The sequence below is a fragment of the Oryza glaberrima genome, chromosome 8 (assembly GCF_000147395.1).
Source record: "Oryza glaberrima chromosome 8, OglaRS2, whole genome shotgun sequence".
Taxonomy (NCBI): Eukaryota; Viridiplantae; Streptophyta; class Magnoliopsida; order Poales; family Poaceae; genus Oryza; species Oryza glaberrima.
Genome location: NC_068333.1, coordinates 21,528,503 through 21,598,791, shown reverse-complemented (window position 1 = coordinate 21,598,791; position 70,289 = coordinate 21,528,503). Strand labels below are relative to the sequence as shown.

The 70,289-nt window shown below is 43.9% G+C and overlaps 6 protein-coding genes, 1 long non-coding RNA gene and 2 pseudogenes across 9 annotated transcripts; 4 read left to right on the top strand and 5 right to left on the bottom strand.

Annotated features, from left to right (window-relative positions):
• Positions 1–12,192: 12,192 nt before the first annotated feature.
• Positions 12,193–20,183, bottom strand: LOC127781936 (uncharacterized; annotated as a pseudogene).
• Positions 20,184–31,005: 10,822 nt separating this feature from the next.
• On the bottom strand, positions 31,006–35,332 carry LOC127782228 (pentatricopeptide repeat-containing protein At1g26900, mitochondrial). The gene is made up of 2 exons (XM_052309330.1): positions 32,843–35,332; positions 31,006–31,458 (listed from the first exon to the last, which is right to left on the bottom strand). Exon 1 carries the CDS (start codon positions 35,283–35,285, stop codon positions 33,597–33,599), a length of 1,689 nt encoding a protein of 562 aa, XP_052165290.1. The 5' UTR covers positions 35,286–35,332; the 3' UTR covers positions 31,006–31,458; positions 32,843–33,596.
• LOC127783119 (transcription factor BHLH062-like) lies at positions 32,745–33,525 on the top strand (annotated as a pseudogene).
• A 636-nt stretch (positions 35,333–35,968) lies between the features above and the next one.
• Positions 35,969–39,523, top strand: LOC127782229 (E3 ubiquitin-protein ligase RGLG2-like). Of its 3 annotated transcripts, none has more exons than XM_052309331.1 (12): positions 35,969–36,232; positions 36,480–36,663; positions 37,395–37,479; positions 37,586–37,726; positions 37,808–37,921; positions 38,002–38,099; positions 38,226–38,305; positions 38,415–38,520; positions 38,603–38,730; positions 38,824–38,986; positions 39,117–39,173; positions 39,247–39,523. In XM_052309331.1, exons 2-12 carry the CDS (start codon positions 36,526–36,528, stop codon positions 39,325–39,327), a joined length of 1,191 nt encoding a protein of 396 aa, XP_052165291.1. In that variant the 5' UTR covers positions 35,969–36,232; positions 36,480–36,525; the 3' UTR covers positions 39,328–39,523. The 3 variants fall into 3 exon arrangements, with proteins under 3 accessions (XP_052165291.1, XP_052165292.1, XP_052165293.1); XM_052309332.1 differs by having other exon boundaries at positions 35,969–36,236; XM_052309333.1 differs by lacking the exon at positions 35,969–36,232 and adding an exon at positions 36,274–36,392.
• Positions 38,436–43,235, bottom strand: LOC127782231 (uncharacterized). Its single transcript, XR_008019153.1, has 5 exons — positions 43,189–43,235; positions 40,739–40,832; positions 40,427–40,622; positions 38,634–39,989; positions 38,436–38,527 (listed from the first exon to the last, which is right to left on the bottom strand). It is a non-coding gene; the product is annotated as an uncharacterized LOC127782231 (long non-coding RNA).
• A 119-nt stretch (positions 43,236–43,354) lies between these two features.
• Positions 43,355–46,514, top strand: LOC127782632 (agamous-like MADS-box protein AGL66). Its single transcript, XM_052309900.1, has 11 exons — positions 43,355–43,758; positions 43,877–43,930; positions 44,061–44,079; positions 44,155–44,216; positions 44,318–44,345; positions 44,444–44,505; positions 44,624–44,723; positions 44,943–44,999; positions 45,089–45,231; positions 45,306–45,525; positions 45,621–46,514. Exons 1-11 carry the CDS (start codon positions 43,574–43,576, stop codon positions 45,792–45,794), a joined length of 1,104 nt encoding a protein of 367 aa, XP_052165860.1. The 5' UTR covers positions 43,355–43,573; the 3' UTR covers positions 45,795–46,514.
• A 412-nt stretch (positions 46,515–46,926) lies between these two features.
• Positions 46,927–48,567, top strand: LOC127782339 (uncharacterized). The gene has a single exon (XM_052309502.1). It carries the CDS (start codon positions 47,267–47,269, stop codon positions 47,966–47,968), a length of 702 nt encoding a protein of 233 aa, XP_052165462.1. The 5' UTR covers positions 46,927–47,266; the 3' UTR covers positions 47,969–48,567.
• Positions 48,568–48,681: 114 nt separating this feature from the next.
• On the bottom strand, positions 48,682–53,112 carry LOC127782338 (elongator complex protein 2). Its single transcript, XM_052309501.1, has 10 exons — positions 52,784–53,112; positions 52,598–52,685; positions 52,103–52,188; positions 51,749–51,902; positions 51,377–51,537; positions 50,628–51,296; positions 50,202–50,520; positions 49,855–50,072; positions 49,505–49,682; positions 48,682–49,401 (listed from the first exon to the last, which is right to left on the bottom strand). The coding sequence occupies exons 1-10, from the start codon at positions 52,958–52,960 to the stop codon at positions 48,902–48,904; spliced, it is 2,550 nt and encodes an 849-aa protein (XP_052165461.1). The 5' UTR covers positions 52,961–53,112; the 3' UTR covers positions 48,682–48,901.
• A 1,371-nt stretch (positions 53,113–54,483) lies between these two features.
• On the bottom strand, positions 54,484–58,549 carry LOC127781615 (LRR receptor-like serine/threonine-protein kinase RGI3). The gene is made up of 2 exons (XM_052308600.1): positions 55,444–58,549; positions 54,484–55,179 (listed from the first exon to the last, which is right to left on the bottom strand). Exons 1-2 carry the CDS (start codon positions 58,274–58,276, stop codon positions 54,698–54,700), a joined length of 3,315 nt encoding a protein of 1,104 aa, XP_052164560.1. The 5' UTR covers positions 58,277–58,549; the 3' UTR covers positions 54,484–54,697.
• Positions 58,550–70,289: the final 11,740 nt, after the last annotated feature.

Sequence of the window (70,289 nt, the reverse complement as noted above, 5' to 3'; positions counted from 1 at the left end):
TCTCGAGGCTTTTGAGTCTGTTCGCCTGATTGGCTGCCAGTCGGATGTTGTTGAGCTGCATCTCTTGACTAACCGCTGGTTGTGGGATGCTCAATTTTTTCCTGACTTGCCAATCCAATCAATGTCAGAAGGTTTCATGTAAACAGGAGGTAATAGATGAAGGCGTTTTCAATTATGGGTGTTAACTTTAGAAGGATACAGTGTAAACAATACCTAGAAGAAGTCCTAAAGCACAAATTTGCCCGACGATTAGGAGGTGGAGGATTCGGCGCCTTAGATTTCGGCTGAGGAGTTGTGACAGTGTGGCTAGCTTTGCTGATTATATACTCATCTTCATCATTTTCAACTACCAGCCATCTTTTCCTTTTATGATCAGCATCATCTATCTTCGGGCTAGCTGCTGCTCTTTTTTCTCCCCTTTGACCATGTTCACCGATTCTTGGACCAGTAGTTGATTTTTTGGGAGTCTAATGCCTCATATTCGGTGGACGAGACACGATCAGATGATTTTCTTGAAAACATACGAAATGCAGTATTACAAGTTTGTCCCTATAATGATGACATAAATGACTTGTAAAAAAGAAGACTTACTTTAGGAGCCAGGTTGAGCAAATGGTATGTATTTACAGGCTTCTTGCTAGTGGTCGGGATTTCAATGTGACTGGCATTCTATTCTTAAAATGTGTCAAGTCCAAGGATTCCTTGGCTTCACGAGATGGGTCGTCTACCCCAGCATATTAAGCAGGGTGTACTCGGTCTTTGATTGGTTGCAACCTTGTTTTGATGAAGTGCCGAGTAACATATTCACTGGTCAGTCCCAAGTCCCAACCCATTCAGGTATTGCGCTACCAGCTGTTTTGATTTTAAGGAATTGCGCTGGGGAAGTCATTTTCCCTGCTTGCAGGTTCCTGAACAGGTGCTCTGATGCATTAGAATCGGAGCTTCTAGCATGTGTGGAGGGAATCAGCCTGGTGATCCAATGGACGATGCTTCCTATTGAAGTGGAGACGGATTGCTTGACGGCGGCCCAGTTGATGCAGTCCAAGGAACCGGACCGTTCTTCCCTTGCTTTCATTGTTAGACAGATTAAAGGGCTGATCGATCGAGAGAGGGAATTCATCATCAGGAAGGTCCACAGATCTCAAAACCAGGCTAGCCATGCTTTAGAAAACATAGCTCGCACTGATATGCTCTCTTTCCTTTGGGTAGGCGACACATGTAATCTTATTTCTCAGCTGGTTTGTAAGGATTTGTCGGTTGAGTAATAGTAATTCCCAGCTCTTCCCCGAAAAAAAAAGAAGGTCCCAACCCATTCATAACCATAAATTTGGACATGAGTGTGTCGGCTTCAGATATTTCCTTGTCATTGGGAAGGGAGTTTCAAGATGATTGATGGACTGGGGGAAGTTCGACAAAATCAAGAAGAGAAGGATTGGGGTTTGAACAATAAAACAACTCGCCATACTCTGCAATATATTGGGCTCTATGGTTGAGCATGAATGATTTGGTTTTTGATAAATCACCATCCATGTCATATATGCAGGTAATCTTCAGGACAACATATTGGCTCCGATACTGGGCTCAACTACAAAGGTGTGACGAAGATGGTGAGCTTATAAAAGTAACATGTCGCAAGCTTGAGACGACGGTTATACAACTTTTTACCAACTATGAATGGAGATTCACAAATAGACTTCTTTAAATGTGTTATGTTTTTTTAGTTTAGTTATGTCTTTTAGTTGTTGGGTGTTTTCATTATTTTCTTGAACTACACTCTTGGTTGTGTGCTGAACTGTAATAATTGGTTGTAGCTCTTTTGAGCAAAGGCCGGGATGATCTATTCCATTATCTAAAAAACCAACCCTTATTGGAAGTTTTCAGAGGAAGGGAGAAATATTTATTCTTCATATCGGTGTGCAGTGGGATACCAGCACCCGCGACTATACATGGATTTTCCTTACAGGTTTGGAGTTTTGGGAAGAATCACCGGTGGAGAAGGTTGAAATGTGGCAAGATGCCGAGAAAAGATTCACATAGGTGAATGAAGATGACTATTTGAAGGATTGAATTCAGGTTTAAGTAATACAACTTGATGTTGTAGAAATCCAGTAAACCTAAAAGAAATCAGATGAGGTAAGGCCAAATCCTTGATAGAGAAAAGACTCGAAGACGACTATTTCGCCGGAGTTGAGGGTTGGAAATCCTCACCGCATGCGGAACGCCAACTGATGATCTCCTTGGCTAAAAGAACACCGTTCTTCACCAATTCCATCAGACGATCCTAAGTGACTTTCAGCTTTGCCACTCCTAGATGGAATCTCTGCTCTTTTCTTATCAGAGGAGGCCATTTGCTTAGGATTAGAGTAGGATTCCTTAGGAGCTAGTGTTCGGAGAGGAATGCGGTGAATAGGAGTAGTGGAGTGATGCGAATCTGCGGCGGAGGCTGAAACCTAGCTTTTGGAGGCAGAGCGGTTTTTCAAGCAAGAAATAGTAGTGCGAAGGGGAAAACTTGGGCAAGGAAGAAGATGCAGGGAACAAGTCCACTTTGACTTTCTCAATTATAGCTTCAATCTAATTCGTATGTTTTAACCGCAATACTGTATATTTTGAACCCTCAAGTATTAAAACCAATGTATTTTTTTGACTCCCTCAACAGTTATAAGAGCGATTTTTGTTGACGTGGCTCGTTGACTAGTCCAATCAGTTGAGTCAGCCAGTGAGGTCCACATGTCTATATCCTTTCGTCTCCCTTCTCTTTTCTGCTGCGGTGGCGGCATCAGGTGACGGCATAGAGAGGGTGACGTGCATGGGCGGGAGGTGGAGAAGGGGGCGGCGGCAAAAGGTGCGTGTCCTGTCCCTCCAATGACTGGAGCGGAGGAAGGAAATGCGGTGTAGTATCTTAACAGGCACCCTCGTGGAACAACCAGCGTGCATCGAGGCCGAGGCTCGAGGCAATTCACCCTAATTGCCACTCGTGTAGAGGTCGACCATGGCCACGCAGATGTGCAGGGACTTTAAGTCCACCTGCTCCGGCACGCCGGCGACTAGCGGGCTAGCAACGGGCGGGAGGAGCATGTGGACGGCCATTGCTGAGACGCAAAGGATGCCGATGAATTAACAGGGAAAGTGATTTCATCCTCCAGGGATATCCCCTCCTTTTTGTATGCCACCTAAATAGTCATAAAAAATATGAAAAAAAAATGGCAACATTGATTAATATGAAATATATCACTTTACAAACATACAAGTTTAAATTCAATTTCTACAAGTTGTAACAAAAATAACAAATATAGTTATGAATGTGCAATAACTATTTTCAGTTTAATTTGTTATTTTTGTTGCAACTTGTAGAAGTTAAATATGGTTTTGCATGTTGGTAGAGTGATATATTTCGTATTAATCTATGTTGTCAATTTTTTTGATAACTATTTAGATGACATGCAAACATGGACATGGACAACGCCGCCGCCGCCCTTTACATTCTCGTTGTTTTTATTTGAGATCTAAACGCAACACAACTCAATCGATCAAATGCATGAATACATAAGCTGAACATATCGTTGATTTAATGAGGGAGTGGTTCTTGGTGCTCAGCTCGTCGTGATTGTTCTGCCTCGAGGCCGCACTGCCGCTACGCGTCGGGGCTGCTGAGCCGCCGCGCGCTCCGCCTCCAGGTTGGACCGCCACCGCTTCGCCTTGGGCCGCGTCGTCGCTCTGCCTCCAAGCCGGGTCGCTGCCGCTCCGCTCAAGGCTGCGCCGTCACTCCACCATGAGGCTGGGCCGCCGCACGCATCGGGGTCGCCCAGCCGCCATGCCGTCGCTCAGCCTCAACGTCGGGCCGCCACTCCGTTCGAGGCTGCGCTGTCGCTCCACCACGAGGTTGGGCCGCCGCTACACGTTAGGGACGTCACGCCGTCGCTCCACCTTGGGCTGCGCGCGCGAGGCCGCGCCGCCGCAGCTCCACCTCTAGCCGTCATATCTATGTGGCCGTGTGGGAAAGCCTGAAAGAAGAGTGAAGAAAGAAAAAGAGAGAGAGAGAAAGAAGAGGGGGAGTCATTGATATATAGCCCCCACATGCTGACTATGCGCCACAGCGAAAACCACTCTCAAATTCATCAAGTCATTCTGCACCGATTTTAATAGTTGAGGATTGAGATACCCAATATTATGGTTAAAGGATATGAATTAGATTAGAGCAACAATGAGAGAGTCACAGTGGACTTATTCCAAGATGGAGAGACACGAAACACATGTGTTGGGCCTAAAACCTAGCGCGTTCGAGGTCTAATAACGAACCTTACTACGGCAAGGAATAAGTACATTTACCATCCCTCAACTTTACATCGAGTTTGATTATCATCCCTAAACCGTAATACCAGAGTTCTAGAAATACACCCCTCATCTTACCAAAACCGTTCAAAATGGTATGGACAGCTGGTTTTGTTGAAATACTAGCATTCTAGTTAGAAAAAGAAAATACAAAATACATGGGCCCATATGTAAGTGAGACGATCTTTAATGCCTCGCAGTACCTCGTCCTCGCGTGCGTCTCGGCGTCTCAGCCATGGTGGAGAAGGCCAGCGCGGTGGCCTCCCGTCGCCGACCAGCCCCCTTGACCAGATGGCCCTTCGCGCGACGTCGCTGCTGCACGGCGGCGCCACGGGCGGGGTCGGCCTCGGCATCCTGGCCGCTGGCCGCGCTCGAGGCGCAGAAGGAGGAGGAGGAGCAGAGGCCGTTGGTGTCCGCCGCCGTCGTCCTCTGCCACCGCACGGCGCCGCACCGCGCGGCAGATCTGCCTCACCAACAGAATCGTAGATGCTTGAGCGGAAGGAAGGAAGGACGCCGCAGTTGTAACATAAACGAGACAATGAATAATATACTCATAATACCATTCATCGATTTTAGAGCGTAATGTTCATGCATCTTGAACTATCTTGCTTGCCCGTGCTATACGATGAATTAACCTTGAAATATCTGCTCGTTGCAAGAACTCCCTCCCAGCAACGAATGGACGAGAGAGCCAAGATCAGTGATGATTAAATTACATGAACAACTAGAGTCCTCTGCTCCTGCCCAGGAGCACACCACCGGTGATGAGGTGATCTATGGCCGCCGCCGGGATCAGATCAAATTCCGTGGAGTTCAGGAGGAGCAACTGTTTTGCTTGTGTTGGTCGAGATGATGGAGGATGAGGTTGGTGGGGGACGCACGCTCGGTTGATAGATTTGATTTGGGATGTTCGATCACGGCCGCGGACGAGGTGAAGTGTTTTTGCGGTCTCCGCGGACATGGACGTCCGCTCTTGCATGAACTGATCGGCGCTGCTGTTCTGTTCGCCACGCTAGGGCATTAAAGATTCTCACTTACATATTGGTCTCACGCTTTTTTATTTTCCTTTTTTGCTGACTAAGATGCCACGTCAGCTAAACCAGCTTTCAATAGTGCCATGAGACCTATCTCGAACGGTTTTGATAAGATTTTTTATATTGAAGATTAAGGATGTCAATTAAACTTGACGTCAAGATGAGGGACGGCCAGTGGAATTATTCCGCGTGGCAAGCATGTCCTACTGGGCTTTAAGTGGCTTCGCTTTGGCAACCTACATGATATATTACCCTGGACCATTACTTGTTCAAGTAATATCCAACGGTTATAACTTAGAGCAATTTTACGGTCATTGAGGAGGTAGGTACTATTTTTTCTATTGTAAATTTGGTACTTAGGTATTATGAGGTACTAAATTTTACACAAAATTTTTGGTACCTCATGGTAACTTCTTAAGGACCGTAAAATTGCTCTCTAACTTAACTCCGAAGTTATTATTTTCAAAGGGTATCAACAATATGCTCATGAAGCGTCTCAGCTGCCTTTTTTTTTATAAAGTTAGATGCTAATTTAAAAACACCCGAAGACGTGGTTACCCTAGATCACACATATCATATTTCTAAGACATGATTGGTCTAAAGCTACATGCACCCAAGTTTTAAGACGCGGTTGGCCTAGAGCTATGCACATTATATACTCAAGAAGCAATCGGCTTTGAGCCATGCGCATCACATTCCATGCAGTCAGGATATCACTTAGATCATATTATTAAGCCACTAGGTTAACAAAAGGATTATTACTGCTGACTATATGTTTAGTTTTTACTCAACTAAGCACATAATCGGAGACTACACCTAATAGGTGCATCTATTCGATGCACATATTTGTATCAATTAATTCTTCGAAAAGATCTCCATAACCTCTTTTAAAGTTTTTGAAGGGGACTCAAGAAGAAAGCACTAGGGACATTACTTCTAGAGAAGCTGGAGCACTCAGTGATTGGTCCAGAACCAAGGAGGTTGCGACTCGGCTGTGAAGGTCTTAGGGACTACTATGGAGAGTATAGGTACTAGATACCCACATGGCATGTATATACAATTGTCAATAGGAGGTGGACCGGATGCATGTAATATGTGATAGAGTAGGATTTGACTGCCATGTTGACTTGTGTTCCAAGGTAGGATATATAGCTTCAGCTATTTACTATTACATCTGTCCCAGAATATAAGAAGTTTTAGAGTTAGACATGGTTATTAAGAAAGTAGGTAGAGTTAAATGAGAGATTGTGATTGGTTGAGATGTGAAGATAGGTGAGAAAAATGAATGGTGGAGGGTTGTGATTGGTTGGTAAGAGAATGCTGGTGGAAAAGTTGTTATATTTGGGACAAATCCTGAGTGCTAAAAATTGTTATATTTTGAGACGGAGAGAGTACTTTGTATAGATTAGGAAATTGAAACTGTTTCAGGATAAATTTTCCTCATTGTAACCTTAGACCCTCGACCTGAAAAAGACGGGGCAGACTTCCCGCCAAGGGTATAGCAGCACCACAGAGCGAATTATCAGATTCATAGCAATACCAGTTAATACAATTCGATGAATCCAATCCATCAAACATGAATATGGTATTACTTTGCATCTATCCACTTTTAGATCTTGTGTGTAGCCCATTGTATTATCGCCCATATCAGACATCGATAGTTCATTTAAAAACACCATACTCCTTCCGTAATCTAATATAATAAATCTGGACTGAGGTATATCCAGATTTGTTGTACTATAATGCGTTATATCTTATCCTAAGTTGTTTTATTTTGGAATGGAGGGAGTAGAACAAAAAAAAAAGGAGGAAAAACACCAAACAAAACGCTATGGTCCAGGTAAAATCAAGTGATATCAACCGTCTCAGTTTCTTGACAGAGCCTGCAATTTGGCTCTTTTAGCTAGAGATTATTAAGGACTTAAAAAAGACATTTTTATCCTAATATTCTATAACTACTATATACTCCACTCTAATAGTAAAAGAAATACTAGGTGGAACTAAAATGAATGACGATTGTGATTGGTTGGAATATTTATGATTGGTTGAGATGAGAAACTAGATAGAGAGATAAAATGGATAAGGATTGTGATTGGTTGAAATGAACGACTAGGTGAGAAAGTTACTATATTTTGGAATAAATTTTGAGTGCTAAAAATTGATACTCCCTCAATCCTAAAATAAAACGTGTAATATCCCATAATAGGCTGATTTATTTTAGGACGGATGGAGTATATATTTTTAGACAGGAGAAGTAACCAACAAGGCACAAAACACATGATAATATCTAGAGAATTGAAGGTAAAAGAACATCTACAAAAACCAATTTGAGATATTACAAATAAACTGGCTTTTAATTCAAAAGGCGCTCATGTTTCCATAGAATGATAATATATACCCTTTGTTTTAAAATATAAGACATCACTAACTTGACTAATAACTGCACTAATATATTTTTAGTATTGTGCATATCATATCATTATGTTTATATTTGCAAAATATATTTGAGATGAATTTTGGCTTAAATCAAACTGTGCTCTCGAAGTAAATTGCTAAGTTAGTCTAGAAAATTTGGAACCTTCACGGTAGGTATGGTGGCCGATTTATCAATCAACTAAAACAGAAAAAAAAATCCGAAAAATGCTAGTGACAAGTACTCAATTCCAAGAAATATCATCTCCGAGTATGATTTCTATGAAATGCCATCATATAAACGACTTTGTCCTAGAAACATACCATCACAGTTAGAGCTCCGTTAGCGACCCTCGGTTAAGTGCTATGGGATGCCATTCGGTGTTATAGAACGAACAATTTATTTAACGGTGAGGGATGGACAGAATCCTAACGGCGATGATATTTCTAGAACAAAATCATTGCTTGATATGATGACATTTTATGGATTTCGCACTCGCCGATCTCATTTCTAAGATTTGGGTGTTTATCAAAGGTACTTCTTAATTATATTCTCTAAGAGAAGAGTCCCCGACTGCAAAACTCGTTTGGTACTATTTCCTGCACTCCACCGATTCATCTATATGTTTGCAACTTTTGTCATCGTCAGTAAAAAATCGCATATTCAATTGCTATTTGCCAACGAAGTTCTTCCCCCGCTTCCACCAGTTTCATGTTCTTGATGATTTCCTACAGGATGGGATACTGATGGGATACTGAGATAACTACAAACAGACCACAGGTCAGTCATCTATAGCTTCTAACAGCCTTCAGGAAATGTTGTGCCAATGTAACTGCACACGACATGCAAGAAACGAAATCAAACATTCTAGTTTTCAGCCATAAGAGTTTCAGATTTGATAATTAATATTGTATGTAAGCAGCTGTAAGCACCAGATAATATATACTCTCTGGGGTCATAAATATTAATGCCACCGGTGGAGAAACCATCTTTGTCTAGTCGGCCAAAAACCACAATAGTCCCGATTACTAAAGATGGTTTTTAGTCCCGATTTATAAGCAGAACGGGACTATATGATCTTTAGTCCCGGTTAGTACCACCAACAGGGACTAAAGATAGTCCCGGTTCACATGCTGTCGGGATCTGTCAGGGCTCTCCGGGAACCAACTGGGACTAAAGTTTGGATCTTTAGTCCCGGTTAGTAAGACCAACCGAGGCTAAAGATCAAAACGCACTATATAATCCCTAATCCTTATCCTCTCCTCCCGTCCACACACACAAACTCCTCTCTAATCCTTATCTCTTTCCTCACTTCTACCTTATCTCCACTTTTACCTTATCTCTTTCCTTCCTCACGGAGCGAGCGCATTATCTCTTTCCTCACTTCTACCTTATCTCCACTTTTACCTTATCTCTTTCCTTCCTCACGGAGCGAGCGCAGGAGGCCGTGCCGGCCAGGCGGCGGCCAGGGAGGAGGGGAGGCGGCAGCGCAACGGTCGCCGGGGAGGAGGGGAGGCGGCAGCGACGACGCCGGCCGTGGGCACGAGAGGAGGGCAGTGGTGGCGGCCGGCAGCGTCCACTCCGGGACTTTTGTCCTTTTTTCTAAGAATTTGTGATTCATGGTATGGATTGAGATGATGAATTTATGATTCGTTCTATGGATTGAGATGTATAATTTTTTTAAAAAATCTGTAATCTGAGATGTATAATCTGTGATGTATTAGGTTTGTGAATTTGGTATATTACTTTGATTTGGGGATATGCATCCCATTCGATTTGGGCCACACGATTTGGGAGAAAATAGTTACGAATTAAGTAGTAAGTATCAACAGAAACAATAAAAAAAAGACTAACCGTGTCGCTGCCCTCTTTAGTCTAAAGATCGATCTTTAGTCCCGGTTAAGATAATGATCTTTAGCCCCGAATTCGTAGTCCCGCTTGAAAAACCAGGACTACAAAGGGTTACGAACGGGACTAAAAGGCACTTCTCCACCAGTGTGCTTACGGTAATATTTGTCTAATTTTTAGAACTTTAACTATAAATAATTTCTTAAATACTTACTTTTTTTAAGGGATTCTTAAATACTTACTCTAAAAAAATGTATGTATAGATTCACCTTGAAAAGTAATATTATAATATAAATTCTATATATAAACTTAATTAGTATGAAAGTTAATGGTTGAAGTCTTAAAAGTTAATGGTTGAAGTCTAAAAAGTTTGACCAAATCAAGGTTCTAAACATCAAATATTAATAGAGGGAAAAAGTGGTTGTTCTCAAGAACTAGATAATATTGCCATTTTAGTTTTGATATTATCTTAAATATTAATTAAGAAAAATTCCATTCGGCCTTAAGGTCCCGTTCTTTTTCTTAGGAAGTACTCATTCCGTCCTAAAATATAACAATTTTTTGCTCTTATAATTTGTTCCAAAATATAACAACTTCTCCATCAATATTCTCTTCCCAACCAATCGCAATCTTCCACCATTCACTTTTCCCACCTACCTCCACTACTCATCCAATCACAACCCTCCATCATTCACTTCTACCTATTTTCTTAATAACCATGTCCAACTTAACCATGTCCAACTCTAAAACTTCTTGTTTTCCGGAACAAATGGAGTATGAATTACCGAGGACATGGTCCCGAACTCCTAAAATAGTACGAGTACTCTCAGACATTTCAATTAGCATTTCTTACAAAACCTAATTACATCTAACTAATCAACATTTTAATACAAACTTAAAATGTTTAACGTGTGTCTCAATCAGCAGTACGGATTATCTTATTTATGGTACTGCTGGTGCACTAGCAGATTCTAACATATGAGCCCGGCTCTACATGCCATACAAAGTATTAATTAACGAGGACATCTGCTCCCAAACTCCTAAAATGGTACTACTACTCTCAAAATTTTCAATTAGCATTTCTTAAAAAAACTTATTATATCTAACTAATCAACATTTTAATACAAACTTAGACTAAAATGTTTAATGTGTCTCCACTAGCGGTACACATTATCTTATCTATGGTATTATTGGTATACTAGCAGATACTGACATGTGAGCCATAACCTATATGCTAGCAGCTAGACAGTTAGCTACTGCAACTGTATCAACAGTACTATATATGACCTACGTTCCTGTAACACTAGCAGATACAGATATGTGAGCTAGAACCTATATGCTAGCTAGGCATTTAGCCACTGCAATTCTATCAGCAGTACTGTAGAGGATCCATTCCTTTAACCATAAACATAAATCCTAATTATTTTTTTGGCGCGGGTGGAAATTCCCGTGCGCGGGGTTCTCTCCTCCCTTCCAAACTTTTGCGCGACGCCGCCGCCCTTCCCCCCTCCGCCGACCTTCTCCGATCGGCCGCAGCAGATCCGACGGCCGCCGTCCCTGACGTCGTCCACCGCCCTTCCTGATCTCCCCGCTGCCACGCCAGTCTAGAGCTGCCATCCCCGACGTCCATAGCTAGCAGCTTCGCGCGGCGGCCCTCCTCGACGCGTACGCGACCTCCGAGCTGCCGCCGGCCGTCGTCGTCCGGCACGCCCTCCTGACCTACTCCGCAGCATCTTACGCTGCGCCTCCATCCCCGACGTCAGCTTCCGCCGACCGTCGTTCGGCGCGGCCCTCCTCGATCTACCTCCACAGCATCTCCAGCAACTTCCCCCCGCTCAGGGGGCAGATTGAAGAACAGCAGCGATATCGGCTCGGGGGGCAAGCACATCAGTATCAGCATGATGATTTATATCAGCAATATCGGCCAGAAGAATCACAAACGCGTCAGAATATAGAAGATTGGGCCGATATAATTGCGAAGTTAGTAAAGGATCAGTTTGGACTTAGACCTAAGGAACAGATCCATGTGTATCGGCTGCCATATCCTGAGTGGTTTGATAGGGTTCCATTACCACACCGATACAAGGTTCCAGATTTCTCCCAATTTTCAGGGCAAGATGATATATCTACAATGGACCACATCAGTCGATTCTTAGCGCAATATGGGGAAGCATCGGCTGAGGAAGCTCTGAAAGTGAGATTTTTTTCCGTTGTCTTTGACTGGATCGGCTTTCACATAGTTTTCATCATTACCATCAAATTCTATTAGAGCATGGGCCGATCTTAAGAAGCAATTTCATGATTACTTCTTTGTTGGAGTCAGTGGGTTAAAGCTTTCAGACTTAATATCGGTTGAGCAGCAAGAAGGAGAATCGGCTATGGAATATATTCAGACAGCGATGTTATGGTTTGAGCCTAAGTGATGAGCAACTAGCAGATCTCGCATTCCAAGGGTTGTCAGCACCTATCAGAGAGAGATTCTTTTGCCACGAGTTAGATAGCCTAGCTCATCTAAGCCAAACAGTATTGGCTCATGAAAGCCGATTGCAAGAAGCAAAGGAAGATCAATTTTGGAGTTATCAAGACCTGATAAGATATGAATTCTCATACTCCAAAACTGGGGGGCATGTGTTAACAGTGAAATTTGGTAAGCCCAAAGTCATCATCAGCTGTTTAGCCGATCGGCTATTTGATCTACTGTTTACATATCTTGTCAGTTGCAGGATCAAACTGACTGGCACGCCCGCATCTCAACAACCTTTGGACCTGCACTAGAGCTAAGCAGATCTCCCAAACCAGTGTGTGTTTTTCGCATCAACACCCATCCCCGTCGCTCTCCTTCGTGGTAGCCTCGTCGAAGCTCGTCATGCTATCCACGTCGCACGGGGTCGCCTGCTTCTTCGAGTCAGAGCTGGGGGCTCTTCCGACGCCTACTACTTCCTCGTCGAGGCAGCTCAGGATGTCCTCCTCGTTGAACTCCGGCTTGTGAAACGACGTGACCACCCACCTCGACTTGTCGCTGGCAGCATCCTTCATGCTCCACTTCCTTTGATTCCTGTACCTGTGGACGAACCACGCGACGCCGAGCAGCAGGATGACGCCGGCGACGGTGACGATGGAGGCCGCGACAAGGCCGACTCGGCGATGAAGGCAACATTCCCAACAAGGCCGCGGCGGCCAGCTTGGCTCTGCAGCCGGTCGAGCACGAATCACCGGTGCACAACCCCGGTTTGCTGAGGAAACTGTCCTTGTGCATTTCACCTGCGAACAGAGGAGGCAGGACATATTGTTGTGCTCAACTTATGAAAAGTACTTTTTTTTCATTGGCTTTAACATATTGTTGTGCTCAACTTATGAAAAGTATTGTTTTTTTCGTTTTCAATAAATATTTTTTTCGTTGCAAGAGTGAATAATATTGAAATAATGAACTACAGTTGGCTTTAACATATTGTTGTGCTCAAATTATTATTCACTCTTGCAACGAAAAAAATTATTTATGAGGGCCTCTATCATTATTGCCCGAGGGCCTCCAAGAAGTTAGTACCGGCCCTGGTTGTCTGCTCCCCAAACAGCTGAACCGAGTTAATCAATTCTAAGGTAAATTTATCTCAATGTTTTCCTCCTGTTTGATAAAATGCTTATTTGCACGCACAATATATTTCAACTAGACAGGTACCCTATTCACTTTTGAGTTTCCATCTTTCTGATCTTGAGTAAACAACTTTTGAAATGTGCAATGATGGAGCAGCAGAACCACATTAAGGTGTTTGTATCTCTCTATCAGTTTGTGGACAGTTTTATCTCCCTACATCAGTATTGGTGCAGCAGGGGAGGAGCTACTACCCGCGGTCGCGAGTCCACTCCGCATGAAACGGGCGCACGGGGCGGCACTATGGCGAGCAGCCTCCGCGACAGAGCAAAGCGACCAATAAGCTATGGCGAGCGGTGGCAAGGCTTGGCGGCCGAATACGAGCATTGGGAGGTCACCGGGAAGCTATGCGCAAGCTACGGGGAGGAATAGGGGAAAGGAAACGGAGGGCGTCACTGCGACAGGAAGGGGGCGCAGGAAGAGAGGCTGACGACGCGAGATGTGATCTGATCGCCTCGGCCTCGGGCCGAGGGAGGGGAAGGAGCGAGTGGCCGTAGTCCACGTCACGCGTCCACGAACACGCCGGCTCCTCCGGCACGCTCAAAGGCGGACAGCGTCGGCAAGGCGGCAATGGCGCAGTGGATTGGAGCGAAAACGATGCAGCGACGGCAAAAACCGAACGAGAGGGGAGGGGTGGTTTTATAGGCGTCGGGTGAGGCTTCGAGGAGAAGGAACGCCTCACAGGCGCGGTAAGGTGCGAGACGGTCACCGGCGCAAGCGGCCAATGGGCCGCGGTAGGGCGTGACGCCGACGTTGGTCGGGAAAAAGCGAAAGAGAGAAGAGAAATGGGAGCTTGTCCATGCCGTTTTGGGAGGAGTGCGTGCTATGTTTCCGAGCTTTGGAAGAATGCGGCAGTGCTCGGGATGACGGCGGTGGTGACAGCAAAAGCGGGCGAGGCCGGTTTGGCGGCGAGCAGGGGCAAGGCACTCACCGGCGCAGGCAATGGGCCAGAAAGGGTAACGGGGGCGTCCTCAGCGATCTGCCACGACGCGCTGGCGCGCGGGAACAAAGGTGGTGGCGGGATTTCAAAGGCGGTTGCAAAAAATCGAACTCGGCAACAGCGAGTGAGCGCGGGCGTGGGAGAGAGCGAGAGAAAACATGCTCTCTCTCTCTCTCTCTCTCTCTCTCTCTCTCTCTCTCTCTCTCTCTCTCTCTCTCGGCAGCACGTGAGGAGAGCAAGCAAGAAGCGGCCCAACGGCTAGGAGGAAGGCAAATTAGACTTTCGCAGAGAAGACTGAGTTGGACATAATTTGATTTGGAGTTTGGATTTGAATTTCAAATTTAATACTTGGACTCAGGAGCATCGGTAGGAGTCAAGGAAATTTGATACTCCCTCTATCCCATAATATCATAACCTAGTACCGGACAAGATATTACCACAAATTCGGATTAGGATTTCTCATCTGGTACTAAAAGTTGTTTTATTATAGGACGACTGTGGAACATCGTTTGAGAGTTAAGTATCAATGTATCCATATCGGAGTTCCTGTGGAACATCGTTTGAGAGTTGAAAAGTTAGGAGTGTACTGCTGGGCAGCAAAACATGAACAGGTAGGTCGGCTTATATTTGGCGTTCTTTGGCATATTTGGCGTTCAATCGGGCAAGTAAACATGTTGATTATAGGCTGTAGTGATTGTAGTTGTTAAACGTGTGTTGATGGGCTCCGCTTAGTGCGCTATGAAAGGTCAGTATGCTACAAGTTTTACAGTGCTATCACCTGACAAATGAACCCCGACTCCGGCACATTCAATGACTGACCCAAGTAAATAAGTACAGTAGGTCCTAAGATGGATTGGCCGGAATTACAGTATGAAGTAGCCTACGGTGACCATGAGCAAACGGGTGTAGTGCAGTTGTTCTAAAAAAACTGGGGTAGTGCAGGTATTCCGTCGACAGAAATTATCTCCCAACATCCAAATTCAGGAAGTCATGCAAATCTCATCACAGGGAGCTGCACGCCAACGGAGATAACCCATGCAAACCAAGGACATTTGAGATATATACATAGCAGACGTTTAATATTTTAGATACCGCCTTTTGTGTTTCATAGATACCGACATTCTACACATGCTGCGACGTTGACTCCGGTGGCCCATTTGTCTTGCACAATAGCCGCACCCAAAGGTAGTGTGAGTAGTTCCTCCATCCCTTATTAGGGAGCGTTCGGCAGGAGGAGTTTGTGAGTTAGTTTGTTTCGTTTTCCGCGCGCACGCTTCCCGAACTACTAAACGGTGTGTTTTTTGCAAAAATTTTCTATATGAAAGTTGCGTTAAAAAATCATATTAATCCATTTTTGAAGTTTAAAATAGTTTATACTCAATTAATCATGTACTAATAGCTCACCTCGTTTTGCGTATCTTCCCAATCTTCTCTTTTCCCCTCCTCTCAAACTCACCCTTAGTCTTCCACAATAGTCACACCCGGAGGGAGTGTGAATATTTTCTCCGTAACACGTGGATCATCAAGGCCCTAAAGACAACAAATACACAAGGAGGGAGTTATAATAATGAAGTAACCGGTTAACGAACATTCCATTAGTGCTCCCTCCGTTTTAGGTTATAAGACGTTTTGACTTTGGTCAAAGCCAAACTACTTCAAGTTCAAGTTTGACTAAGTTTATAGACAACTATAGTAATATTTATAATAACAAATTAGTTTTATTAAATCAATAATTAAATATATTTTCATAATAAATTTGTCTTGCGTTGAAAATGTTATTATTTTTTCTACAAACTTAGTCAAACTTGAAGCAATTTGGCTTTGACTAAAGTCAAAACATCTAATACCCTGAAACGAAGGTAGTAGATGGTACCATCCCTCACAAAAACATAACTCCAAAAAAAAAAGCATGACATTACCTTGAACATACGCCTTAACTTAGCTTCCTTGGCTTTCACCTGTAAAAGAGGGGAAACTCATGTAATTAAATTTCCCTAAAAAACTATAATTAAACTCTTAAGCAACAAAAATGGTAAGCTTGCCAACAGACAAAATCAACATACGTATTTATCATCGTTGTCAGAGTCACTCCACTGTCCAAAACATCCATAAGGCAAATATGCATCCAAGTGACCAGCAAAGTATTCACCAGTGTCAGGGTGCTTCATGTCAGCAGTTCCATTGTTAGGTACAACCTTTACATGGTTTACCTTAATTTCAAAAGAAAAGGACAGTTAATTGCCAAGTAATCAACCAGATACACACACCCAATAGTAATCAAATAATTGAAGATAAAAAAAATGTGCGATTAACTTAAGTTAATATATTACAAATATATACAAGGATATTGATAATGGATGAAATGACACAAGGGGAAACAAACAGATAAATACATTAAAATTATAGTACAGTACTACCATTAGAAAAAAAACATTTACAGGTGTATATCGCAAATAAGTTCAAGGTAGCGAGACCAACAGTAATTTAACAATACTTTATTAAGATAGAAGTACTCTATACCATTGTCAATAGGATTAACCATGCAGAAACAGCTGACCACCATTTCTTCATAATTTCCTTTTCCCATACATTTGACTTCCACAAAGAACAGATTGTCACTAGTAGAGTCGAAACCATCTTCTTTAGTCTTTGCAGTGAAATTGAGATGATAGTACCACATATGGTTCTCACAAAGTGGTTGGTAGTGCAAAACGTCTTTGAGTTTAAGTGCCAAATCCTAAAATAAAAAGGATGGATCAGATAGGCAATCCTACTTCCTCCGTTTCATATTATAAGACTTTCTAGCATTATCCACATTCATATAGATGTTAACGAATCTAGACATATAAGTGTATAGATTCATTAACATATGTATGAATGTGGGCAATGCTAGAAAGTCTTATAATATAAAACGGAGGGAGTACATAATAAGATAAATAAGACAGTGCAACCAAGGCAGAAGGACAGAGAATGAGATAGAGAGAAAAATCAAACCCCCAAAAGATTGTGATCATCATTATACTTGTCCACTAATGCTTGGATGAATTGGTGCATTCTCTTTTTGGCTTCCCAAGTCGTAGATGATTTTGTACGCCTCTTAATTGTGCCATCAGGCCAGTAAAGGCATCGCCGTATAACATTCTCAATTGAAGAGATATCATCATTTTGCCCTATGCGCCTAGTTTAAATCAGAGCATCCGATAGGATTAGTATATTGTACTTCCTAAAAAATGGAGAACACAAAATAATACCAAGAACTCATTCAATGTTATCAGTCCTAGCTTGCATCAAAAGCTCCCAAGTGACCCTCTAAAATAGATTAAGGTGGTAACAGAAACTGAAACAAAAGAATGAAATGACTGTTTACGTTCCCAAGGCATTTTTTAAGATATCCCTTCATTTATTCTAGACCCCAAGCTCATTTGGAACCTATTGTTAGGAAATCTTTTTTTTCTTTACTGCTGAGGAAAGGCTAACCAATCATATAAATTACAATTAAAAGAAAAACATAGCTACATACAAAGTGGTCTCATAACATCTATATGCACTTCATAATTCTCAGCTATGCTAATGACTTGTGCTATTTCAGCAACTCCCACAGAAATACAGTTATAAAATTTTCCATTAACTTTAATTACTCTCAAAACAAAAATTTTAAAAACTAACATATGCTTGTATTTTTTCTAATCAATGTGTCAACTTATATGTAGTTTAACTAAAGGCCACTCGTCGTTATCATGATTCATACTTTTAAAACTGCATTATGTTCCATCCCCTATACTATTATAGCATCAGCCATGTAGCCTTGTTTGAATATAATCAGCTGCAAGCATACACATCAAACAAAAGAAATGAAATAATAAAAATCTAAATAGCAGTCGAGGAACTTCACATTTTTGGATCCCAATGGTCCTCAAGATAGCGATCAATAGCCTTGTCAGCTTCCTGTGAGCTTTGAAATGGCCCACCCACATCAGGATATGTGTGGAAAGATCCCTGAAGATCAACCCTGATGTAAAATATGAGTCCCCAATCTTTCACATGTCGGGCCCAGACGTATGATGCCGGAGATGAGGAAAGGCAGCTTCCTGATGGTGGCAAGACCTCGGTGTCCTGAGCTACTGCATCTGCTTGCTGACAGGATGAGGAAGTAGCAGTGATGGAAGATGGCACATGCCCCTCCTTTGCATACATGATATGGAACAAGCAAGCTAAATGAGTAGAAGAAGAATTTATTATTATCTTAGGAGACATAAAAACCATAGGCATATTACCACGGTGAGAGACAAAGTTGAAGGAACTATCTATCTAAAATAGGAAATATTTTGCCATACATTTCACAGGCATAAAGTCATTTTTTTGGCGCAGTTAAAAGCCAATGAATCAGGTTTGTCAACAAGAAAGCATACTAAAAGGCACAGAAAACATACATAGGCTCACAGATGCCAGCTGTCCATTCAATGACCATTTTGTCAGTTTCATATCTCTGGTATTCTTACTGGCCTATTACCATATTTGAGAAGAACATAAGTGGCTAATCCACAGCAGGAATATTATACAAACTAACTAATAGGCTGCAATGCAGAACATCACACTTACCCAATACACAATTTACAGTGTCAAAATAAATTTTTCATGCCTAACTGTTATGGTGTCATTTCAATTTGGCATGCAACATGCCATCATGATAGATCATGCATAACTATAAATTCATAAAATCAGTTCCTACAAATTGAAGCTAAATCCATGATTTGGAAGACTGAGAAACAGCAAACCAACATAATCAGAGTATAGAAAAACTAGTGATAACAGTTGTCACTTGTACTCCCTCCATCGCAGATTAGAGGGCGCACATTTTTTTTCTATGCCGTCCCAAAACAGAGGGTGCACGATCTTATCCTTTTGCATTCACCGTTGAATGCTTTGGGAAGATGGGAAGAACTAATTAGTTGCGCAAATCAAATATGCATTACCAACAGAATTTTTGCATGCATGCCATGAATCAATTCTGCATGCCGTGAGAAGTTGTTGCATGCTTACGATTTATTAGGGGTAAGAGAGTATTTGTTTTCCTCACGACCAGTTTTCTTGGTCTTATATAAAAAAAGTATCACACCCTGTAAATGGGAGGGAGTAACATTCATTATTAATGAAAAAAACAGTGTTAAGGAATGTAGAAAATGCATTCATAATTCGAAGTTGGATTGATAGAGAGCCCCACGAGGAAAAGAAAAAGAATTTCCTAGCTTTGTACAGAAAAAATGGTGTAGGACAAAAAAAATCTTCTGGTAACTATATCCGACTGAAATACATAGAGATCAATACGAGAGCCCTCTCTCCCTAACCATCCAAGAATCCAAATCAAGTAAGCAAGACCCTTCATAACCATTTGGCCTATGTATAACCTTCGACTAGATCAGCAACAGAAAAAGACCTAAGTATACCCTTGGACTAGATCAGCAACACAAAAAGAATGATAAGAGAGAAGGACTGCGGTGGTCATACAGCGGATCGGCGTGCGCTTTTGCAGATGCAGTCTCAACCACATGTTCCTCCTCCTGACATCTGAAGAGTAACAATTTCAAGCGAAGATGAGTGAAGAAATTGTCGCCAAAGAAAACAAAATTAGGATGGTCTATATACGTAATTTCAATCCAATCCAAGCAACACATAAAACAAACGATTCGACTTTCGACTGGATCGTTCCGAACCGAAACAGAAAACAAATAGTAATCGAGAGAGAGAGAGGGAGAGGCAGACATACGGTGCGCGCGAGCGAGTAGGACTGAGACGGCTGCCGCGGCGACGGCGACGGCGCCGGCTGTATGTGCGAAGTAGTGGCATGGGGTTGGCGGGGTGGATGAAGCGGGATTAGGGTTCGGTGATTTGGGGAGAGGAACGCAGAGGCGATTTCTAGGGTTTGGATCCTGGAAGAGGGAGGGGAACTGGAATGGGAAGACGGAGAGTATTACGACGGTTTCGCACTTTGGAATAAGTTCATTTTAGGTCCCTTAATTTGTCAACGAATTCGATTTTCGTCCTTCAATCGGAAAACCAGATACAACAGGTCCCTTAATTGTCAAAACCGGTGCAAAATAAGTCCCAAGACGGTTTGGATGGTAGTTTTCACTGACATGGCGCATACGTGGCTAATTTGACTCATTCTTCGTCTCATGTGGCATTAACGTGGCGCTTACGTGGCAATTTAGTTTAGAAAATAATAAAAACCGTCGGGCCCACATGTAAGTTACACAAAAAACAATAATTAAAAAGACGGGGCCACGTGGGCCCCACCTGTCAATCTCACTCCCCTCTTCTTCCTCCTCACTCCCAATCTCCCCTCTGTCCGTCTCTCTCCTCTCTCTTCTCTCTCGGGCGCAACGACCGACGGGCAGCAGAGCAGAGCGAACCGTGGGAGGCGGCCGGAGAACCCCGCGGCCGGGAGCGCGACCACGTCGACGCGTCCCGTCCGCGCGTCGCATGACACCCCGGGCCAGGCGCAGGCGCGGTCGGCATCCTCCGACCACGGCGCCAATAGGCCCTCCCGGGTTGGACACCCCCGACTTGAAGACTACCAGCGCGAGTACGTCGTCGTTCACGGCGCCCGTTGCGGCGAGGATGGCGACGGCTGGACGACATCCGCTCGGCACGAGACCGGCGTCGGCTTCAGCCTGCATCACCTCGAGCAGCTTCGTAAAATGCTCTATGAGTAGAAGTAGCATTTAGCTTCACTACATCACTATTAGATATGCTTGCTGCCTTTTCATGTGCTTGACCTTTGAGGTTTGAGCCACACGAACATGTTATATTCGATCCAGCCAACATCCAGTCGATCCCACTGGAGCGGAGACAGACTACGGCCTTGACCCGGCAAAGCTGCTCGAGGTGATGCAGGCTGACATCGACGCTGGTCTCGTGCCCACCAACGTTTGCGCCATGGTGGACTCCTCCACCTCCCGCTGCGACGCGGCCGATGGGTCGGGCTCCCGGCGGAAGGGGTTGAACTCGAGGGAGAAAACGAGGCGGTCGGCGCGGATGGCCGGACTCCGGCTGCGTCGGCGGTGGCAACGGGCGCTTAGAAGCCATGGGGGACTGGAGAGGGGAGAGAGAGTTGAGGAGAGGGAGATGGGGAGAGAGGAGGAAGAAAGGGGGGCTGAGAATGACTGGTGGGGCCCCACCATTTTTTATTAATTTATGTGTAAAACTGACATGTGGGTCCCACGAAGTTTATTTTTTTTGGTCGAATTGCCACGTAAACGCCACGTCAATGCCATATCAGATGAAGACCAAGTCAAATTAGTCACGTAGGCGCCACGTCAGCTAAAACCGCCGTCAAAACCGCCGAGGGACCTCATCTGCACTGGTTTTGACAGTTGAGGGACCCATCATATCTGGTTTTCTGGTTGAGGGACGAAAATCAGATTCGTTGACAAGTTAAGAGACCTTAAATGAACTTATTCCTCGCACTTTTATCTCCTCGTCGTCCCCGAGTGCATAAGAAAACGGCAGAGGCGTCATCACCTTCCGGCCCAAACCACGGGCCTCCAATCCCGTTCTGGGTCAAATTCTCTATGGGCCGCGTATTCGTGGCAATGCCATCTTGTGGCACGCTACCGGCTTTGCTGCTGTCCGTCACCTCCTTTCGCCAACGGTAGTTTTGATTTGGAAGGATGAAATTGTGGATAAAGAGCAAACGAAACGATACGAAACGAAAAGCATCGTTAAGCATTGGTTGGTTTGGGACCAGAAAAACAAGGAGTATGTGTTTCAAAAAAACACAAAGAGACCGGAGTTGACCTTCTCCCTCCTACCCACGCACGCGTGTGACAAAAAAGCATCTCATATATGTTTGTACCATAATTTGGCTTAAAATTAGTTTATCTGAGCAGGCCAAATTATTTAGAGTAGTTGGTACATTTATCTTGAGGTTTGCTCGAGAGTTTTGAAATATATATGTGTGTAGGAATTTGTGATGCCCTGCTTGGATGATTTGTGTATAATGCTGGGTGCAGCAGCAATTTATTTGGTTTGGATTTGTCACATGCATGCAGCCTAGGGGAGATTTGGCGATGGGGATCAATGCTTGATTGATGATTAATTTGCCGAGCTGTGCTGCTGTTGCCGCACGGGACCCGTGCCACAGAGACCGAAGGGTGACAATGATCAGGCTGGAAGACTGGCATTAGATTGCATGCGAACTATACACTCTGTTTGCTAATATTTAGATGGAGTCGGATTCTGTTAGCTAATTTGTTGGAGTTTCCATGTACGCTCAAGCGGTGCCGCTGGGGTTCAGGTGCTCCTATAAATATTAGTGTATTAGGTTAGTTTTGGACCCCGATAAAAAATTATCAATCTACTATTCATTTCGTTTTCTTTTAGTTCTTTTCTATTTCGTTTTCATGGTTGAGTTCTAGCAACCCTGGAATTCAGTTAATCTTTGCCATTTTGCGCTGAAAAACGGTCGTGCTTCTCCACAAAAGCGAGAAGATTATCCTTTACTAATTTGCTCGGAAACTAGTCGTTCATCGTCACGTAAGTACGATATTTATCTTCTTTGCTAATTTGCTCGTAAATTAGTCGTGTGATTCTACGAAAGTGAATTAATCTCGAAATCGGTTCCACTAGCTGATTTTGATCTATTGATTTTGGCGACTCTGTTGATTACACCGTAAATCGTTATGTGATATTGTGTTGACTAAAAAAGCGTCAACAATATAATTAACCGACTAATAAAACCAAATAAAAACTGAGCCATAAAATTATGTGTTCTACCATATCTCATAAAATTAACCGACTAATAAAACCAAATAAAAACTGAGCCAAAATTATGTGTTATTTCAAATCGAGGGACGGGTACAGCCGTACAGGTAGGGGGTGTAAATGGCTAATATGTGAAACCTACTTATAAGCTAAAATAAGCTGCGAACCCGCTTATTTTGACAAAAGTGTAAGTGGTTAACCCGTGAAACATACTTATATGCTAAAATAAATCGTGAACACGCTTATTTTGACTTATAAGTGGGTTCACGGCTGACTTAACACCCCAATACCAGTCTACCACCACTAAGACCATGGAGACCTCCCTAAGACTTCACTATTTTTTTTATAGATCTATGTGATGTGGGGGCTAGAGGCTTTTATAGTTTGTTCAGCCATCACTATTAATTTTTTTTTTGATCGGTCCTGTTCAGATCCTACTACAATGAACGAGCATAACACTAGTCAATCATTTGATGATGTAGCTGTGATCGCGATTTGCGATTCGCGAGACGTTTATCTAGCAATGCACACATATAAAGATATACACTCATTTTTCAAACCTTCCATTAGAGAAAAGGTCAGGATGTTTGAGACGAATTAAACAATTTTTCTTCAAAGCCACGCCACGGTGGATCATACATACGTGGAGTAACATATCCAGAGCAGAATCCGGCACAATAGTAAACTGTCTGTCAGTCTGTGTTCTACTTCTGCTCATCTTTCAGTCTCTCTTGAAACCAACTTAGATAAGTCAACATATACTGAAAGATTTGTTGATAGCGAAATGTACAATCTTAAGCCACAAAAGGGTGCGAGGGATTGTCTGTTTCACTCTGACATCCTCTTTACACTTCCACTCTAGCGCTTTTCCTCCGTCTGTGGATAGGTCCTCCACAACACATGGATCATCAAGGCCCTAGAGAGAACGAATACACAAAAATCAGTTAACCAAAATGATGGTACCATACCGCCCAAAATATGGCAAGTACCTCGTACATACGCCTTATCTTAGCCTCCTTAGCTTTCACCTGTAGAAGAGGAAACAAATGTAACTAACACTGAATCAAGAAAAAAAAAGTTAAGATTGCCAGGAGATAAATCGTCATACATATTCAGCATCATCTTCAGAGTCGCTCCACTGATCAACGCATTCATATGGCCTACCCAAATCCAAGTGACCACCATCATATTCGTGAGGGTCAGGGTGCTTCATATCAACACTTCCTTGGTTGGCACAACCATAGTATATTTTATCTTCATCTTAAAAAAAAAGTAACAGGTAGTTCACTGTCAAGTAACCAACAAGGCACAAACACATGATAAATATCTGGAGAATTGCAGGTAAAAAAACACATCTGCATCACTGCATGAACCAACTCGAGATATTACAAATATAAAGCTCAAGGAAAATGGATAGCATGACATAAGGGGCAAATAAACAGATAAATAAAGTGCAGGCCATAAACTACAGCCAGAAACACATTTACAATTATTTTTTTGTCGGGTATATTTACAATTATATGTGACAGATAAGTTCAAGATAGTGAGAGCTATAAACTGTATTTCAAAAGTACATATTAAGATAAGGATATAGAATACCGTTATCAGTAGGATTAACCATGCAGAAACAGTTGGCCAACATTTCTTCGTGTTTTCCTTTTCCCAAACGTTTGATTTCCACAAAGAACAGATTGTCAATGCTGGCATCCAAATCATCAGATTCTTTAGTCTCTGTAGTGAAATTGAGATGATAGTACCCCATACATTTGTCACGAACTGATTGGTAGTGCAGAACATCTTTGAGCTTATGTGCCAAATCCTAAAAATAAGAAAGATGAATATGATCAGCAATAGTCAATGACAAGGCAAATAAGAGTGTACCAGTTCACAGTTTACAGTGGGGAGAGAGAGAGAGAGAGAGAGAGAGAGAATCCCCAAAAGATTATGATCCTCATTATACTTTTCCACCAAAGCTTGAACCAATTGGCACATTCGCTTATGGGTCTTCTCAGTTGCATATGATTTTGTGCGCTTCCTAATTGAGCCATCAGGCCAGTAAATACTTTGTCGTACAATAATATCCATTGCAGAAACACCATCTTGCTTCAACCACCTAGTTTAGAACAGAACGTCATATATGATTAGCAGATCATACTTTCTCAAAAGTGGAGAACACAAACCAATCCTAAGTACTCTCTCAATTATTATCAGCCTGACATATAGGGTCAGGGTGAACTAGATGGAAGGTTGTTGAATAGGGGTCAAACAGCTCCCAAGTTACCTATAAGTAACATAATTCATGTTGTAATATAGAAAAAAACGAAATGAAATTGGACATGCCCACAAGTTCCCAATGCAATCTTTATTTTAAAAAAGGTGTGCATTCTGTCACTTTCAGATCTCGAACTAAATGTGTTCTAACGGCACTGTTTTGACCAGTTAATGGAACTTATTGTCTGTCTATCACCAGTTTTTATTAGTGCACTAGGAAACAGAGTTGTGCAAATGTTCCTGGCCATAAGCTAATGAATCATACAAATTACAACTAAGATAAAAATATACCTACATTCAAAGTGGTGGCATAACATCCCTATGTACTTTGTTAATGTTTTAGCTATGCTAATGGATTTATGCACTGTTGTAAGTTGTAACTTGTAAGTTGTAACAACTCTGTCATAAATACTGGTCCTATGAGGCCAAGACAGGAATATGAAAATCAATATATGTTTGTATTTATTTTAATCAACATGTCAGCTTATCTAACTTAGGTCATCCTTCCTTATCCTGATTCATTTTGTAAAAAGTGTGAACATCTTCTGTGGCCTACACTGTTAAAGCACGTGGCTATGTAACCCTGCTTGAATATGATCAACTGCAGGAGTGCACATAGATTATAGAACAGGAGAAAATCAACCTACAAAAATCTACAGAACAGTCGAGGAACTTTACAGTTTTGGATGCCGACGGCCTTCGAGATGGCGATCAATAGCATTGTGTGCTTCCTGTAAGCTTGGGAATGGCCCACCCACATCAGGATATGTGTGGAAAGATCCCTGCAGATCGACCCTGATGTAAAATGTGAGTCCCCATTGATGCATCAGTCGGGACCAAATGTGTGAGACAGGAGACAAGGAAAGGCAGCGCCCTGATGGTTCGGAGAACTCAATGGTATCCTGAGCTACAGCTACTGCCTTTGGCTGAGAAGAGGATGAGGAATCAGCAATCATAGACGATGCCTCCAGCAGAGTTTGTGCAGATGCTGCATGCCCCTTCTCTGCACACCTGAAGTGGAAGAAGCAAGCTCAATGAGTAGAAGAACAATTTATCTAAGGAGATGCACAATCCATATTACCACCATGAGATGTAAATTATCTCACAAATGTGATTAAGCGTTGCATGATATAGCAGTATAATTTGCAAAGAGATGGATGGATATCACATCCGAACAAGTAACAATTTAGTAACAGACAGATTAACAAACAAGTAAAACTGGTACAGGCCAAAAAATTATCCGTAACTTGCAACATGAACCCAACTGAAATACATAATACTTGAGCCTTCTGTTCCCAACCACCCAAAAATCAAGAAAGCACCATCGACAATCAATTGGAACAAAACATAATGATGGAGCGAGAGGGATGGGTGGCGTTGATCATACAACAGGCCGGAGTGGTCGGAATGCGGATGCTGGTGTAGACCAAGGGTTTCTGCAGATGCAGTCTCAGCCCCATGCTCCTCCTCTTCCTCCTCCTCCTCCCGACACCTGAAGTTGAACATGCTCCAACGATGAGAAGAAATTATGTACCTCGAAGGAAATCATAGAAATCGAAACCGATTGATCGAGAGAGAGAGACGGGCATACGGTTGGCGGGAGTCTTCACTTCCATCGGCATCGTGCCGCCGCCGCCGGTGGCCTGAACGTAGCATGGAGATGGCGGAGAGTAAGAAGCGCGGGATTAGGGATTGGATTGGTGATTCCCAGCGGAAGCGGAAGCGGAAGCGCAAGCCTGGCCGATTGTTCTTCCTCCTCTCGCTCTCCTCCCGGCTCCCGCCCTCTGCGGCTCCGCCTTCGCGGCCGTGAAACCGACGGGGCTTCGCTTCGGGATGCGGCCGCAGCGGCGCGGCGGCGAGAAACGAACTCCGGCGAGGGGAAAAACTGTTAGCAACCCAATACCCAAATCTCAATGAACCAATATCCAGTACAAGCAATGGAGGTCGAGGTGGTTTTGAGCTGCAATTGTATTACTACAACTCAAGCTTTGTGGTGGAAATGGGAGTGAATAGGGAATACAAGTTACTAGTAGAAGTAGGGAGGAAGAAGGAGATCGACGAGGTTCAAGCCCGAACCAAGTCATCGCCGTTGCCGAGCTGTCGTGGCTGCCGCCGTGCCGGGTTCTATTCTATTCGATGCCTCCAGTGCTTTGCTGTTGCTGCACATTTATGTTGCTAGTTGTGCTTGCTTGGGCCTGGATTAAAGCATGGCCAACCTCGCCCATATGCAGCCCAATTATGTCCCTAACAATCTCATCTCCTTAGCGTTCGGCTTGTCCTCAAGCCGATGCAAATTATTACCACTGCCACCGGGATCCCAGGGTGTCTAAAGTTCTTGGATACAATTAGCAAGTCTTTCATCATTAACGGGAATTATAGCTTGGATCATCTTGAAATGAAAAGGACTGACTGCATTGCTCTTCTTCTTGTAGTCACCAAATTCATTCAGGATTGCAACTTGTATGCTATCTCTAAATGGCAGTTTGCAGATCATTACTAAAAATCCTCTAGATCCAATACATGTACACAAACCCTAGGTAATTTCAGAAGTTTAGAACCATCTGTATTCCACCAAACCATTAGTACCACCTCATTTTTCTTCTCTGATGAATACGACAACCTTGTCATCCTGGGATAAATCACAGAATTGATAGACAACTCAGCAACCACCTTTTCCACTGCATTCCTAATCAATCTGAGCATAGGTACAACTGGAATGACATGTTTCATACTTCCTGAACAGTTCAGGACATGCAAAGCCCTTCTTTTCTCTGCATACAGTGCTAACATGCAAGAAACATACCACTTTGGACAATATGTGTGCTCAATAATTTGATCTTCAAATTTTGCCATGGCATGGGATGTGTTCCCTGTGGTAACACCAACTCCAACACAGCAATTGACCGCTACATGTTGTATTGCAGCAGCCCCATAAAGCAAGTGAACCAACTGATTGCTACCCTTTCTTTCCTGGATACCCAAGATCTGACCAACCATAAGATAATCCATTGGCACTCCTTCAAACCTTGGCTGGTCAGATAGCAGCCATGGAACCTTTACTTTTATGCTATTCCCTACCTCTTGCAAGTTCACTATGTTCAGCAAAATAAGACCTCCAGGACTGATATTACCATAAATTGACAAGCATTTAGACAATGATAGATCTGATGGTGGCCATAGTGATATCAAAGCCATGATATATGTGACAACAATATCATGGCACTTGCTGATTATTTGAGAAATAGGTGGTGGCCATGGACTCAACTGAATCATCTCACATGTTAAAACCACTATTCTAGAGATTGAAAGTCCAGTATCAAAATGCAACCATGCCCAGGAACTTACTTGAGTTGGTGGAGGCCATGGTGGCATCCAATGTAACCTTGCCCAATAGAAGTTGAATGTTGGCCATTGTTCTGACCATAACTCACATACGGTGTCCACTAATTCATTTGAAGTAGGTGGCAACCAAAGATTTATCCTTCCCATGACCAACTTCCTTATAGCTACATCACTGGTAGTATTGAGTAACACTTGTGATGGTGGCCCTTGCCAATCAGCAGTCTCAGAGTTGATGTCAAGTAGAATATTTGTGATAGCCAATGATATCAATGGAATAATACTGCAACCATTTATGGGTGTTAACATATAAGAGCTTGGCATAAAGACTTCAACTGATACATCAAGTGCTTGATCACCCCTTAGCACACATGTCTTGGTTTGGAATGCAACCACAGCTTGGTCATTGCCACCATTAACGTCGAGGCCGACCGTCGAGCACATGGCATGCATCTCCTTGAAACAAACAGGGGCGTCAATGTTAGTGTTGCCAGTGGTGCCGTCAGTAGCTACCAACACCATTGATGACACAGCAAGGGTGGTGCAAGTAACCGGAGCAACTACAGTGAGATCGGGCTTGGTGTCAGAGCTAGAGCATATCGTCGAACACTTGGTGGGCGTGACCTTGAGGAGGTCCTTGGTGACAATGTAGGGAGCTTGGTCCATGTCCTTTCTGTCTCCTAGCTCCCAGGCAGCTGTTGGAGCAAGCACCTCACCAATGTGACTTGAATTCGCAGCCACCCAAGTGATGTTGTTGTTGGAGCATTCCGTCAAACACTTGGTAGGCGCTAGAGGAGACGGTGCCATGGGTGGTAGAGATGATGCAGCATTGAGTACGGCAGTGGTTGCCTTGATAGAGGCACCCATCTCCTTGAAGAACTTGTTCCTATTAGCATCTATCTCGTCCAACTTCTTCAAAATTCGATCAATCTTCTCATCACACCTACGCTTGGCCTCCATTTGTTCAAACTTCTCCAATATCCAATCCAAAGCTTCATCTAGCCATTTCTCCTCTTTTTTCATGGTGGAATTGATGAGAACGGGCTCAGATATGCTCTGATCTTTCTTGGACATCTTAGGTTGGCTTGGCATTCCATCGAACAGTTGGTGGGTGCTGCTTGGATGAAAACTTCCCCAACCCAATTCCTGCCCCCTCTTGCATGGCTGCCTCCCCAACACCTCCATGACAAGAATCCCAGTGAACCGAACGGCTCTGATACCAGATTGTTAGCAACCCAATACCCAAATCTCAATGAACCAATATCCAGTACAAGCAATGGAGGTCGAGGTGGTTTTGAGCTGCAATTGTATTACTACAACTCAAGCTTTGTGGTGGAAATGGGAGTGAATAGGATATACAAGTTACTAGCAAAAGTAGGGAGGAAGAAGGAGATCGACAAGGTTCAAGCCCGAACCAAGTCGCCGCCGTTGTCGAGCCGCCGTGGCTGCCGCCGTGCCGGGTTCTATTCTGTTCGATGCCTCCAGTGCTTTGCTGTTGCTGCACATATATGTTGCTAGTTGTGCTTGCTTGGGCCTGGATTGAAGCATGGCCAACCTAGCCCATATGCAGCCTAATTATGTCCCTAACAAAAACTCGAAGCAGTTAATCGGACGGATTCTGCAAAATTATGGGCCGAAGGAGGATCATATATGGGCTGAAATTGCGATCATCTACGTGCTGGAATTACCACAACCTATGGGCCGAAATTACGAGCACAAATGGGCCAAAACTACGCGTAACCATGGGCTGAAAATATGATCAAGTCTGGAACCAAATTTGAGCGAAACTATGGGTGCCATCGTTTGGCATATTGGTGGAATAAACCAAACGACATATTTGCAAACGAAAACTAATTTGTGAATAAAACTTTTATATATGTGTTTTTAGCGATCTAAAAGCAAATGCTGAAAAATAAACTTCGATGAAAAAACCCCAAAATCAGCTCCAAATTTAACGTTGAAAATTCAAATTTTGGCTGATAAGCATATGAATATGCCAAACGATGATGACCTATAGTTCGTACAGATGTAAGCTAGCAATGTATGAGTGGTCAAACTTAGGTTAAAAGTCAACGGTGTTAAAAATGAAAAAAAGATTGGGAATACATAAGATTGTCAAAGAACAGAATACATGCTCAGAAAATAGGCACCTCAGAAAATAGGCACCCCGCTCATTGTTTACACGAAGATGAACAGTCCAAGAATATAAAGTCCAAGATAGTGTAGACAAAACCAAAAAAATATAGGATCTGTTCAGATTGTAGCCAAAATAAATATTACCAAGTTTTGGCAATACCAAAATTTTGGTAAAATGGCAATATTACCAAAATTTTGACAGGATTTTTTATGTATTGACTAAATTTGGCAACAAACTGAACGTTGACACTTTTTTAGCAACTTTGCCAAAAAATGGTATAGTTAAAAATAACATCAAAGTGAACAGGCCCATATAAATGACACGCTGCCTGATCATTCGTATAAATAATAGCAACCATCTAAACAATTGATCATGACCTTATACAATACATTAGTTAAATCCGGATGGAGTGGGAATATAGTTCCTTCATAACAATTGGATCATCAGAGATCCTAAAGCAAATACAAAGATCGGCACAAAAACTAGCTTCTACTCCTTCCCATCTTTCACCCTCTCATGAAAGGTATCTTCGAAGAAAATTAACATATACTCAAATTTTGTTGCTGGCAAAACATAGATTCAGTCACAACTCACAAGAGAGCGTAAGGACTGAAACGATTCACTAAAGCGCTGTCCTTTTAGTCTTCCATTCCAGTGCTTTTCTCAGTCTTGCATGATAGTCACGCCCGGTGGAAGTGTGAATAGTTCCTGCATAACACCTGGGTCATCAAGGCCCTAAACAGAATGAATAAACAAAATCAATTAACCAACATCATGTGTACAAAGGGTACCAAACCGCCCAAATTATGGCATTACCTCGTACATAGGCCTAATCTTACTTTGCATTTCTACCATACAGAATTTTCATCTTGTATTTTTCGGAAGTTAATCTCTTGGGTCATCCTTTAATTAAATGGATATTATTGTGGTTGTGCTCAGACCTTTTGCATTCTTTGAGCATTGCAAATTTAATTCCTGCAAATGAGGTTAACTACCACAAGTTCAAATTGAAAAGCAATTCCTTACTTCATCTTGAGCTGTTCCATGAAAGAATATCGTCCAAACTGCTTTAAAATCACAATACTTGATTCTACAACTGATGTTTGAACTTTATATGCGGCTATAGTGAACAAGAAGCGTGATAAGAAGGTTACAAAGAGAAACCATAAATCAGACAGGGATAAACTTAAGCTGGACAAGCAGAATGACCTCTGTACTGAGCTGGGAAACTTGCTATGTGTTTGCTTCATAGGTGCAAATCCATAAACATGATTTCAGATTGCATAATTGCATTACAACATTTGGATTTGTCTTTATGAAAGTGCTTATTTTATGTCGTCCATCCAGCACATACTTTCCATACTGCTAGAGACAGCCATTTGTAAGCTTGTAGTTGGTTATCTCTAACTACATTTTATGATTGATGGTAGAAGCTCGGACAACCGGATCCTAGGTTGATGTCAGAAATACTAGAAATGTAACAGCTGGCATGGACTTAGTTTAGTATTTACATTATCATCTGCCATAACCTGACTTCTACCACTGACCTGTAATACCAAAAACAAAAATGTGTCACTGAGTGCAAGTATCCTCATGCATACCATTTGTCTATGATAGGTTTTAGTTTTCTAAGTTCCAAAACTATATTTTCTTGAATATGAAATTATATTTTCTTAAGCAATGTGCAAGCTCTTTTCCAGAACCAGACAGGCAGAACAATGAGAAGGCATGTGTACTGGGTGAAACTACACGAATACTAAAAGATTTACTTTCACTATGGAATCTCTCTGAAAGGAGAATAGTGCCTTGAAGAACTAATCTCATTATGAAAGGCTATAAGCTCTTTCGAATCGAAATATCTTATCCAGCTAATTGCGAATTAGTAGTTAAATTATTTTACTTCCTTATTAATTTGATAGTCTGCTGCTAGTAATATGGACACAAAAATGTAAGTACATTTTTTCACTTTAAGAGTTCGTTTAGAGGGGTCCAATTCCAGTGGTTGTTAAATTCATGCCACTATGGCAATAGCTTCATGCAAGAATATGTCAGCCGTTGATTCATGCCATTATCATTATTCAGAAAATAATGCCACCTTACCGCTGATTCATAATCATACCTTCCATGCTACGAGACAGGTTGCATTGGAAAGAAATGAACTGCACGACGATAACAGTATGCTTCATAGTGAAATCTTGGAGCTTCAAAACAAGCTTAGGAGTTACGACGCAGATGGAAGGCAGTCCTGTTTCGAGTCATGTAAATACTAGACCAGCTCTAGGAGATCCTATCGCACAAGCAGGATTGTTCCCAGTACAGCACGTGCCACATTTATCAGAATATCGGTCATCACAACTGACACAACAGCAGCATTTCCTCAGCAGCAACCAGTTGTCATTGAGCAGAACTATGGCACCACACCAAGTGAGCTACAGCTCTTCCCAGAGTCTACAACAAGCGAAGAAAGTGAACCATCACAAGAACATAGGATTTCTGATCATGTGACACGGCCCCAGGCAAGGTACCCAACACCAACGGCCACTTTGACAGTAAACCTGTTTCCAGTCCTTCCAGGAAGACAAGATCAGCAGTGTAGCAGTGGTACTACTGGCACTAGCGAGGAAGACCGTACAGGCAGATCTTTGGTACATAACAAGAGATCCACACCACGATTTGAGAATTCCTTACTTTCAACTTTTAATTCTTGCCTTCTTGAAGTCTAGCAAATGTGCAACACAAATTTGCAACTGTTCTCATGGATAGTATGATTTTGTTTTCAAGCAAGGGTTGATCTTGGCATAATCCATTGTTAGTCACTTATACGGAAGGTATGGCTTCTAATTGAGAATCACACCGAGATTCAGATAGATACCTCACCAAGACACTTCTATGGAGCTGCAACCTACTTCCTTCTTGTCCTTGACAATTTTCTGATCTTCTGAATCTCTGACATGTGCAATCTCATCCCATCGGCTTTCCAATGCATATGTATTTGACAAAAGAATGGCATCTGATGGATGGTAGTCGCCCATGTTATCCAACCGTGCCTGCACCATCCTCCCCAGGTTGACATTGCCATGGACTCTGCAGGCTGCAAGCAAGGCTCTCCATGCTGTGGCATCACCCTGGGAAGATAGGCTCGCTATGAGCTCATAAGCTTCATCCAACCGCCCCGCCCTTCCCAGGAGATCGATGATGCAGCCATAGTGTTCAGTGTTAGGGAAGATGCCATATTGCAACACCATGCTCTCCATGAACTTCTTCCCTTCCGACACCAACCCACCATGGCTGCAGGCATTCAGTACCGCGAGAAAGGTGACCTCGTTAGGCACCACTCCATCTTCTTCCATGGAGCGAAACAGGGAGATCACTTCACCTGCCTGTCCATTAACACCGAAACCCATGATCATCACTGTCCATGCCCTCACATCCCTTTCTTGCATCGCGTCGAAAACCGCCACCGCCTCACTGGGGTACCCGCACTTGAAATACATATCCATGAGAGCTGTGCCAAGTGCAGTGTCAAGCTCAAGTCCTGCTTCTAGCGCAATCTCGTGAAGGCGACTGCCGGCTGCCATTGCCCCAGATGCTCCACAAGCAGACAGCACACCCACAAGAGTCCCCGAGCTTGGCCTCACTCCCTCCAGCCTCATCCTATCCACCAAGCCCATTGCCTCCTCAACTTGCCCTGCCTTAGCATAGCCATCCACCATACAATTGTACAGCACCAGGTCCCTCTTGGTCGTCTCATCGAACACCTTCCTGCCACACTCGACGCTCTTCTCTCTCACATACATCCCAACCATTGCAGATGCCACCTTCGCATCTCTGCAGAATCCCACCTTGATGCAGAATCCATGCACAGGCTCAGCTTGCCACCCACACCGGATCATGGTGACCAACGCCGTCACACTGATGCCCACACTGCAGCACATCATCTCACTGAACATATCCACCGCCTTGGTTACCTCCCCCGCCCTGACATACCCTCCGATAACCGTGTTCCATGACACGGCGTCCCGTTCCGGCATTTCGTCGAACACCCTCCGCGCGTCCGCCATTCCCTCGCCGCCGCCACCACCACAGCAGCAGTAGAAGTGGCACAGGGCGTTCCCAAGGCTAACGACGCCCGAGAACCCGTACCGCACGACGAGCGCGTGCACCTGCCTCCCGAGCGAGGCCGCGGCGGCGTCGTCGTCGGGGCCCCGCTTGGCGCAGAGCGCGAGCAGCGGCTGGAACGCGAACTCGTCCAGAGCGGGGAGGCGCGCCCGCGCGGAGGCGAGGACGGGCAGCGCGGCGGCCAGAGAGCCGCCGACGGAGGCGGAGAGCGCGCGGAGGAGCGCGGTGTGGTGGAAGAGCGTCGGGGTGGGGATGGCGGCGAAGAGGGAGAGCGCGTAGGGGAGCGGCGCGTGCAGCGAGGCGAGCAGCTTGGCAGTGGGGAAGGCGTGGTGCGGGAAGAGGGAGGACTTGATCATGGCGGCGTGGAGCTGGAGGAGGTCGCCGGCGCGCGACGCCGACTTGAGCAGCGCCGCGATCTGGCGCCCCCGCCGCCGCAGCTGCATGGCTCCGGCGATCAGCGGCCGTTCGTCCGCCGTACCAAGTAGTATGGGCCTCACCGGAGGTGGCAGTCCACGTTTCGGCCCAAGTAGTATGGGCCGGCAATCACGTTCCGGCCCAATGGTTCGCCTCAATTCTAAAGAAAAGTTGCCAGCAAAATTTGAAGGTGAAGGGTCAAATTTGACGTGAAAATTTGAAATCTCAGTAAGTATGAACTTTCGGAAGAACCTTCTTGAGATCTGTCCACCTAGCTAAAACAAATTGCTTTTGAAGAGGTAGATCTACTCCATTCGTTTAAAAATAAACTAATAGGGTTGGACGAGATATTTATGATATAATAGATAGTTCGTTGTAATAGAAAATATCTCATTAAACTTTAAGTTGATTTATCTTAAAAATGGATGGAGCACCGGCTAGTCTTTGAAGAAAGTGCCCTCCATGGATCACTACCAAATTACCATTATCAGCAAGCACGCACTGTCCGAAAAACGGCAATGCTCTCAAAAGAGATTCACCTTTCTTTCTGAGAAACTGCCTTGCAACTGTCGTTGGCACAGTGGATCAGTATACAAATACAAATTTGGGTAAAAACAAACATATCCAGATCTGAAAACCAGCACAAAAACGGCGTTCCACCCTTGGACTACGCCGTGCCGTAAAGAATGAGGCTAGCACACACAAAGATCTCGAGTTCATCTCCTCTTTTTTCTCCCTTATATTTTTTTTTTCTGCACGAAACTAGTGGGCCATCCACGCAATTTCCCGCAGCCCAAATCAAGCCCAATCTGACGGTTGAGAAGGATCGAAACGGAGCAAACTCTTACTATATTTATTTATCTCCTCAAAAAATCTGTTCAGTTTTCAGTTCGCTCGATTCCGGGTTCTTGATTTCGTCCTCACCACGCCACGCCAACGGATTTGCGTGCTTCCCCGCGAAGGATTTCCGCGCAATGTAGGTTCGCCTAACAAATCCGGGAGTTCTTTTGATTCGTCGTGGTTTTTATTATGTTTATTATCTCTATACGCTCTTATTTTTCGGCAATCGGTTGCTCTCCTCCCCCCAAATTCTCATCTTCAGTTCTTGCGAGGGCTTTTTTTCTTTCCAGATTGTGGTGGGCGACTCTGTTAAACCCTATCTCTCTTTCTTCTTGAGCGGAATCGAGAGATTGCTGATTTTTTCTTGTTGATTTGTTCTGCAGCGAGTGGAGAGAGGGGAGGGAAGAGATTGATTAAGAGGAGGAGGACATGGGGGCGTTCTGCTCCAAGCAGAATCCGTCGGGGCAGCAGCCGCACTGCTGCAACCACAGCAGCAGCAGCAATGCCGCGCCGAAGGGGAACAATCGGTTCGCCAAGTTCGGCGATGATTACCATACCCTAGAGCAGGTGAGATTAATTCGGTCCCTCCTGATGCATGCATCTGTTCTTGCTTGCGAAACTACTCATTTGCTGCCGGGTACACAGTGCTATGTGTGGGCATTGCTGTTTACTTCTGAATAGTTGTGTGGTGTTTATCATGTGATCTAGTCAATGATGGTGCTGTACTTGAATGGAAGTGGATTTGTTCCTGTTCAGGAATAAGTTCTTTCACACATATATGTTGGTGGGAGGTTTGGGTGTACTAAACTACTATTTCCTGTCTATCAGTTTGATATCAAGTTCCTCCTTGGTATCATCTTATACTCATGCTGTTCATATGTCGTGAGAATAGATTGTTCATGTCCTGCAAAGTAGGTGCCTCTTAGATGTATACAGTTTTGCAGTTTGCCCTGGTTCTTCAAGTAAAAGTAAAATTATCACTACCATAAGAATTAATAATTATGCTTGGTCTAAAGAAAGAATTAGATACAGTGAAATCTCCTGTATCCCTAGGCGGACTAAATTTACTTAAGAAAGGAGTATGCACATGTTTACAAAGTTCCAACTTCGACAAGAAGCTGTCGAAGTGAAAGGATGTTGTCACAGGGGCAACTTCCCAAAAGAAAAAAAACATTTTTTTTCAGGACAACTAGATTTTTTTTTCATAGGCTCTTCTGTTCCCCTTCAGCACATGTGACATAAGACATATTTCTTTTGTTATACTGAAGTATGATATCATGTTGTTTTCCTTAATCTAGGTAACTGATGCTCTTGCACACGCTGGTCTTGAGTCATCAAATCTGATTGTTGGGATTGATTTCACCAAGTCCAATGAATGGACAGGTTTGTTCATGTTTATCGGTGCACTGCTTCCTGAACTTTGATCAACTCATCTTCAGGCTTATTGTTTCTTCTTAGAAAAGAGCTGATGATTTCTAATTATATGCAGGCAGAGTTTCCTTCAACAACCAGAGCCTGCATTCTCTGGGCCATATCTCAAACCCATATGAGCAAGCCATATCTATCATAGGGCAAACTCTTTCACGATTTGATGAGGACAACCTGATACCATGCTATGGATTTGGTGATGGTCAGTTCATTAAATCTCTCGACATGCTTCATTCTGTACATAGAAGTTATGCAAATTTTTAGCACTAAGTTTATGCTACAGCTACTACACATGACCAGAAGGTATTTAGCTTCTATCCTGACAACAAACCATGTGATGGTTTTGAACAAGCACTTGATCGGTACAGAGAAATTGTTCCACAACTACGTTTGGCTGGTTGGTTCATCTTCTGCTTGAGTTTCAATTAGAAGACATCGATATTCATTCAACTGATATGTTTCGATTGTTCTCAACAGGCCCCACTTCATTTGCACCGATGATTGAGACAGCTATTGGAATTGTGGATAGTAGTGGTGGCCAGTATCATGTCCTACTTATAATTGCAGATGGACAGGTTTGTTCTGAAATGAGTACCTAAGTCTGCCAGCACGAATAATTTGACATATGATATCTGGTCTAACCGTCTAATGAATTTACAACTGCACCGTTCTTGATATGTTTTCGTTGAAAATTTGCATAGGTTACACGCAGTGTTGACACAGGTAATGGGCAGCTGAGCCCTCAGGAAAGGGAGACTATAGATGCCATTGTGAAAGCCAGGTAATCATATGCTTAGCATTTCCGTGTAGTGTGTTACTATCATGTTAGTAACTAATATATTGCCATGTTGAGCTCTTACATTAAACTCAAACATGACTTTTTTTTTCAGTGACTACCCTTTGTCAATTGTGCTTGTTGGAGTTGGCGATGGGCCATGGGATATGATGAGGCAATTCGATGACAACATCCCTTCTCGTGCGTTCGACAACTTCCAGGTATGCTCTGTTGTTAATGGGTTAAGTGACAGCCCATATTTAGCATAATCATGGGAAATACTAATATGACAGTGCGATGCAGTTTGTGAACTTCACAGAGATCATGTCAAGACCTGTTCCTGCCAGCAAAAAGGAGGCAGAATTTGCTCTTTCAGCATTGATGGAGATCCCAGAACAGTTCAAGGCAGCAATAAACCTCCAACTTCTTGGGTATTTTACTGTCTAAATCAAAATCATAACACTTCAGAAAACCCAGAATCCTGGTATTTTTCAGCAATGACCTTGTCCTTTTTTTGGGTGCAGAAAACGTCGAGGATTTCCACATCGAACAGTGTTACCTCCACCTGTGAGGGATTTCCAACAATACTATGGGTGCTCAACAGTCAAAGAAACGCAATCTACTAGCTATGGGTCGCTGCAGAAAAAGACATCAGCACCTAAACAGGATAGTGACATAGGTGATCAGGTACTTTCTTGAAAACAGATCCTATGTTGAACTTGTGTTTTGCAGATAGTATATGCTTTCATATATGCGTCAAGCCGTCAACTTTGTCATGTTTGTTAATTTGATGCCATGCTGAACTTGTGTTTTGCAGACTTGTCCAATCTGCTGGTTGGAAGCAAAGAACCTTGCTTTTGGATGTGGGCATCAGGTATGAAAATTACTTGAAAATGTATATAAAGATTCAGATGTAAATACTAAACTGATGAGACCTTGGAATGCAGACGTGCTCGGACTGCGGGAAGGATCTGAAGGTTTGCCCCATTTGCCAGAGGGAAATCTCCACAAGAATTAGGCTCTACTGAAGTTGAGAATCTATACGCAATTGGCACTTTTTAGCATACACTTACACTTTTTGTTCCTTATGATTTAAGATTTTGCAAGAGGGAGCACTAGCTGTAAATACAGTTTACCAGTGTTATAGAATACTCATGGTATTCAAACTAGTACTGGTCATTTTGGATAGCATTTGTGAAATGAATGTTCCTATCATTTTGGATAGCATTAGTGTTCCTATCAAATAGTTCTATTCTTTAAGTAGTATCCTTGTTTTCAATCTTATCGTTTGTCAAATGAATGTTCAAGGGTACGTCATCTCTCATCTATGCTAAGTTTGAGCGACATGTCGCCTTCAATGTGACATAGCTTTACTGCCGCCGATGGTTAGGCAGTGGTTAACTACATGAGGAGGTCATCTACTCTCTTTGAAGAATCTAACATGTGAAGTAAAATGGCATTTTTTCTGTGTTGACTTCAAATTTATCATTAGTTCTCTTTTAACCGCTTAAGTCTCGAAAACCATGGATATATGAAACGCCCTCAATGAATCATTCAAAACTCATAATAAGACTTCCTGAATTCTATCTTCTGCCATCCGTTCGATTTATGTTTGCATGAACGCTACGATGGATTTTGAGTGCATGAACAATGACATGCTAAGCTGATGCAGAAAGTGCCAGATCTGATTCTGTAAGGTAGAAGAAGAAACAACATTGATGGCTCCTTTAAAACGCAGGATCAGAAATGTAAGTGCAAAAAAGCTATAAAAACATTGATGGTGCCTTTGAAACGTAGAAACATATGAATAAAAAAATACAGAATTCTTTTGATAGGGAATGAAAGTGCAAAATAGAGGATCGCAAAATACATGAATCGGATGAGAAAAATACAAAAATCATATGAGAAAGATAAACTCAAATAGAAGTTCTCAAGAAACTCTTGCTAACTTTTCTTCAAAAATCTCTATAGAATTGTTCGTTTTTCATAGGAGTTTTAAAGAAAGTGATAGGATTCAATCCTTTATTTCAAAGGCCTTCCCAAGAGTTTTTTCTATAGGGCTAAAAATTCTTTAAATTTCATATGTTCTTCTTACTAAGCAAAGCGTCTTGAATAAGTGCACCATACCTGAGCTAGGAAGCCGTGCTTGCTATAAACATCGTCGTCGTAGATGGAAATGAGCAAACCCTGCATGACTCCCTCAATGCCAACCAGGAAGCAGCCGGCCACAGCGGCACGCTTCTCGGATGGCATTCAGGGAGCCAGGCAGCGTTAATCCCATCTCCTACCTCATCAGTCGCACTGCCCATCGATCATGTATATACTAAGCATAAATACAGTGAAATTAATCAATCAACTCGAGAATGGAGATTAACCAACAATCAAACTCAAGAACTAATTGAACATAAATCGACTGAGGAGATCGAGACAGAGACATACACCTGAAAACCTTCTTGTTGTTCCAACGCCATCATCAGAGATTCAGAGCTCACACTTCTGAAGAGAGCTGAACACTCTGCATGCCAAGCTGCAACTGAAAGTGCCGAGTTATAGCTAAGTTATAGCTCATCTTAGCATGTATATGCATTGCGTTTTGCGCAGCAGGCAGAGTAGCAGTGGTAGGCCCGTGGTTGGCAGTAGCGGTCAGGGATGTAAAGGTTGGCAACCTTGGCCGTCTCTGCGACCGCGACGAGTTGAGCAGACGGAGATGCAGATTTCTGTCTGCTGGATTTCTGAATTTGCTACATAGCTCTCTCAGCTGCTAATTAACCCGACCCCTGCCGGGCCGGCTCCACTCCTACGTGATGTCCAACTCCAACAGCAGCAGCAGCAGCGGCAGTGTTCGTCGTAGACGAGCTAGATCACAAGGTCACAAGCCGGCGTTAGCTAAAGCTATAGCCGCAGCAGGGGCACGTACACTGTGGATGGGTAGCAATTAGCATCGTTTGTGTTGGGGGTGTTCAGTGTTGTGACCTGTGTAGCTAGGTAGCGGACGATCCGATTACAGCTCAGTGCCCTGCCGATGTTAGGACCATATATGCATGCTTGCTAGCTGTTGCTGCTGCTGCTGCCAAATGCAAGATCGGACCAGTTGGTAAATCTTACTGCTAATTAGTAGATTTTTTTTATCATAGATTTTTTCTATCAGTCGTAACAAAGGGTTCAACAAAATGTTTGATATACACTTGATAGAGTAGTGACAAGGGGTGTGTGGTTCTAACCTGAGTTCTCGAATTCAATCCCCAACACGCTCATAAATCGTTTTTAAAAAAAATGTTTAAAATATCCCTAAAACGATTTAAAAAAATGTTTAAAATGTCCCTAAATCTTTTTTTAAGTGTAGTTATAGTTTGGCTAACTATTATTGAACCTTTTGGGTTAAACTTTATTAAAATAAAAATGTGATTTAAAAAATTAACGGAGTGATCAGTAGTTCTTGAAAGAGAAAAAAAGAAGTAATTGTTATCGTGCAAAAGAAAATGGATTTCACGTACTGTTTCAGTAAACAAAGAGGCTACCGAAATTGAATCTATATGGTGAAATGCCGAAATGTTAAACCAAAAATTGAGAGAGATGGATTTCCCTGGATTTGGGATATATGGCTGGAGTTTATAACTTGTGTTCAGTCCGGAATAGTACGTTAATAAACTCCCCATCTGAGATTTTTTTTTCGCCAAATATATACTTTTCCTATGATTTTGTATGTTGTTTTTTTAACAAAATTTTAAAAAATATATCCATGTCGCCATCTGGCATTGGCGACATGTATAATTTTGCAAAAATAAAATACGAAATATGGTATTTGAATCTCCGATGAAGATTAAGTGTTTCACGTAAAACGAGATAGTAATAACGTGTGATTAATTAAGTTTTAATTATTACAAACTTGGAAAATGGATTAATCTGATATTTTAGAACAACTTTCATATACAAAGTTTTCGCACAAAACGCACCGTTTAGCGGTTTGAAAAGCATGACACGAAAATTCAAAACTTAATCCATCCTTTTCATAGGAAACGAACGGGGTATACTCGTGTATTTCTATAAAACCGTGGAAAAAGAAGTATATATGAAAAAAGAAAAAAAAAAGAGCTCCCCCATCTGATCGATCAATATATTAAATATGCCATTCAAACCTTTGCAATCAACAAAGATCACGTGACATTGCTTCACTAAACAAACCAAATATCCACAAATTATCACTGCAATCAGTTGGAAATATCCAGGAATTGTTACTGCGTACAGATTCTATCCAGACGTAAAATCAACATCTAGAAATGAGAAGAAGGCGATCCTGGGCGGATATAGCGAAATCCATGTCTGCGGAGGTGGAGCTATGGCACCTGGCAAGGACGGGAGTGCCGGTGCTTGGCCCCTAGTTTTAGTTTTAGGAGTTCCTAAATCGTCCCAATTAGTTGTGAGATTATAGCTCTAGTCTAATGTTCTTTTCCGGTACCCTGACCCCTTCTAATCTAATAACTTCTATATGCTCTTAGCGGAGCGGATCCAGCATAGAGGCGGCAGGGTCTCGAGGCCTCACTACGATACAAAGATACGCTCTAGCAGAGCGGATCCAGTATGGAGGCGGCGGGGTCTCTGAGGCCTCACTACTGGTGTGAAGGCTTTAAGAGCTCCCATGAAGACCCCACTAATTTTTTTTACCATGAATATCCCACTAATTTTTTTTAATCTTATGTAGATGAAAGGGAGACTGTAACTCTATCTAGTTTGTTCACTAATTTTTTTTAACCATATGTAGATGAGAAGGAGACTGTAACTATATCTAATTTGCTTAAATAACATTGCTATTTCTTTATAGAACCATCACTGGCTCGTAGGGTATAAAAAAAATGAGAAAAAAAAGTGATTTAGAGCTATAGCATGTTTACCTCTCGGCAGGCGGCAGCTACTGCTTCAATTTCAAGCCTCTCGAACCAAAGAGTGAGGAGGCGCCACTGAATTTATAACCCCACCCGCGACGAGCGCATGGGCGACACGTACTCGCCCCCCATCTTCCTCGCGCCGATGCGCGCTCTCCTCCACTCGATTTCCCGCCTGAACCGCGCCTCTCTCTCGCTCGCTCGCGCGCCGCACGCCGCACGCACGCGCTCCCCGGCCCAGCGCGTATCGTCGGTGCGCACGTCGCCGGCCTCTCGATCGAGCTATCTCGCTCTGTATATCACCATGCCTCGCGCGCTCGCGATCCGTGGAGATTTTTGACGTCGTGAATATATCGGATTAATTGGTAGCGATCGTCGGCGGCGAGGGATAAGGATGGGGAGGGTGAAGCTGCCGATCAAGAGGATCGAGAACACGACGAACAGGCAGGTGACGTTCTCGAAGCGGCGGAACGGGCTGATCAAGAAGGCGTACGAGCTGTCCGTGCTCTGCGACATCGACGTCGCCCTCCTCATGTTCTCCCCCTCCGGCCGCCTCAGCCACTTCTCCGGCCGCCGCGGGTAATAACCTACCTGTTCGTCCTGCATGGCTGGGCCGGCCTCACCGTCGACGACGACAGTAACAGAGCTTTGGTCTTCGTTTCTCTCATTCTCGGCAATGTTTTGCTCTTGTGTTCAGGGTGGAGGACGTGATTCTCCGGTACATGAACCTCTCGGAGCACGACAGGGGAGAGTGAGTGTTAAAATGCAACCAAATCGATAAACAAATCTGTCTCTGTCTTTCTATGAACAAATCGATGATGAACAGATTACCCAAATGTGACTTGTGTTCTTTGTTTCTTTGCATGGTTTGATCATTGCAGAGCCATCCAGAATCGGGAGGTAAACCGTAAGCATCATCTTCTTGTTTGAGAGGGGAGGGGGTTCATCGCGTGATTAGCTGATTATTCGATGCAGTATCTCATCAGCATGCTTCAGCGGCTCAAGCGAGAGAGCGACATGGCGACACAATTAGCAAAGTGTGCTCATATGCGTATACAATTTGTCTGAAATTCATTTAGTTCTTCGATTCCCTCTCTTCTAATCATTCATATGCATGTTTCTTGTTTGCAAATTTCAGCCCAGGTGCCCTGAATGAGAAAATAGAGGTGATAAATTCAGATTTCAGAGCAGAGTTTTTACTGTTAAAATCTCCAGTTTTGACAATGCAATATTGCAATTTAATTGTTTCTTCTATGCACTTCAGGAGATTCAGCAAGAGATATATTCTTCCCAGCAACAGCTGCAAATCACCGAGGACCGCCTTAGGTATGAACAAGATGATGATACACTGTCAGAGTTAAATTAAAACTGACAGGCAAAAACATTACTGCAAATCTGCAGTAATCCAATCCATGAACATACTTTTATGCTCGTGTTCTTGCAGGATGTTCGAGCCAGATCCTGCGGCGTTCGGCACATCCAGCGAGGTCGACGGATGCGAGAAGTATCTCATGGAATTGCTGACCCGAGTCGTCGAAAGGAAGGTACATACATGCCAGCGATGAAACGAGACAAAAATGTTTCTGAACTGCAGAATTCTGAACAAAACTGTAGAGATTCAGACAAGAACAGAATTGCGTGCTATCCTTTTTTGCTCAGAATTCTGAACAAAACTGTAGAGATTCAGACAAGAACAAAATCTCGTGCTATCCTTTTTTGCTCAGAATTCTGAACAAATCTCATCCAAAAAAAACATCTTGCAGAACAACTTGTTGAGCAGTCACATGGCGCCGTTCGATGCAACGACAGCTGCGATGCAGGTATGAGATTTTTTTTTCCCTCCATTTTTTTCCTCTGAACTGAAACGAATTACTGAAAAACTTTAGAAAATCTTGCATGTTAATTGCAGGGTGCAGATGGGACGCAGATGTACGTGAGCCAGGCGGACGGGTTGGCCACGTTCGGTGGTGACGCTGCCATGTGGGGCCCAGATGGAGGCGCGGATCCTGGCCATCCGATGTTCAGTGCATCTGATCCGTTGATCTACCTCAGGTACGTGCACCGCCAGCGCATCTCAGCCGTCCATCGGTTGCAATAAGTTTTCGAGTTTTTTTTTTCTTTTTCAGGGACCACGACGTGTTCGACGCCAACTCACAGGTGGCCGGGCTGCACGGCGGCGACCCGTGCGCGGCCGGCGGCGCCGCGGCGGCGGCGGCCGCGGTGGGGTGCGTCGACGACGACGTCGCCGGAGGCCACGCCGCCGCCGCCGACGCGTGGAGGCAGGCGTACACCTGCACCGAGCTGCTCTCCACGCTCATCCCCACCACGCCGTTCCCCCTCATGCCGGTGAGCGGCTGTCCACGGCCACCGTCGTCGCCATGATCGGCGGCGAGGACGAGCTCCTCACAATCTCACATGCTTTACGCGTGCCATTGCTGCAGCATTGCCTGGGGCCGGAGGACCAGTACCTGTCGATGGAGCATGGCATGGTGGCGGCGGCGCAGGAGCCGGTGGAGGCGTCGACGGCGAGCTGCTCCTACGTTCCCAGCGACGAGAACTCCGGCACGCCGGTCATGGCGTACGACAGCAACCCGCCGCCGGCGAACATCGCCTGACCTGATCGATCGACCTCACCTAACTAACCTACAAACTTAATACATGTACAATACTACATCGAAAGAATCACTAGTGAACTGAATAATCTCGCAAGCTTGAGGACACGTGGCAACGCACACGCATGTCGGCATTGTGTAAACTACAGAACTGATGAATATGTTATCTGGTCATAAAGTTCACATCAAGATCATATCGCAAATGCAACGAACCAACCACTGAAATCTGAAGCTGAAATTAAATACTACTCCTAAAATGATTAGATGCTTTAATTTCTTACCATACTGTCTGATTAAGTCAGGAAAACACCTGAAGAGTGGTGAAGAGATAGTGCAATCCTATGCAAGGAAGATATTACTGTAAACATGTAAAGATGTGCAGTGCAGTGCAGCATCATCTTTCTGAATCTCTGACAGAAGGGCACTAAAGCCATGAGTCAGCTGGAATGTTCTTGTTACAATCACTAATATCTATCCAGGCGATTCTTTCATATTTAGGTTCCTTAGCCATGAATTAACCCCCCATCCTCAGTTGTCTTTATTTTGGAACAAAGACGAGTAGAGTAGTATGAGTGAGTGCTGCCTTTTGCCTTTTTCGAGGTTAAGCAACTTGTGCTAGTTTTCTTCCTCTCTCCATGTGTGTTCAACAGAGCATGCTTCTCATATGCTGATATCTTGCAATTTGCACACACTTCTCACCTGCTGTAAACTTGTCACTCAGCTTTAACCACAAGATTACAGATATCTGTTTTGACTATGACAGTATGACCAATGCCATTGGTTGCCTCCTACAGTAAATTATATATACCTAACAGAAGTCACACACTCATGCTTACTTGATTGATAGTGGAAGAACCTTTTCTTTTGCTTTTGAAAGAAAGAAGAGCACATTCCAATTTCCAAGTAGCTGTAATGAGCCTGTAATATAATGCTGTTTGAACAAGCCAGAAGACAACATCAAACAGGCAGCATCAAATCGGTTGTTTGCTGAGGCCTGAGGGTGACAAATAACTAAAGCTTTAGTATTTGCCCAGCTCAAGAAATATGCTTTTGTGAGAAAAAGCAGGCTCCAATCAATCGCCGGCAGCAAGCCACCATGCCCCACTTCACACCTTTACTCGAAGCTGCTCTGAATTTTCAAATGGCGAAACACAAGGCAAATGGCCCCCATTTTGCCACCCTTCCTCATTTTTTCAAAAGCTTCTCTTTTATCTATCCCTCTCTCTTTAATTTGGACCCCCATTAGCTGAGATAGATATAGCCCTCCTTTTATTCCCATCACTCCATTCATTGTTCTTGTTCTTGCTCTTGCTCTTCTCTCTAGCTTTTGCTTTATTAGTTAGTTGGCCATTGTTTGCACTCGATCTTGGTGGTGATATGAGCTGAGCTCTTCTCTAGCTCATCTTCTTGGTGGATCTTGTGGTGTTCGTCTTCTTGGTGGATCTTGCTGCTGGTATAGCTATAGTTCAAGATTAATGGCGACTCCTTACCATGTCCAGTCTCCAAGAAGCATCCTACTGAAGATGATTGCCACGAAGCAGCAGCCGCCGGCGCTGCCGCCGCCGCCGCCGCCGCCGAAGCTGATCCTGCAGCCGAGGCAGCGGACGTCGCCGGCGATGTGGTGCGCGGCGATCGTGTGCTTCGCCTTCAGCCTCCTCCTGATCGCCGCCGGCGCGGTGATCCTCGTCGTGTTCCTGGCGGTGAGGCCCCGGGCGCCGTCGTTCGACGCCGCGGGCGCCACCCTGAACGCCGTCTACGTCGGCTCAACCTCGCCGGCGCCGTACGTGAACGGCGACATGACGGTGGCAGCGAACGTGTCCAACCCCAACCAGAAGATGGACGTGGTGTTCCGGTCGGCCGCCGTGGAGCTCTTCTTCGGCGGGCGGCGGATGGCGGCGCAGGCGCTGCCGGCGCCGTTCGTGCAGCGGCGGGGGCAGTCGCAGATCATCAGCGTGCACATGGTGTCCAGCCAGGTGGCGCTGCCGCCGGAGCTCGCCGTGGCGATGGTGAACCAGGTGAGGAGCAACAGGGTGGTGTACACCATCAGGGGCACGTTCAAGGTGCAGGCCAAGCTCTGGTTCTGGCACTACACCTACTCGATGTCGGCGCTCTGTGACCTGGAGCTCACTGCTCCTCCCTGTGGTGTTCTTGTTGCTAGGAGATGCATCACAAGGTGACTGATGATGATGATGATGATGATTTAGGGATTCAGATTTCTTCTTCAACTTCTTTCTTTCTTTCTTTTCTTTTTTAATTTTAAATTTCTTGTATGAAAACCTGAAATGTTTTCATCATGAAATTGAGCAAGGCAAGGCAAATTATACTGATGTGGATTTAGATTTTGAGGCTGGCTGTGGCTGGCTGCTGCTTCCTCTTTCTTGTTTGAACAATTTCTATTATTGAAGTCTTCAGGCAGCACAGCAGCTAAGGTTGTAGCAACGTGAACATAGTTGAACAGAAGTGTATACACAAGTAACATAACTACTACTTAGAATGGAAGTATGGAACTCATTTGCTTATGTACTGAAACACAGGGAATTCTATCCAGTTGTTGGTTTCTTGTAGATTTAGATGATACATAGAGCCCGCAGAGTTGTGCACAAGTTATTCAACAGTTTATCAAATTGTAGTTGAAGGCAAATAAACTGCATCGTTTATCAGTCAACCAATGCTACATGTCTTTAAGTAGACTATGAAAATATTGCCATTATATAGCATTTTTCTGTTGGCAACTATGACAATGGCAATATTTTCGTAAAAAAACACTAGTTTACATTTTGTCCCCCACATGTAGCTATTTCGAGCGTTCAAATTTTGCCCCGAAATATAACTATTTCTCTCATTCAGTTTCTTCGCCTACTTCCTCATCTCATTCAATCTCAACCATCCCTTGTTTAATTTCAACTCTCTCCATAATCTCCATAAAAAAAACTCTAGAAGGGCTTATACTTTTGGGACAGGAGTACAACACATCTATGAAGATACTGGCAAGACAAACACTGCCAAATCACATATAAAAGTTTGGCAATGAGATCCAGATGTCTAAGCCTATGTTCTGCAAGAACTAGATGCAGCTCATGAGCCAAGCTCTACACCATCATATAACTTTCTCAAATGTCACGGACCTCAAACACCCTTACACAATGATCAGCTCCACAAGAAGCTAACTGTAGCGCTGATTTCTCATCGGATGAGTCAGATTTCTGCCACCGTAAACGGTGCACAGTTGATACATGACACAGCAGAGGATCAAAACGGAGCATGCATGCAAAGCTGAGCGGAGATGAACCTGAGCCGCTGCTGTCAGTGGAGGCTCTCCCCCCTGAAATGTTCCAGAGCTCGATCATTCCGTTGTCCATGCCAATAGCGAGAATGCCAGCATTACTAGCACGGTCACGGCCTGTCCAGGCCAATGCTGTCACACTGTCGTGGAACTGAGGCAACGTCACGAGCAGCTTGACAGAAGATGAATCTTGAACGCTCCATATCTTGACGGTCTTGTCCCTTGATCCAGTTGCAAATTCGTAGCTGAAGGGGTTCCATGAGCATGCCCATATAATTCTTTTGTGTGCTTCAAGCTTTGCAACAAGATGATGCTCTGCTCCATCATCTAGAGTTACACAAGTGGAATGACATCAATAATTACACAACAGATAAATATTGGCAGTTTACAAATTTGTAGGAACTACTAGATCATAGGAAGAAGTCCTTACCTGTCTTCCTGATTGAGAAGACAGACAAATGACGATCCCTTGATACACTCAAAAGAAAAGCATTGTCACGAGAAAACTCCATCTGTGTAACTGTCAGGTTGTGAGATTGCAGGCGGCCAACAGCTTTCCATGTTCCAACCTCCCACAGCCAGATCTCAGCAACTGGTGCTGATTGAGCCTGCAACAAGGTCACATTACTACATCACACTCATCAAGCCAAACTACGAGCATAAAGTGCATGAACTAATGTTACTATGCCATACATGAGGACAAATTGAGAAATGTGTTATTTCCAGACAAGATGTGATAAAATATTTCATGGATATCCAGACTCCAGAGATATACATTACCTTGCAAGATGATGCAATGATCTTCCCTTCATGATCACAGCAGATGGAGAAGAGTTCATTTCCATGGCCATAAAGTTTGTGAGTTTCAGGCCATAGAGTATTCCAGGCTAGTTGATCCTCTACAGGAGGCTCAGTGAACACAGTTGGCACTGCATCAGGAATGGTCTCCATGGAATCTGGCCCGTCATTAGAAATACTGCTTTGGGTTTCCCTTGGTCCTGAATACAACCGTCAACAGACATAAGTAACAACCAAATGAAGAACTCAGAAAAGTTAAATTATGTACTAATACAAGTGCCAAACAAAGGATATGGTATATTCATGAAGAGGGCATGATGAATGCTGACCATGTGTATATATAGGTTTCTGTGAAAGTCCAAGAGCAGACATATTTGCTCCAAGTACTTGCACATCGTCAAAATCTCCAGAGTTATCAGTTTTCAACAAAGTTGCATGTTGAAGGGTCTTCAAAAATGACAAAGGAGCTTCGAAGACTCTAGAGACCTTTTCATCGGCGCCACTAACGAACCGGTGGTTCCCGGTACCCTGAATGAATGCCACACAGTTAATATCGTGCCCATGAATTTGAGGGCGAGCAATTTCACGCCAACAAGTCACATCCCCTGGGCTAACTTGGCTTCTCCAAGGAGCAAATATGCGTGTTGTCTGCGTATTTATTGTTGATGCAAAAGAGGATTAGTAAGTGGTGAGGAGAATGACAATTAACATACTACATTCTATTAGCTAGGATTAGAACTGTTCTAAGAACTCACCTGATCATGGCTGACTGATAACAGATATTCACCAGATCTTGACCATGTTAAGTCAGATACAGGTGCAAAATGACCAGATGGGACTATCTGAGGCTGCCAGTTTTCAGAACCCAGTCCAACATCCCTCCACATATGAAACGATCCACCATATCCATGTGCAAGGATGGATTTGCCATCAGGCTGCCAATGGCCACCATAGAATCCCAGTGCTGAGTGACTTAACTCACCAACAGTCACTGAATTTATCCAAAGACCGGTATTTTTCTCTGGCTTCCATATCATCATCATCTTGTCCATGGATGCAGATAATATGCTCATTGGCTGATGAGCTTCATCATCAGTTAGTAGCGTAGGAGGCTGCCATTCTACAGAATACACCCAGTCCTCATGACCAACGAGAAGGGACTCCAATGATACCTGGTAATGTGTATTACCGGACACAAACAAAGGACCTTCAATATAGGAGGCAATCCCAATATCTTCCTTTCTGGATGTTGTGTGAGCAGAAGAAACAGCATCCGAATTCATTTTCCAGATCCGAATGGTTCTATCCTGAGATGAGCTAACAAGGAAAAGGCTGTGCTCCTCACTGCCCATCATCACAGGTAAAGAGAAGTCTAAACTTCTAATCCAATCAGAATGACCTTTAAGCTCACAGGCTTTAATGAACTGCACACCAAAAAAACCTTACTTAAGACAAGCAATGCAATAACGGATAGCAAAACGAGACTAAAGCATCAGTTACAAACCTTGCCTGACTGATCCCCACAATAAATGTGGACCTTGTGATCCAAACCTCCCATTGCCAAAATGAGATGGCCTCCCTGCCCAGGCAATACTGCTAATGAAAGTGAAACCATTGGCTTTGGACCAACGGATATAGAATGCAAACAAGACACTTCACAGCTGCCTGCACATATGGAAGCAAATTACTTCAGTAGGGCAGCAGTGCACATATCCTTAAACTTTAAGATCAAAATCAAACAGTTACTAGAATTATAATTTGACCAATAGAGCTTACTTTAGATACCAGTTAGAATCAATATGGATTTCTTCCAGATACAATAACAAGATTAGGCTCTAACTACAATTTATCACAATCTATGTGTCTGTTATCTTACCAACACTAGTTGGTTCATCTTCCATTTTCCAAATGACCACAGTTCCATCTGAGGAGGTGGAGGCAAATATTGAAACAGTATCTGACACCATCCTTCCAGCAAGACAGGTGACCCCTTTTTTGTGCATCACAGGCAGTTGCAACGCATGAGTCCACTGCAATGCAGACAGAAAAACAAAAAGAATTGCTGTTAACCACTTGAGTCAATCCTCAAGACAACATAGAAACATTTCCCAGAAAATAAAATTGCAACCAGTTCTAGTCATAGGATACTGCAGGTGGAAGTCATTAACGGAGTTATAGAACAATCTATGCAAAGATGGTAAGGTGAAGACTGAAGACAGAAGAAATTGACCTCTCCTTTTCCAGAATCAATCTTCCATGCCATGATAATACCATCAGAACTTCCTGATAATAGATAGTGTCTCTCCCTGGAGCGGACTAGAAACCACAAAGAATAACAGCCAAAAACTCATCTGTCAGAATCAGAACATTTTTCCCCTTTGATCTAAAATCTAAAGTAATCTACAATACCAATAGCTTAGCACCTACAAATATTCAATGAACTACTTCCTCACATCCATTTCCGAATTACAGTAACAGAGTGCTGAAACGCAATTTAAAATTTTCCCAAAAAAAATGGAGCTCAGTAATATGACATCATGATGTCTAAAGGAGTTATTTCAGCCATATTATCCAAAGTTTGAACTGAAATTACTCTAACATCCAGATATGAAGAAAAGTTATTTGAACCATATTATACAAAGTTTGGACTGAAATTACTCCAATATACAGATATGAACACAAGCAATATAACAGCAGAAATAAATAAATAAATAAATAAACTTACTTTGGAGCACATCCTTCTTCGTGGGCAACCAAAGGGTGCAGTTCACCGTGGCCTTGTGCCCCGGAAGCGTCGTCACAATCTCACCTCTCTGCTCGCACATAACCAAATCGGTTAAATCAACAGATAATGGAGTACTAATAATCGAAGGAAGAGAGAGAGGAGCAAGCGAGAAGGGGCGGCGCGGACCAAAGGGGAAAAGAGCGCGACGGCGTTCTGCGCGCCGAAGGCGACGAGGCCGCAAGCTCCCCAGGAGACGTTGTTCACCACGCGGTTGCACCCAGCGCCCACGAAGACCCTCCCCACCCCTGCTCCGCCGCCCTCGCCGCGGGCTCCGGCGAGCCCTCCTGCTGCCGGCGGCGACATCGCGTGGCCCGCACCGGAGGAAGAGGCTGCTCGAGGAGGAGCGGTGGGCCGGACGAGGGGGGATATGTATGGAGTAGGTGATGGCTGGGGTTGTGCGCCGGCGGCGGCGGCTGCGGCGCGCTGGGAGAAACGGTGGCGGCGCGGAGAGGGAGGCGGCGGGCGGAAACACGTAGAGGCCTTGTTTGGCACGCCGGGATTCTCCGGCCCATTTACCGTGGTGGGCCGGAATTATCCGGTCCACTTCCCGTGGGTGGGCCGGGATTCTAGCAGGCAACGCACGCACGCAGTGGATACCGGGGGTTGCTAGTTGGCGGCGCGCGCGTCAGCTGCTCCCGGCCCATCAGCCAACGAGCCCATTAGCCCTCTTTTTCTTCTTTTCGCGATTTTTTTTCGTTTTTCTTTTGCGATTTTTTTTCGTTTTTTTATTACTTTTTTTAATATTTAGCACACTTATTTTTTAAAAAAAAAATTTGAGTTGAAAGTTTTCAAATCTCGATTTGAAAATTTTTAAATCTGATTTGAAAGTTTTCAAATCTCAATTTGAAAGTTTTTAAATCTGTGTTGAAGGTTTTCAAATCTCGAGTCGAAAGTTTTCGAACCTGAGTCGAAAGGTTTTGAATCAGAGTCGAAAGTTTTCAAATTTGGGGTGAAAGTTTCTAAATCTGAGTCGAAAGTTTTCATATTTTTTCAAATCTTAACTTAAAATATTTCAAATTTGTACTTGAGAGTTTTCAAATCTTGAGTTGAAAGTTTTTGAATCTCAAGTTAAAAGTTTTCAAATATGAGTTGAAAGTTTTCAAGTCAAAGTTGAAAGTTTTCAAGTCAGAGTTGAAAGTATTCAAATCTAGGTTGAAAGTTTACACATATATGAAAAAATTCGGAAAAAAGAAAATCCTAACTGTGTCTTGCCGCCTATTAGGCCGTGTGGGCAGGCGCGTTCGCGCCGCCAATTAGGATTCCTAGTGGATACCAGCCACCGGATCCCAATCCAATGCACCATCTCAACTCAACTCAAAATCACCTCGGCCTATCAAGTAGTATCAAATCAACCCCTCGGCTTTCCAGTGATTTGGCAATAAAGACCGGTTCACTTTAGTGCTACTTTTAAGTTCCAACACAACCAAATTTTAGCATTAATAATAAAATTTCATAGAACAAACAAATCATACATATTCTTATCATTGCTATACTTACGGTGGTGGAGCTAGGATTTCCCTTATGGGTTCAAGCCTTGAACTTTGTTATGTTAGAAAACAATGCCATTAAGCAAAAGCGGAAAATTAAGTTTAAGTAGTACTCCCATGGACGATGTTCAAATCTCACATATGGTGTTTTACTCCCTTTGATATACAATTTATATATACATGTATGCTAGTAAAGGCATATATTTTACTAGTATACATGTACACCATGAATCATGTTGTACCTGTCACTACTATACTGCCAAATTTGGTAATTATAAAACTTTCCACTCTTAAAAAGTCTGCTAAAATTTGGTAAAACTTTACCAATATGTCCAACACTACTAAATTTTGATAATGCCATATTTAAACCCCATATACAGGCATTTGACTGCAGAACAGAGTACATACTCAGATACTCCTGTATCTTTCTTTTTCCAAAAATCAGATTACATTAATTTACAAGTACAAAATACATCTAAAAATACAACATTGTAACCTCAAATAATTCAAGAAATCACTACTCACTATCTACCACTACAGGTCTCTACAGAATTCAACTCGAGTAATCTGACATGGCAAACGAGCAGCTAGAAGAGCCGCCCTTCGGCAGCGTGCTCCTCGCCGGCGACCGTCGCTCGGCCGCCGGAGGCGCGGCGGCGGCGGCGGCATTCTGCTCCTTCCCCTCGCCGCCGCCGGCGGCGCCGCCCTCGACCGGCCGCCGGATCTCCTTCAGCAGCGCCACCACGTCCTTCATCGCCGGCCGGTCGTCGGCGCGGTGCGCGATGCAGAGCACGGCGACGGAGAACACCTGCAGCATCTCCTGCACCTGCGCCTCCGGCTTCCCGCGCAGCCGCGGGTCGAGGAGCTCCGCCACGGCCCGCTTCGCCTGCAGGTGGTCCCGCACCCACTGCACCAGGTGGGTCCCACCTGGCAGCGTCGGGTCCAGCGGGTGTCTCCCCGTCAGGATCTCCAGCACCACCACGCCGAAGCTATACACGTCGCTCTTCTCACTAATCCTTTGCATTGACGCGTACTCTGTCATATAAAAAAGTTTTAGAAAAAGAATTATTTTCTAAAATGATAGAAAAATTTCGGAAAGTAAGGTTATGTTTAGCATAAGCATAACTACAGATACCAGATTCACGATAGATTTGTAGTTTATATGTTAAATTGTAATAATTTTAAATTTATCTAAGATGAAAATAAAATTTATCTAAATATTATCGACGTAATCAGCTAAGAATACCGGGTTCAAAAAAATCTGGATTCAGTGTGAAGCTTTTTTTTTTTTTTTTTTACCTGGTGCGATATAGCCGTAGGAGCCGGCGATGCGAGGCTTGGACGAGTCAACCTTGGCGGAGCCGGAGTCGACGGCGCCGGAAAGGACGCGGGCGAGGCCGAAGTCGGCGAGGTAGGGCTCGTTGCGCGGGCCGAGCAGGACGTTCATGGCCTTGATGTCGCCGTGCAGGATGGCCGGGAGGCAGTCGTGGTGGAGGTAGGCGACGGCGTGGGCGACGCCGAGCGCGATGTCGTAGCGCGGCGCCCACTCGGCGGCGCCCTTGACGCCGCCGCGGTGGAGGAACCCGCTGAGGCTGCCGTTGGGGAGGTAGGTGTAGAACAGCAGCTTGGTGCTCCGGTTCGCGCCCCACCCGAGCAGCCGGACGATGTTCCGGTGGCGGATCGAGCCCAGCGCCGCGATCTCGTTCCGGAACGCGCCGGCCTCGTCGGAGGACCACATCTTCTTCACGGCGACGGAGTCGCCGCTGGGGAGCCCCACGCGGTACACCACCCCGGAGCTCCCCGTGCCGATCACGTTCGCCGACGTCAGCGACCGGACCACCTCGTCCACGGAGAAGTCCAGCTTCTGGTACAGCGTCACCTCCCACGCCTCGCCGGCGCCGTGGATGGCGCCGTTGCTGTCGCTGCGGCGCGAGCGGGCGAGCACGTACGTCGCCGACAGGAGGAGGAGCGCGCTGACCACGGCGAGGACCGTCATGGCTAGCTTCAGCGACGAGATGGCCGCCCGCCGGGTGGCCTCGTCGCCGCCGGAGCCGACGACGAGCAGGTGGTTGCCGGCGATGTCGTTGATGGGTAGCTTCTGGAAGAAGGCCGTGTCGGGAAGCTCGCCGGAGAAGGCGTTGTAGGAGATGTTGAGCGTGACGAGGTTCTCCAGCCTTGCCAATGGCTCGAGGCTACCGGAGAGCTGGTTGTACGAGACGTCGAGGCAGCCGAGCTTGTCGAGCCCGGCGAACTGCGACGGGATCTCGCCGGAGAGGCGGTTGCAGCTGAGGTTAAGCGAAATCTCCAAGAAAGGGAGCTTCCCGAGCTCCGGCGGGATGCCACCGGAGAGCGCGTTGTCGCCGAGGTCGAGCAGCTGGAGCTTCTCGCAAGAGCCGAGCTCCGGCGGTATGCCACCGGAGATCCGGTTCTTCCCGAGGTTCAGCTTCGTCAGCTCCGGCAACGACCCAATGCCGGCGCCAAGAACTCCGGTGAGCCGGTTGTCGGAGACGTCGACGAACTGGAGACTTCGCGGGAGGTCGCCGGGCAACGTGCCGGTGAGAGCATTGGAGTGCAGGTCCATGAACTCGAGGTTGTCGCACCCGGACATCGCCGCCGGCAACGGGCCGGTGAGGCGGTTGCCGCCGAGGTCGAGGAAGTTGAGGTTCTTCAGGTTGCCGATCTCCGCCGGGATCGTGCCGGAAAGCCGGTTGCCGTTCAGCCGGAGCCGGTAGAGGTTCGTGCAGTTGCCGATCTCCGGCGGGATGAAGCCGGCGAGGTCGTTGCTGAGCAGGAGAAGCTTGGTGAGATTCTGCAGCGCGAAGAGCTCCCTCGGGATGGCGCCGGTGAGGTTGTTGTACGAGAGGTCCAGCGACTGCAAGCCCTCGCACTGCGCGAGGCTCGCCGGAATTCCGCCGGTGAGCCGGTTCTGCCACGCGTAGAACAGCGTCAGGTTGCGCAGCCTCGGGAAGTCGACGCCGATCGCGCCGGTGAGCTGGTTGTTGTCCACCTCGATGTCGGTCAGCGACGTGCAGTTGGAGAGCTCCGGCGGGATGACGCCGGTGAGCTTGTTGGTGCTGAGCTGCAGCTGCTGCAGGTTCGGCAAGCCGCCGAAGCTTCTCGGGATCGGGCCGGTGAGCTCGTTCAGGGACAGGTCGATGAGCACGAGCTCCTTGCAGTTGCCGATCTCCGGCGGGATCGTGCCGACGAGCTGGTTCTGCCATAGGAGCACCGTCTGAAGCTTCTTGAGCTGGCCGAGCTGCGGCGGGATCCCGCCGGAGAGGGTGTTCTGGTAGAGGTAGAGGCTGGTGAGCTCGGTGCAGTTGCCGATGCTCTCCGGGATGGAGCCGGTGAGCATGGCGGTGTAGATGGCGATGGTCTGGATCTTCTTGAGGTTGCCGATCGTCGCCGGGAGGCTGCCGGAGATGCCGGTCTCGGCGAGGCCGAGCATTGTGAGGTCGGTGCAACCGCCGATCTCCGGCGGCAGCGGGCCCTTGAGCGCCTGGTTCCCGCCGGCGCGGAGCACCTGGAGCTTCTTGAGGTTGCCGATGCTCGCCGGGATGGCGCCGCTCAGCTCGTTGTCGTAGAGCGTGAGCGACGTCAAGCCGGTGAGGTTGCCAATGGCGTCGGGGATGGCGCCGCGCAGCGAGTTGCTGTTGAGCGCCAGCGACTGGAGCTTCCTCAGCCGGCACAGCTCGGCCGGGATCGCGCCGGTGAGCTGGTTCTTGGTGAGGTCAAGCGTGCTCAGCTCGGCGAGGTCGCCGAGCTCCTTCGGGATTGCGCCGGTGAGGTTGGTGCCGGAGAGCACCAGCGTCTTCAGAGACCTCGCCAGCGGCAGCACGCTCGCCGCCGGCAGCGCCCCGCCAAGGTCGACCGACTTGATGGTCACCGCCACGACGTCGCCGCGCGCGTCGCACGACACGCCGAGCCACCGGCACGGGCTCGCGTCCGACGCCCTCCACGAGTCCAGCCCGCCGCCGCCGCCGCCGCCCGTCCCGTTCAGCAGCGACGCCTTCCATCGCAGCAGCGCCTCGCCCTGGTCGCCGACGCAATGGCACTGCGGGACGAACACCGCGCACGCGCACGCGAGGAGCACGAGAAGCCTCGTCGCCGTGGCGCGCCAGCGCGGCGGCATCGTAGAGAAGAGGAGAAGAGAGAGAGAGAGAGGTGAGGACTTGGTTTGGAGCGGTGGCGCCTCCTCCTGGCCTTGGGATTGTAGAGGAGGGAAACCCCACAATTTGTTTATATCTCAGAGGCTTTGGAGATCTGGATCCAAATTAACAATTAAACAATCTAATTAGCTTTTATAGGATATTCTTTTGCAATAAACAACGGATTTGATTTGGGTGTGGTGTTTGAGTAGTAGTGTTGAGTGTGAGCAAGTGATGAGTGATTTGGATTGTGCAAAAGAAAAAAATTTGGTTCTTGAAGTTATGGATCAGAAAGGAATATGTGCAGTTTTATAAGCTATAAGGAGAAGATGGGAGGAAGATGGCATGGAGCCCTGTTGATGTCATCATTTGGATATGTTTATCCCCTAGTTGATGTACTGATTATTGCCATAGGGTCACCCTGAATTGTTAATTAGAGCAGTTGCTGCTGTCAAAAAAAAAACATCTCCTCTCTTGGGTTGTGGGAAAAAACATGTAATTGTCTCGGTAATCCAACTTTTATACATTGTTAAGTACGGTATTCTAGTGCCTGTGAAAGTTTGTTTTTTTGTATTGCTTTGGTTCAGGATGGTCAGAAGTTAACAGCGTCTGCTGCTGGTGTTTGTTTACTGTATTGCTTTGACATGCTCTCTCCTCTGAGTATTACCTTCTGAAATGTTTCTGCTGCTCTGCAGAGGTTCAGACCATCTTGCGAAATAAATACTCCAAATTTGTTTTACTGCAGAATTGTAATTAAAATATTCCTATTACTAGATAGTAATTTGGCAATTATGTCAAACTTGTAGCTGAACTAAGCTTTGTCAAGCCTACCCTCCAGTAGTCCGGTACATTGAGTAGTACTTTTTGAGAAATTAAACTCCTTAACTATGCTCAACTCACTGTGTTTTGTTTCGTTTTGTTACTGCATGGCTTTACATCTTGGCAATGGAAGATTCAGAAGTCTGACTTTCTAGAAAAGCTAACAATTTAACATCATACAGATACAGCAGTGATGAAGGTGAAACATGCTCTGTGCTCTTGGTAATCCAACCTTGTTGGGACTGATGACCTGCTAATGATTTCCTTCAGAATATCCTTCTTTTATTTACCCTACACAATCATCTTCACCTGATTTTATCAGATCTGCAAAAATTTACAGTAGCAGACTGCCACAGATAACTGCACATATACTATCCCTGTTGTCATGTTCCTCTCTGTGCTGTATATGATGCATCATTTCATCTAGCAAACCATTAAACATTTCCCTGCTAGTAGTATTTAGCGTATTACTGAGTACAACAGCGATCCGACAAGATATTGTGCTGCTGCACATGGACAAAGAAACAAATTTTTAGGCAGGTCTATGTAGGGGGTGTAGCCTGAAGCACTGTACAAGGCACTGCGCTAACTTCCTCCACAGTAATTCACAGTAGATTAGTAGAGTACTAAACAATTGCAAGGTGGGTCACGTTGTGAACACTAATCAGGACATTAGAAAAGAAGACCCTACTGGGGAAAATACAGCTGTAGAAGCAATCAGTGAATTAACCAGTATTGTCAAGATTTAGATTACTGTACAGTTTTGCTAAGTTGAAAAGAGCATGTTCACATCACATGCCTAACTTTCTGAAGAAACCATAAAAATAGTAATAAAATACAAGAGCCGGCAAACTCTTATTACTGCTTGTGAACTCATCATATGCATCAGGGAAGTTTTTTTTGTTTAAGGAAACTAGCAAGTGAGGTAGAATAAGATAGGAATCTTAGGGTGCACATGGCAGTAAAGGGGTAAAGGTTGGTATATTAGCCATGATAAAATACTGCCAACTTACCCATGCAAAAGGGTGGCAAAATCGCTGGAAAGTAACCGAAAAGAATATATGCTAGTGAAAAATCATCACTTTTGGGCAAGAACATGTACATGTCTTTGAGTAGAAGGGACTATTTGGGATAACATGTTAAGATAACATTCAGTGCTAATGCGGTATGCTAGTTAAATCTATCCATAGGTTGTCCAAGCTAGTCATCCTTCTCAAGAATCACCCTACTGTTCCAAGTTGAATGAATTGATCTCAGATTAGACGTGTTAGTTCTAACATTTATGCAGTCAATGCTATATACCAAGTATAGATAACACCACAAGAACATGAATAAATCACTTTAGGTTAAAAATGCAACCACATGAGCAATGACAGACAGGTTAGGAGACATGTTAGGTGTCTCACATGGTTAACAATGTTAGTGTAATGGGGATGGAAGCATCATTGGAATATAGAGAGAGGGCTATGTATGGATTTAGATCCCATCAAGGGGGGTTGTGGTGTGGTGAATGGTGGCCTGAAGTCTGCACTCTGAAGACAACATGGAGCACATGGTTAAGTTTAAGCAGACTTATCGCGGGGGTTTAATTAAGATGAAACCTGTACCTTGTTCTAGCTGTAATGCATGTTCTTTTACATCTCATTCTTCCGTTGGTTCTCTGACACCAAAGAGCATTTTTCAGACCTAGTAGCAGGTTGCAGCCAAGATCTGATCCTTTTTTGTACTTTAAAATCTTTTACAGAACATGGTCTGGACTTCACGTAGTACTTGGATAGATCCAACCCAAGAATTCCTGCAGAGTACATTGTCAAAAGCTAGTTATGATTGTCGCTATTACATTTTACCGAATGTGACTTCTGTCAGTTCAGAACATTCTGCTGCTAAGAAACTGCAGGGAGTAGTTAAATGAGGTGCACAGAGGATAAAAGTTTTTATCTTCCCGGTCATTAGACACTTCTTGCAACGTGCTGTCCCCATATAGATGCTCACAATCACAGTAACAGTGCTGTCAAATGGTTAAATATTTCACACTTGCCACTTTGCCAGCATCTCCTCATCACCAAGCTCAGTGACCTTTAGATAGCAACGTTTCACCATCTAAGAAATGAAACAGTAAGCTATTGCAGAAAGACACACACACGCACACTTACTTCTGGCTTGCAAGATGCTATACCTAACACTCTAGAGCTAGACTTTAAAAATTTCTGCTACCTACCTGGATTAGCTACAATGTCAAAATGCAAATGTTCTAATGCATTGAGCGTAGCATTTACCTTGTTACCTATAGTAACCTTTGGAAAGATGGGAGAACATTCTATCGACAGCGAAAATGCAACAGCTAAAGATAGCTGCAGAAAGGTAAAAGTCACATATAGTTAGTTCTTGCTTCCAAAGTGCAATGCCTAAAGTACTAGCAGGGGTAGACGTCCAAGCTTCTAGCCTGACCACTGCTGAACCCAAATTACCGAGTTTGGGGGCATCTGTCTGCTCCACAGATTCAGAGTCTATCCGATGATAGTTTCCATGATTTTGCAGCCTTCTAAAATTTGGCCAGGATATGATACGATTAAGTTCAGATTAATCAAACTCTAATGCAGCTTTGTGCCTTTGGAGATTTGGGAAGCTCCATGGCGTGACAAAGCAGGAGGTCATGTTGGGCCACACAGGATTTGTGTGAAAGCCAAAGTTTTAGGATCAAATGGCATCCTAACGAATCCTTGCAACTCCTTTGAGTTTCTCCACGTGTTATGTCATCGAGTAGCCGCAAAGAGGATTAGGAGGCCATCATACTCACTTCATTACCCTAATTAATTAGTTCTCTTGTGCAATCTCATAATGCAAAATTCTCTGTTCAGACATAAGCCAAACAAATTGAACAGCACACTAGAATGGCACAGGCACAAAATTTTGGCCCCTTGCTGCCAATCCAAAAAGACCTTGTATTCTCTTATGGTCACAATTGAGAAGGCCATGTAGAATTGCAGATCATCAGCAGTGCACTGGAACATCTGTTCATCAGCAAGATGTGACTATCACCATGGGTCTATGGCAGTTAGTTCACCCGGCACTACTCCATGTTTTCTTTCCCTATAAAACTTGGCAAAAAAGACTGTCTATCTTGTCCAGCTCTTCAAAGCACAAGAAGGGTCACCATCCATATCTCTGCCTGCCCTTTTCATTTGTGTATTGAAAAATGAAAACTCACTCACTGCGATTGTTAAGATATACTAGCAGGAAATGTGTTAGAATACAGTGTGATGTGTTCATGCTGATGCATGGGGTCATTTCAGTGTTCCCTATGAACAAGACCTAGTGGTTGGAGATGATATTGTCATCCCCTAATTTCAGGATTTTGTTGTCTTTAGCACCCACATCACTGTCCTCATCTTTATGCCTCTGGGCATTTTTGTATATAGTGAGTGGGTTACAAAGACTAATTAGATTGCAATTAATTATAGATTGTGCACGGCCATTCTCTATTGCTTTCATTAGTTTAGGGCAAAAGGAAAATTTTGGGAGGTCCACTGAAACGAACAACAGCCAACAGGCCAATACAACTGTGTGAATGGAAGGTTTCGGCAACTATTTGACAAGAAACAAGATTGCATAGTGCTTTGACTAAGCGTGCATGCTTTGTATTATGAGTTGGTTGATTAGATTACCAACTCTATGATTGAGTCATCGGCCATGGATGTTCCTGCAATAATGGATATTTTTGGGTTTTGTCATCCATCATCAAGAATCGAAGAATATAGTTGCGCCTGCAGTTACCTCTGCATAAAATGCATTTTCTGCAGGCGTGTTTTGGTTTGCATTCTGGCCTCCCAGCACCCGTGCAAAACTTGATCTTGTTTGCATGATGTGACATTCTTTTAGGTTTGCCTTTTCCACAATTATTAGATTCCTCGCAAATAATGCGAAAGATTTTGTTGCCTTTTACAACTAGAGGTTCCCATTCCTAAACCTGAAAACTGAAGATACCAATTGTTCAGAGCAAGGCAGGTTCTGTTCTTCAGGCTTGAAAATAACATTATCAAAATGTTCATAACCAAAACAAACACAAACAGAGGGTCCCTCTTCCTTTCCTTGCCTTCCGAAGAAAAACAGATTCTGTTCTTCAGGCTTGAAGAGAACAGCAGCAAAGTGTGCTTAGCAAAACTAACATGATGAACTGCTACAGAAATACTCTTCCCGTCCTTGCCTTCAGAAGAAAACGTATGAGCACATGAGGTCCCAGGCTCTGAGCAAGCACTGGCTAATACTGATCAGTAATTCTTGAAATGATGAACACTGCTTCAGAAATGCAGAATGATGCACGCTGTTCTGGCCTCTGCGCCCTGGGAACTCTCATGGTTACCTGAAAAAGTCTGCAGCACGGCGCTCGTCGGCGTCGCACAACGGCGGTGCAGACTGCAGAGTGAACCGCAAAATTTTCTGGACCGCCCGTAAGATGCAGGAAACTGACCTGTCAAAAAAAAACCAGGAAATTGATAATTTCTTTCTCTATAACCAAATACCTTTGGGCTTTCGCCTATATGATCCAACTAAAATGTAATCCCACTGTTTCATATTATAATACGTTTGGATGTTTTTCCTAGTCACATTTTTTTAAGCTTAATTAAATTTATATAAAAATTTAGCAACATCTACAATACCATATTAGTTTTAGTATTAAAGCTAATACTGAATATATTTTTATTGTATGTCTCTTTTGTGTTCAAATTAAATCTAATATTGAATATATTTTGAGTGTATGTTTGTTTTCTGTTCGAAATGTTGCTATGCTTTTTTAAAACTTGGTCAAATTTAAAAAAGTTTGATTAGAAAAAGAGCCACAACGTATTATATATAATGAAACGACAGAGTATATGCTTGTAGTATAAATCAGCTGTGTGTATACAGCCATAAAACTTGGCCAGATTTTCTCGGTGCTCTTAAGCATGAGGCATGTCACTATGTGTAATATGTCAGTATGAAATGCTTTATAGTATAGTTACATGGGCCAACGTATCTTCCGCATTGGCTTAGTGGGCCGCCAAACGTCTTAGCTCCTTCATTTCCTATTATAAGTTATTTTGAATCTTTCTTAAACAATTTCTGATCAAATTTGTAGAAAAAATTAACATCTACAACACTGGAATTTGTTTCACCAAAACTAACATTTAATATAGTTTAGCAATATGTTTGCTTTGGGTTAGAAATATTCTCATAATTTTCTATAAACTTAATTAAATTTAAAAAAATAGTAAACAAAAATTAAAATTAAAATGACTTATAATACGAAGAGAGCCCGCCGTCGTCCTCCTCTTGCGTCATGACGAGCTCCGCCTCCTCCTGCGGGCGCGCTAGCTGTCGCCGGCGACTCTCCTCGCCGCTCACCACCGCGATGTCGCTCGCCTTGCGCCGTTACAGGCGCGCCCGATCCCTGGACGTGCTCGCCGTGCGCCAGGTGCGGCGACGTGATCCAGAGCCCCTCTCCACGCTCTCCCGCGGCCGCGTCGTCCTCTCGCCTCGAGCACCCACACGTCCATCCTCGCCGGTGCCCCGGCCTCACCGCGACGACCAGCCGCGCGTGCACGTTCTGACGTTCGTCACCCCGGCACACACGGTGTTCGCCGGGAAACTGGGACACCGCGCGCGCGGCCGGCGGCGCACGGAACTAGTACGTCGAGCCGTCGACGCTGACGATGCCGCTGGAAGATTTGTGGCAAACGCCCGCCACCTCCCCGCCACGACGCGTCGCGCAGTGTGAACACCCGCGGCAACGCGCGAGCGCCATTCGTGAGGCGGCGTACGAGCACGATCTTGGGGAAAGTAAATTCATTCCTTGAGGGGATATCCTCTCGTTTTGTACATATCATCTAAATAGTTAAAAAAAATATAAAAAAAATTGGCAACGTAGATTGATATGAAATATATCACTCTACAAACATGCAAATTTAAATTCAACTTCTACAAGTTATAAAAAAATAACAAATCTACGTTGAATTTGGTAGATTCAAAATATAACAAAAAAATAACAAAAAATAACACAAGTACTATTCAAAATACCAAAATATTGGTAGGGCATGTTTTTGGTAGCAATCCAAATAGGCCCTAGGTGCGAATGTGCGATAACTACTTTCACTTTAATTTGTTATTTTTGTTGCAACTTATAAAAGTTGAATTTGGTCTTGCATGTTTGTGGAGTGATATATTTCATATTAATCTATGTTGTTAATTTTTTTTAATTTTTTTATAACTATTTAGGTTACATGCAAACAGGCCACTCGAGGGATGAAAATCTACATCCCGATCTTTGTACTACTCTGAATCGAATACTAATCAATAAAAAAAAACTCAAACAAAGCAAATTAAATTCGTGATACGTGAGACTAAATTGCAGCCGATCTGATCAACCGGCCGAAATTTCTTTCCCGATGTGTCTGCAGCCATGGCCACTGTACACGTTCAGCGGCTCGGTGGTCTCGACGAAGGCGAACGTCCGGAGATTGCGGTAGGTGCGGCGGTCGTACTTGCCGACGGCCTTCCCGGGCGACTTGCCGTTGATCCGGGCCTCCCGGCACTGCAGGCCCTTCCCGCCGCTCAGCCTGTGCACGTACAGCAACTCGTGGCTTCTGGAATACTGCCACGTCGACGCCGTCATGGCGTGGTCGCCGTGGGCGAAGTGCGGCCACACCATCTGCCGGTCCGGCCCGTGCAGCTGCACGCTGTACCGCCGGATCCACCTCCGGCCGCCCGCGCCGCCCTCCAGCACCCACACCTGCGTGGAGAAACAGAGGAGAGTCAAGGAATGACACGGATAAGAACATGCACTTAGTTAGAGCACCGTTCATTACAAGTGCAACTGACGATGGTTAAGCAAAGAAGATGGTGGAAGCATTCGAAAAGATGGTGAAACAGAGGATTTTAGATCTCTAGGATTCTCTCTCTATAATGTTTTCTTCGACCCAAATTATTTGTTTTAAAGAAAATTAAACTCAGTAATTTTTTTATAATTAATGACTAATAATTACACTAACAATATAATGTTATATTGTTATTTTTGTACTTTAAAATACTTTCAAGTGACTAATTTTATAGTTATTGATAACATATATAATATAAAATAAATTTGTGTTTAAAGTCTGTTATTGAAAACTGTGTAAAAAATTTATATACCTTATAAGTATTCCCTTATTCTAGATTGTTATATTCTAGGATGTAGGTAGTAGTAAAGTTCTTTAAAAAAAAATAAAACCAATCTAGAAAGGACTAGATTAATTTTGAATTAAAGAGGGGGTGAGGCTCAAACCCGGACCAGCTAGCTGGCACCTTGTGTTGCTAGCCGGGAAGACTAGTAAAGTTCTCTAACCATACATGTAGTTATAGCACAGGAGACATCAGATCAGACATTAATGGAGGAGCAGACTGTAGACTGCTGTGATCAGCAGGTGCTTAGAATCCTAAGATTTGCCGAGCGTCCAAGCAAAAAATCCTACAGACCGTCAAGAAAATTTAGGTGGCCGACCGTTTAAAATTTTAATGAGGGTAGTTACGAGAACATTCGGCTATTTAGCATGTGGCCGATGGGATATATCAGTGAGTGAGAGTTATAAGATACCACTCGGAAATGGTTATAAGTGGCCGACGGGGTATATTAGTAATCGAGAGGTTTAATTTAACTCTCGGAAATTATTATTAGTGGCCGACAGGGTATATTAATAACCGAGGGGTTTAATTTAACTCTCGGAAATTATTATTAGTGGCCGATAGGGTATATTAGTAACCGAGGGGTTTAATTTAACTATCAGAAATGATTATAAGTGGCCGACGGGGTAGATTAGTAACCGAGGGGTTTAATATAACTCTCGAAAATTATTATTAGTGACCGACGGGGTATATTAGTAACCGAGGGGTATATTAATGGACTCTCTAGTCTTTACCATATTAACCACATAGTAGTTATCTTCAATTTGATTGGTTTCATATATAAGACATCTTGTGCTTAGCATCAAAGATAGTATATATGCTTATCCATTTTATTCTCATATATCCTCTTCGTGCGAGTTATTATCATAGCCAATTTTCTCCTTTTTAATTTCATTCTTCTCGGCCCCCTGCCCACTGTATGTACCCGCTTCATGGCACAACGTCCCAATCTCATAAATTATTATCTCGTTTCTTTACAAATGCAATGTATAAGATTATTTTTCACATGATTAAACCATGTATGCTCATGTATGTTTGCATTAAAAGAGTTTATAACTTTGACCAGATGAGTAGTTTATGAAATGGCATGCATATACGTCAAACTGAAGAGAACATTATTCAATAGTATTAAAATTGTGTCAAAAAGCATAAAAATGTGGCCATATTTTATTAATATTATCTACTATTTTGTAAGCATGATGTATATATACAATCCAAAATTTTAAAAAATATATGTCAAATGTTGGGTTTGAACTCAAGACCTCCAACATAAATAATAGTTCCAAATCAGCTGAGCTCAGCCTTGTACACTGAACAAAGAGGCACCAAAATATTAAAGTACGTGTTAGTGACCTAAAAATTTCCAATTTGCAGTGTGGCCGACAGTTTCCTTATTCGCGCCCACTTCCGATCTCCTAAAATAATACGCGCGCAAATTAGCCGCCCACGCGATAAGTATATACTCCTACTCTTGCGCCTTTTCTCCTTCGAAATAGTTGGAAGCAAAACTGATTCATTAGATTGAATCTATGAATTCCCTTCCTCTCCGTATGTCATCTCCCCCACGGGCGGAATTTGTTCGCCGGGCACACGCGAGGGCACCACTCCACGTCAAGGTATGGTCATCCCTCCCTCCTGCTCTCCCTCCCTCAAAGTTTTCTTCCTGCAATGGCCTTATTCTCTACGTTAATCTGATTTTCGATTTTTGTTGAGTGCATTTTCCTAGCAACGATCTGTAGTGGATGAACAACTATGTGTTAAATTAAGATAATTAGCAAAGATCTGTAGTGGATGCTGCTGTCCTGTGGACTCTGCCCTTCGCCTAGGTGCCCCAGTGCTGGCTCTATCCTAAAAATTCCTAATTTACTCCTCTTCTCAAATCTCCCAATCCACTTCTCCCTTTTATCTAGGGATATAGCGAACTTCCTCTTCACTTCACAGTATCCCCATATTACTTGCACACTGGCTGGCACACTGTAGAATTCTTCAAGACATGTACTTTTTTCATTTAGTTTACTTCCCCTGCAGATTGTCCATTTTTTTCTGTTCGGAATCTATACACTGTCATTCTTCGCTGCACAATCATGCCCATGGCTGTTGAATCTAGAAAACTCCCATATGTACTCATTTTTTAACTTCTGGAATATAGTATATAAAATTTTGAATGACACTCTTAGGCAACCTGCTAATGGAGGAGGCTGATCGTCCTAGAATAGTCCCAGCTGGCGAGTAAGTTTTAAATAAATTTCATTTTGACTTCTTCAAGTGTATACTTAACAAAAAGCTTTATTACAAAACAGAGCCAATATATATGGATGAACGAATTTGTGGATATACTAATAATTTACTTTTCTGTTTGTAGCGCTTTTGAAGTGTATCCTCATATCTCATCTCGTAGACCATCAACAGTGCAAGGTGCACTGTTGCGTATGTTCTATCCTGGTGCTATTGGTCTCCCAGAATTCAAGACACCTGCACTTACTTGGAGGGACTACAAGAGGTCTACAAATGAAAGAATAATGTCACCAGCTAACCGAGTTCTTAAAGAATTTTGGGTAAGATTTCCTCAGATTTGTGATAGTCTCAACAGTGTGGAAAAATAATATTATTCTTGCTTGATTTGGCAGTATAAATGTGATCCCACTGACAAAGTGGAAGCTGATAAAGTCTTGGAGCAAAATTTCAAGAAGAAAGTGCCACAAATGCTGTTTGAAGAGAAGAAAAGAGCTACTAAGTTATATAAAAAAGGCAAAGTACCAGCAGAGGATGTTGATGAGGATGGTAACCATTGGCCTACTGTGCAAGCTTTGGTTTCTGCTAAACCAAAGGATTTTTCAGTTACTGAAGAGGGTTGGCGTTTACTTTGTGAGCACTAGAGTACACCTGAATTTAGGAAGAAATCTTTAAATGGGAAGAGAAACAGGTTAGCTGGAGGTGATACTGTATACCAATGCAACGGGTCGTGAGGCTTGTTGCCACGAAGGAGTCCCTGGTACTTTGTTAATTTGTAGCAATCCATAGAGCTTGTTCCTATATTAAAAAAGTTGCATATACTAATTTATTTGTAATGTAGCAACATAAAAAAGGTGGGCAACAAGGACTTGCTACTGCTTGGCAGCACACACACGAGATGCAACAAGGAAATAATGAACAGCTATGCAACCAGAGGACAGAAGAAGCTTGGGTAAGCTCTGTAATTTTACTTTTTAAAGACTGCTGCTTAATAATTATGAGAACCAAATCCTCGGTAATGTTGAACCTCTAATGATCAATTACTAGCTTAAGTTTGGACTTAGACACAGATGCTACTTGCCTCCTAGATTTGGAAATTTTCATCAGGAACTCCCCCATGTGTGCCAATGTAGAAACCCTCCAAAATAAGTTTCTTTCAAAGTATTCTTGTGATAGCGAATACAAGTTTTCTCTAGTGCAGTACCTAACATTATCTAAATATAGTACAGTATCTAATGTTTAAGATACAATCATATCTGCAGAGTGATTTTGATCAAGAGGGAGGAAATGAGATTGATGATGATGAGGGCAATGATTTTGATCTTGAGGAAGGAAATGAGATTCCTGAAGAAGAGGGCAATAGAAGACGGACCACCCTTGTAGCTTAGAGATTTTTCCTCTCAATCTATCTTATTTTAAATGTTACAGACTTGTTTCAATTAAAGTCTTTCATGCAAGACATGTCATGTATTACTTAGTTTTGCTATGGTGATGGATGATAAATATTTTAGAACAATTTGGTTATATATCTATGGTTGAACTTCCCGTGGATCTGTTTATGGATTAATTAAGCTGAAATTTATTTTGATGTGACTATGCGCAGTAAGTTACTTTTATAAGATTAATTAAAAATGGGTACAATTTAAATTTGCTTTTTTTTTAGAAAATATCAAATTACCGAGGGTTAGATTTACTTTTCCAAGTAACCTAAATAACCTCTCAGTTATACTATTTCCGAGGGTAATGAATGGA

Coding starts and splice junctions, on each gene's coding strand:
- LOC127782229 (XM_052309331.1), top strand. CDS start 36,526: ATGGGGGCGTTCTGCTCCAAGCAGAATCCGTCGGGGCAGCAGCCGCAC. Junction 37,480..37,585: donor CAAGTCCAATGAATGGACAG/GTTTGTTCATGT, acceptor AATTATATGCAG/GCAGAGTTTCCTTCAACAAC. Junction 39,174..39,246: donor CTTTTGGATGTGGGCATCAG/GTATGAAAATTA, acceptor CTTGGAATGCAG/ACGTGCTCGGACTGCGGGAA.
- LOC127782338 (XM_052309501.1), bottom strand. CDS start 52,960: ATGTCGCCGCCGGCAGCAGGAGGGCTCGCCGGAGCCCGCGGCGAGGGC. Junction 52,189..52,597: donor GAAGAAGGATGTGCTCCAAA/GTAAGTTTATTT, acceptor TGTGGTTTCTAG/TCCGCTCCAGGGAGAGACAC. Junction 51,538..51,748: donor AGATGAACCAACTAGTGTTG/GTAAGATAACAG, acceptor CCATATGTGCAG/GCAGCTGTGAAGTGTCTTGT.
- LOC127782632 (XM_052309900.1), top strand. CDS start 43,574: ATGGGGAGGGTGAAGCTGCCGATCAAGAGGATCGAGAACACGACGAAC. Junction 44,346..44,443: donor CCCTGAATGAGAAAATAGAG/GTGATAAATTCA, acceptor TATGCACTTCAG/GAGATTCAGCAAGAGATATA. Junction 45,000..45,088: donor CAACGACAGCTGCGATGCAG/GTATGAGATTTT, acceptor TGTTAATTGCAG/GGTGCAGATGGGACGCAGAT.
- LOC127782339 (XM_052309502.1), top strand. CDS start 47,267: ATGGCGACTCCTTACCATGTCCAGTCTCCAAGAAGCATCCTACTGAAG.
- LOC127782228 (XM_052309330.1), bottom strand. CDS start 35,285: ATGCAGCTGCGGCGGCGGGGGCGCCAGATCGCGGCGCTGCTCAAGTCG.
- LOC127781615 (XM_052308600.1), bottom strand. CDS start 58,276: ATGCCGCCGCGCTGGCGCGCCACGGCGACGAGGCTTCTCGTGCTCCTC. Junction 55,180..55,443: donor CTACGGCTATATCGCACCAG/GTAAAAAAAAAA, acceptor TTTATATGACAG/AGTACGCGTCAATGCAAAGG.